This window comes from Benincasa hispida, chromosome 12 (assembly GCF_009727055.1).
Source record: "Benincasa hispida cultivar B227 chromosome 12, ASM972705v1, whole genome shotgun sequence".
Classification (NCBI taxonomy): domain Eukaryota; kingdom Viridiplantae; phylum Streptophyta; class Magnoliopsida; order Cucurbitales; family Cucurbitaceae; genus Benincasa; species Benincasa hispida.
The window spans coordinates 30539736-30611824 of record NC_052360.1 but is presented as its reverse complement, the minus strand read 5'-3'; the positions used below and the strand labels follow the sequence as shown (position 1 = coordinate 30611824).

The following is a 72089-nucleotide window of genomic DNA, read 5'->3' as shown; positions in this document are numbered from 1 at the left end:
TTTCCTTCTTGACTTATTTTAACCAACAACTTCTATAGTTGAGTAATAAATTAACCCAATTTTTTTTTTTATTACCAACCAAACTTAATAAAGAATGAAATCAAGCTTGTGGCGAGCAGCAGACTCGACCTCAAGCGATATCAGAACTCCTTCGCTACCTGTGGGAGAAAATAAAATATTGGAAAACATGAGTTGGGGAGCCTGGTGGATGGCATTTTATATGAACATAGGGCTTTTCTCTTTAAAGCATGTACAGTATAACACATATACAACATGGTTTTAAAGATGGTAACACATGCTGGATAAAATCAATACATATACATATGTAAATAGTTTTTCAACAATATGCATGCGTTCAAATCACAATTCAAACTTGCTTATAAACCACTTTATAAAACTAGTAGGCATGAGAATTATTTTCATAAACATGCTTTCTGTAAATGTTGTAATCAAAAAAGTTTAAAAACGTTTTAGTTCGAAAACATTTTAGCCACTCACCTCGATTTCTTAGGAGCTTTTCACTCTAGTAGCTCCTCGGGCTCCTTTTCACCCCTCGAATCCATATTCAACTTTCAGCTTAGATTACTCATAATTCCAAACCTTATTTTGAAATAATTTCTTCTACAAACTTATTCTAAAATGTCTTAGGAATCCTACCCTAAACTTTTAGCTCAGAACTTCTCATGGTTTGGCCGGAATTTCAAAATCTTCAAGACTGACTCAGACTGATCCTACAGTCTGACCCTTCTGCATTCTTCTCAACCTCCAGCCCAGTTCCTTTGAGCCTTTTCCTCCAGCAGCCTACTCTGAAAACTAGACTTCCAAAGCTTTTAGATGGATTTAGAATCACTCCAAACGCACAAGTAGATTGGAAAATCTTCTCGTCCAAATTTGACACATTCCTCTGAACCTTCACTACCCTCTACTTTCTCTACGAAATTTATGATTTTTGTGTGATTTGAAAATGAAATCCCAACTCCCTATTTATAGGCGTTCAAATTACTCGTGGGATTGACAGCACCTACTTGGCTGCATGGCCAAATGTTTAATCCTCCATTTATCAACGTAAGCAGACTTCACCTTGGTTCGATGTGTTCTTCCCAAACGCATCCAACACAATTTCTTAGGGTTTAAGAATTTCTCTTAATCGGACACCTAGATTTTAATTAACGTTTGCCCTTACGTCTTCAAGCTTTATTTGTATTCAAATTAGGGTTTTTAAATGCATAATCCACCCCAACGCGTCCAAATACATCGCCCAGAAGCTTGGTCGGTCGTTCAATGCATAGGCGAGGCGTGGGCATGACGTTCGAATGCAGCACCGGACAAGGCGTGGCTGACACACGGGCTACTCTCGCTCTCTCCAGTCTCGCTCTTCTACCAATTTCTCCACTGGTCTCACTCTCTCCCTCTCGCTCTCTCCTACTTTCTCGCTCAAAATCTCGCTCTCTCCAACTTTCTAGCTCAAATCTTCACTCTCTCTGCTCTCGCTCTCTCCATTTTCTCACCGGTCTTGCTCTATCCAATCTCGTTCAAAATCTTGCTCTCAATGATCTCGGCTGGTCTCGATCTCAACGATCTCGTTGATCTCACTCTCAATGATCTCGCTCTTAGCTACTGGAACATTGTTTGTCTCCGTGCAATTTCTGCACGATTATGCCACTAGTCACTTGCCTTCAGTGCTTTGTGCACAACACGCATTTCACATAAATTTTCCATACTTAGCCAATTTTTCCCAAAATTTTCAAATATCAATGTCTATATTTTTCTTTTTCAATCTCCATTCCTTCTTCACCATTTCACATTAACTTTCTCATCAACTTACTCAACTTATTTAAACAAATTTAAATAGGGATACACAATTAAGTGGAAAATTAAGACAATTTAAATAAGAAAACACACTTAAGTGTAAAATTGGTATTCGGGGTTCATAGTTCGAGGGTGAGCAAGCGTGTGCCTCGGGCTGGGCGGCTAGGCTAGTACCCCTGGGTTGTCTTCCTCAACCTTGTTTTTCCCCCAGCAACATTTCATAATTTATTTTAATTAATTCTTGCCATACCCACTTCAAATAATTATTATAGAACTCAAGAGAGACCTTTAACTGACTAGCCTTAATTTTTGAGGATTTAAAACTGTAACACCCCGCATTTTTTTATTAATGGAATTTCAGTAATTTTTATTATTGAGGGCATTTTTGGAATTTTAGACTTCAAGTGTAATTGGGGGAAATTAATTTTGATTTTGACGTTAAAATTATTCGATTTGAAATTAATGGCAGGAATTAATTAATTTTCTGGTTCACCTTTGTCTCTACGGTTCGTGCTCGTGCTACTTTCTGGCGGGTTGACCTTCTTGGTCTTATCTAGTGTGTGTATGGATGTTTTTTTCCTTTTGAACTTCACGTTGTTCTCTGTTTTGCTGTAGCCCCTAGTTTGTGGGATTTTGGGTTCTTTTCTCTGTCTTTTCTCATGGTGGTTTGCGAGTTTGCGTCTATGTGTTGGTTTTATTCTGGTCTTATCCTGTTGGCTTTGATTTGGTTTTGATACCATGTCTTTGTTTGTGCTTTGTTGCTTTGATGTCTTGATCTCAGGATGTGGGATCCTTCTTGTTGTTGTATAATAATATCACCTATTCTAAAAATAAAAAAATAAAAGTTAATAAAATAAAGTGGAATAAGGAAAAGAATAAAATAAAATTTATTTTATTTCCTTTTTAGTTATTATTATTATTATTTTTATTTATTTAAAAAACAAATTGTCTCTTCTTCTTCTCCCTCACACGTCCGCCCCCCCTCGAAATTTTCCTTTCTAGCCGTCGTCACCCATCACCCAGCCGCTCGTCCAGACTATCGTCGCTTGAGCCTAGTAGTCGGTCTCCACCATTGCTCGTCGTTGACCTCGACCAATCGGCCAGTCGTTCGTCCAGCATCACTCGCCCTCCGCGCGCCGATCTCGCCCAGTCGATCAGAGTAGCGTCCGTGCTGCCGTCGCCTAGCTACTTGACCGTCACGTACCCGCCTGTCTCCTAACAGCTCGAGCTGCCACCGCGAGATCTAGCCACGTCGTACCTGTTCGACGAAGCCGTTCGCATCAGGGTCATTGCCACCGCCGCCGCCTTCAGCCGATCTCCACCACCGTCCATCGTCGCGCTGCCCAGCCCCTGTTGCGTGGGTCTTCGTCAGACTCTTGGATTTGGGTAAGATATTTTTCTTTTGAGTCAGGTTTCTTGAAGGATTTCTTTGGATGCCCATTAAGTTGGAATGAAAGTTAAATTAGTCGCATTATTTTGATTTTATATTTGAGCTTAGGAAATTACAGAAGCGGTTGTCCAGTGGATCTGAAATTGTTCGGCAAGAGTTTTGGTAAGAGTTGTGGTCCTTGTTGTTGGTTTGTGGGACACTTTGATTACCGAATTAAATGTTGACTTAACCATTGTATCTTTAAGGTTCTAAGTCGTCGTCCATTGGGATTTAAAATCTGTTAGGAGCAGATTTTGGAGTCCGAAATCTTGGGAGTGGTTGTTGATCAAGTTTCTTTGGGTAAGCTTTTGGGTATTTTGGATTTAGGTCTGACGTTTCGTAGTTATTGTTGGACTGAAATTGAATGGTTGTATTTGTATGTTAAGGTCGTTACTTCAAATCGCTGTCATCGTTTGGTTGTCTGATTTTATTTGTGGATTTTTTATTAAGGTAAGTAATCTTACTACTAGAACTGCCCACGAGCCAGACACTAGATATATGCTAGAATGATAAATGAATATTAGGACAGAATGATAGCATGATAAACAGATAGTATAGTATGACCGATATATGTTCTTGTATGAGAATCTGAAATATTTATTCGTGCACGTAGATACTTGCATGCTAGTAAGAGATGATACTTGATTCACTCAAGTTGTATTTGATATAAGGATATTGAGACGTGTATGCATGTGTATAGCCATGATGTTGAGGTGTATATGTATGTTATATTGTGATAATTGTGATGTTGAGACTATGATAGTATCTTTACTGATGAGTTAGATGCCCACTAGATATTATGTTTCCTTCGAGATTCACCAGATTGTGTTTCCTTCGGGATTCACCAAGGGTTGTGTTTCCTTCGGGGATTTACAAGGGGTTGTGTTTCCTTCGGGATTCACCAGGGGTTGTGTTTCCTTCGGGATCCACCAAGGGTTGTGTTTCCTTCGAGATTCACCAAAGGTAGTGGACATACTTAACTACAGTAGGATAAGTTTTTCATGTATGTATGTGTCCCATGAGGACTAGAGCAGTTTATATGTTCCACCAGAGGTAAGCATCTAGAGGACATAGATGTCTAGCCTGACCCCAGTAATGGGGTTACTTACTGAGTATTTTATACTCATCCTTTCTCATATTGTTGTTTCAGGTAAAGGTAGAGATGCATCGACAATTGATAAGTGGAATTCGTGATCGAGCCACTGGGACCAATTTTATGCTTCCGTTCGTGATATCTAGATTTCTTTCCATATTTGTTTCAAATTTCAGTTTTGCTGTTTGAAACTTACTATTAAGAGTTGTTTTCAGACTTGTTATTATCTTTTATGATTTATGGGTACCCTATTATTTGTTTTAATATTTGAATTTAATGAAGGACTTTTGAACTTATCTTATTTATTTAACATTTATTTCACCATAAAAGAGTGTTGTTTTAAGTTCCATGCATGTATGTATTTAGTAACGGCCTAACTTAAGTCCTAGAAGGTTGGGTCGTTACAAAAACCCACTGAAAATACCCCAAACAACCTTACAAATCAACCTTATCTAGTTTTGTCTTTTTCACCAACCACCCTAAGATCTCTTCAAGTTTTTCAATCTTTAAGCCTTAACCTTCCACAGCAGCCCACGATTGGCATCCTCATTCCTTGTTCTTCAATCTAGTTCAAGAATTTTTGAATTTACATGAGTAGTTTGGAAGAACCAACCCCTTATTTCTGCCTTTTATACACAGCCCAACATGCACCACCCTAACTAATATGCTATTGACTCCTGCTTCTCCTTCTCCTCGTGACTTTAGCATGCAAAAGCATCTTCCAACATCTCTTTAAAGTGTCTTTAATCCAAAAATAATTCATTCACCTTCTACTTCAAAGGAGTAAAGTATCCTTAATTGAGTTAATTATCTTCCACTTCCAACTTCCATCACTTGCCACCTTCTCCTTTCCCTCATGCATACGCTTCTTCCAACACCTCCTTGAGGTGTCCTTAGCCTATATTTAAGCCTTTCACTTCCTACTTCTCATGACTTATGTGTCTTTAACCTAAAAACTGGTGAGGTTGATGCCTTAAATCTCATGGGTTCTATAGTTTGTAATTGTAAATTTTATTTATTTAATAAAATAGAAGATGTTTTATTCAATATTTAGTAGCATCAATTCACAAACCAATAAACTAGCATCCAAGGTTATCATTTGTAACTTAAACGTGTATATAGAGACATACAAGTGGATCATGTTTAAGTGATAACCCAAATGGTCTGTAATAGATGGATAAGGTTGGGTACCTTATCCTAGTAATACTACGATTATGGCCCACTTTGTAGATATTACAATTTTTGTAAAGTGCTACAAATGATCTGATCCTGATCATTCATATAGAGACATGTGAGCGAAGGTATTCTATACAAAGGAGCTTGTATAAAACTGGACCACGAAATGACTAGTCTCATTATATAACGTCATTTCATAATAGAGATTTACACTTCACCAGGATGACCATAGGTGACATGACATGATTCTTGAGTGAGTTGTGAACTTCTGCCTATGAAAGCGGTCCTTTGATTTGTATGGGTGGGAGTGACCATATTGTCGACTCAATAAGCCTACTACTTTGGGACTCGTCTGATTAGGGAGTTGGGAACACAGCTACACAAGACGGAATTCACTCCTTCCCTAACGTTTGGGTAAGTAGATAAATTGCTCCTTTAAGGGTTGATTCCAAGGCTTGAACAATGTAGCGCCACACTCTCTCTTAGTCTGAGAAGGGTTTGGTCATAGTTGGACTATGACTTATTATTCATTAGAGGGATCAATAATACTTAAAGAGTTAGATGTAATTACAGGAGCAAAACGGTAATTTTGGCCTAACGGTATTTACGAGCAATTTTTTAAGAGTTATCGCACCGTTGATTGGTTATATTCAATAGACACATAAATATATTTGTAGTACGAACAATACAGTTCTCGGTCTTTAGTGGAGTAACTGACAATTAATGGATGTTGGGTAATAAATTAAAGAGTTTAATTAATTATTCAAATACCATTGGAGCTTCAATCTACAGGTCTATTAGGTCCCCTCTGTAACTCAACAGGGATTATTGAGAATTAATTTTAGATTAATTTTAATTGTTCAAATTAATTGAGGGAATTAATTATATGTGATATAATTAAATTAACTATATATGTGATATAATTAATATAATGTCTTTGATACATTATGATATAAATTTTATTTGAGAGGAAATAAATATGTGAATATTATTTAAATATTAATTATATGGATTGGATTCATATAATTAAATTTAGTATAAATATGATTTATATTAAATTCCATAAATTAATGAGAGAATTAAAAATTATAGGTTATATTGTATTTGATACCATAAAAAAAAACTATAGGTTATGTGTTGTATTTAATATAACATACAATAAGTTATTTATTATTATTATTATTATTTAAATTTTAATTATTTATTAATTTTAATTTGATTTTGAAATAAAAAGGTAGGGAAATAACTTCCCTTACCATGATTCTCTCAATTTTTTACGTGGTGGGGGTTGCGGTTTTGCAGGAAGTCTTCATCCTCTTCATGTTGGCTTTTATAAAAAGTGAGAAGAGATCTTGTGTAATTTGTTCTCTCTGAAAAATTCTCCTCCCTCTCAAACTCTCTCCCTCTTCCAAAATTCTGCAAAGCCCATACCTCTTGCATATTCTCACCCTATTCTAGGGAGGATACAGAGGATTACCTCTTGATGGTGGTCATTCTATTTTCTTGATCATGATCAATTTGGATAAGAAGATTTGTGATCTTCAAAGGTATAAATTTCTCCTTTCATCTTTATTTTATGCATGTTGTAAATTTGTCCAATTAATGCATAATTTTCTGTTTGATTCTGTAAATTTCATTGTTTTGTAAAAAGAAAAATGAAAATTGGGTCGATCCCACTTCCGCTATGAAACTTCACAATTTCTTCAACCAGTATTAGAGCATAGGTTTTTTGTCCCAATTTTTATTATTTTTTTTTAGAATTAATTTTACAGATCTTATGGTGGGCAGCATTCTGTATATTTTTCATTTGATGAATGATTATGAATGTGAATGTTTATAATTTTGGATGTTTATGGGATTGGATCTTAGTTTTTACTGCTTTATTTTTACAAATTTTGATTTATAAGAGCATAGTGTTTTGGGCATAAATAAGTTATAGAGTCTGTAATTTTATGTCTTGTGTCGTTCGTGTTCATCCGATGAATTTTTGGAGAAATCAAGGCCAAATTCGAAGGAATTATGATTGAATTCGTAACTATACAATGGCTTATGTGTAGTAGCATTGCAACGTTGTGTCCTTGCATTGCACTGCGAATGGGCGGAACGGGATGTTATTTCCATAGCGTTGCAACCTAGGTCCCAGCGCTGCAACGCTTTGAGACGGAAAGAACGAATGGGTTCGCACATGGTTTGGATCGTGGCTCGATCGGTTCGTGTCTGGTTTGCTTGGTTTGAACGATTCAAGCCTGTTCAGGTGTTGGGCGGTCTAGTTCGTGCGGTTCAAGACCCAATTCACTTTTTTTGAACCAGTTGACTATTAATTTGTAATAGTTAGTTGTTTTAATTAATTAAATTAATATAATTGTTATATTAATTTAATTAATTAAAACATATTAATTTAATTAATTGTTTAGGAGTTCAATCCCGGTCCAGTAATTGTTTTTAAATTATGCATATGATGTATGATTTATTTTATTTATTTATATGTCATAATGTATGCCATATAATTAAATCTCACCATAGGTTATGCATTATTTATGCATCATTTATATTATAAATGTTATAATATATAGTTGCATGATTTAATTTATAGCATGCTCATGCATCATATAATATAAATGTTAAAATATATAGTTGCATGCATTAATAACATAGTCATGCATCATTTATGTTATAAATGTTATAATATATAGTTTGAATGTATGGATAAATGTATGTTATCAATAACTTCATTCTTTATTATATTAGTATTATGTATGTTAAGTAATTAGATGGAATTGCATGAAGCATGTCACTACCTTAGGTTATTTTATAATTGTTATAATATACTTAAATATGTGTTCATATGCAATAATTGATTTTAAGTTCTTTCATTTAAAAAAAAAAAGTTACAATTAAATGAAATTGGAATTAAAATCAATAATTTAAAATTGCATGCAAACCTTTAAAATCATTTTTTAAAAATAGTTTTAAAACATGATTCACATAAACCTAAGATCACATTTCTAATGAGATTAAAAATTAGTTTAATCTTTTAATCAGTTTAATAGGATTAAATTGTTTTTAATTAAAAGATTAAATTTGTAGTAAATGTATCTATAAGGAACCTTTTGTCTAAGACTAGTTCTGTCTAGGCTAGGGTATTTAAGATGAAACACTCCTACTTGGAAACTAACATGAAAAAGTGAATTAGATAAATTTGCTACAAGCATGCAATTATTGATTAAGGTTTATTAAAGTGTTTAATAAACATTAATCAAAGTTGTTTAACTGTTCAAAGTAAATATTATTTTTGGGCAAATTTAAACAATCACTTTGTAAAATAATTAGTCGTATTTTTTTAAGTTAAATTAACTCTAGGTAAAACACTCAGTGAGAGAAAAATGAGGTATAGGATACTTCATTTTTCCTTTTCACGTATCTCCCTAAAAGTTCAGAGTTCATATTATTGGACCTTGAGGGACCTTTGCTTGTGTTCGATGGTATCTGTATAGGTTGTCACACCCCACCCCAGACCACCCTCTTAGCCTAGGAAAGGGCGTGACTGCAGCAGTTATCAACTCTGTGGCTGACAATTACTGCCTACTAACTGTTGCAGAATAACTCTGATACCAATATATAACTCATATACAGCGGAAATTCTTTAGGCCAACATTTATTAAGATAGAAGCATAACATATTTAGAGTCATTACAGCACTAGATTCACAAGTCCCAAAACCTACAAACCCTAGTCCCTATAAGAACAACAGTAACATGTGTACTATATTAACAATAACCATCTAATAGACGAGTTACAAATCTCGTTATCCTTTAGTGGTAGAGCAGAATGCAGAGCTATCTTCAGAGGATTTGACCACTACCTATGGGGGGGGGGGGTGGGAGAACATTTGAAAACGGGGTGAGCTTGCGCCCAGTGAGTGACTTAAGAAAGATAATCGATTCTCATGCAAAATCTCAATAAAGAGTTTAATATATGCTTCTACAGTACTTGTACTGCAGTATAAACATTTTCCAAGCATAGAACATATAAAGTTGTTTTGATCATAAAACAGTAAATCTATTTCTCAATAGAGAATAACTCTATTGTGGGTAAAAACAATCCCAACATCAACTACTAGTCAAGAGAGAACCCTTTTGCTCAATCTCTGACTCTACCTACCTACGTGCATGTGGCCATACTAAGTATCGTCATACCTTAGGTACTTGTATACAGATACCTTCTTAAACGTCCTTCAGTATCTGGTTGGTCTGGTACCTTTTCAAGCGTCTATCAGTACCAATAGATACCTTCTCAAATGTCCTTCGGTATCTAGTTGGGCGGATACCTGCTCAAACGTCCTTCGGTATCACGTTTTAAGTAAAACTAGTCATAAATTACTTTCTCTCTTTAAAGCATGTAAAATATAACACATATAAAAACATGGCTTTAAAGGTACTAACGCATGTTGAGTATATTTAACACATATAAATAGCTTTTCAACAATTTCTCATACATGCATGCGTTTAAAACATAACTCACAGTTTGCTTGGAATCACTTTGTAAAACTAGTTGGCATGAGAATAATCTTCTTTAAAACATGCTTTCTATAACACATTGTAATAAAAAATTTTAAGCAACTATTTTAGTCAAAACGTTTTAGACCTTGATTGCTTAGGAGCTTTTCACTTTAGTAGCTCCCTTTTCTACCTCGGGCTCTCTTTTCACCCCTAAAATCCAGATTCAATTTACAGCTTAGATTACTCATAGTTCTAGACCTTATTTTGAGATACTTCCTTCTACAAACATATTCTAAAATGTCTCAGAAAGCTTACCCTAAAATTTGAGCTTAGAAATCCTCGTGGTTTGGCTGGAATCACAGAATCTTCAAGACTGGCCAAACTGATCTGATAGCCTGACCCTTCTGTCTTCTTTTCAGTTTCCAGCCCGATCCCTTCGAACTTTTCTTCTGTCAGCCCTACCCTGAAAACTAGACTTTCAGAGCTTTCAGGTGGCTTTGGAATCACTCCAAACGCACAAGTAAATTGGGAGAACTCCTCGTCCTAGTTGTAATGCGTCCTCTTCAGACTTCACTATCCATGCGTCCTCTATGACTAACGCATGGATTTGGCTCTAACGCAAGGTTTGCTCAACTTCCCACTCTTTTTACGGTATTTCTGAATTGTGAACTAAAAATGAAGTCTCTTGGCTCTATTATAGGCGTCAAAACCTTTTCGAGTTGACACCACCTACTTAGCTGCATGGCCAAGTATCTCCTTCTCATCCCATCAACGCAATGTTGTGGTCATCGCAAGCTCAGTGTCTTCTTCCCACGTTGCCAACGCATGGGCCTCCAATCTGATGCCACCACCTCAAATTATTAAGGTTTAAGGCTTCCTCCCAAGAAGACACATGGTTTGATGATGTTATCCTAATGATTTCATCCTTGTATGCGTCCAACTCTTGGTTGCTCAACGCCTAGTCCATAAGCAATGCATAGGCTCTACTCAATGTTAGCAAGCCAATTCACTATCATGACAATTCAACTTAGCCATCGCAAGGAGCTAACCATCACCAACGCATAGGGTGACCGTCCATTCTTGATGCATGGCTCACTCGCACGGCTTTGCTTAGCATGGGCGCATGGTGCTGGCCACCAACGCATAGGCGCGCTGCATGGGCTGGCCGCTCGACGCATGGGCATGCTTGGCTGCATGGGCTACGCACGACGCCTTGATGCTTGGTCGGTGTGCTTAAGCGCATGGGCATGCTGCTTCGACGCATAGGCATGCGGCGTGTGTTGGCCATCGCTCGCTCGCTCACATGAGCACATGGCATGGGTTGTGCGCTTGGCTGCATGGCAGGGCACCTCGACGCACGGCATGGCTGCTCGGCAAGGTGCTCACCGCATGGGCGTGGCCGCTCGGCAGTGCGCTCAACGCACAAGCATGGCCACTCGACGCATGCGTCCGACCGGGGCTGTTCGATGCATGGCCTAAGCACTGGCCGAGGCTGCTCGACGTATGGCCTGTCTTTCCATGCATGCCTCGCCCACCCGTGTGCCTTCCAACGCATCATCTCCTTTTTCCTTCTTCAGCCGCATGCTCTCACCAACAACTCTTCCAACGCATCAATACCACTCTAACACACAAAATTCTATACTTAGCCAAATTTCTAAAATTTTCCCTAACAGTTAACCTTCCAAATTTCCTCTTTTCTTCTAATTTCTACTCTTTTCTCTACCATTTCACCCTAGTTTCCACATCAACCTACTCATCACACTAATCTCAATAGGGAACATACTCAAGTAGAGAAATTGGGATTCGGGGTTCACATAGGTCAATACCAAGGTGAATGGAAATAGTATTTATAGTAAGTGAGAGCGGACGTGTGTCAACACATCCCTCGATCTCTTTCATTAGTTTGTAGTAAATTTCCATGCTCGGTCTCGAGGTACCTTTGCTTGTGTCTCCCTACGGATGGCATTTGCATGAAATTTTACTCAAACTTCATTTCCACAACTAACCAAACTTAGCCATCTCCAACTTTTTAATGCAAGGCATATGATCAAATTCTCTCCATCTCCTACTTCTTGTATATGTGAGATGTGCAATCCAACTTATCCTTTTTTCATTTACCTCATGCTTAAATAGAAAAAAAAAAAAAAAAACGTGGCTCATTCCCCAATCCACATCCTTTAATTCCCTTTAGGATATTATTAAAAATAATTTTCTTAAATTATCTACTCCACCTACAATTCACTAACTTTTCTTCCAACTAAATTTAAATTAATTCCTTAAATAATTTATATCTAAAATAATTCCAAACTCTAAAATCCAACATTTTCAAATTTCTTCCCTTATAAATGATTCCTCCCAAATTCTTTACTTTATTTAGGAAAACTTACGTGAAACTATTTATGAATAAGATGGCTTATAGTTGACTTACTAATAATTGGTTATATCCGTGGACACAGTAATATATGTACCATACAAAGAGTGAATATGGGTCTTTAGTAGAGTGACTCATAGTTAATAAATGTTGATTAACTTAATTAAAGAGTTTAATTAATTAATCTCGTATCATTGGAGTATATAATCTGTAGGTCCATTAGATCCCCATGCTAGCTTACTAAGGAGATAAAACAAGGAATATTTAGAACCGTTTGGATTACTTGAGAAAAAAGTATTTAAAAAAAAACTAATTTTTATTTAAACACTTTTGATAAAAGTTGATTGAAATACACTTGAAAAACTATTTTGAATGGTTGTCTAATACTCCAATTTCTTCCAAAATGACTTATTTTTTAAATTAAACATTTCAAAATGTATTCCAAACACATCCTTAGTTTTGGAAGAATTTAAATTGTTCAAATTAATAAGGGAGTTTATGTTAATTGTACGCGATACAATTAAAATCATGTATATAGGTACACTATATTATAAAGTTAATTTTGAATGAGATTCAAAATTAAACTATATAAGATGAGATAATAATGCATTTGAATTAGATTCAAATATTGAATAATATGAATGAGTCAAACCAAGCATAGCTCAATTGGCATACGAGTGTCCTAGTAGCCACGAGATTTGTGGTTCGAATCTCCCTATCCCTCATTGTACTAAAAGAATTATGGGTCATGAGAGTGAAATAAATTTTATTATTTTGTGTAAATAATTTTCCTTATTTTTTTTATTTTTGAAAATCCCTTTCTATATAACTAAATACTTCGTGTGTATATATATATATAAAATAAAAATTAAATAACTAAAATAAAAAATATGAATAGAGCATCATAGAATCGGTTAGAAGTCAAAGAGCATTATGGTAATCATATCAAATTTCATTTTCAGTACATGAAAAAAATTAATTCATTCTCATTATACGCAATCTAAATAAGATATTTAAAGTGCAAGTGATTTGAATCTGTAAAAAAGAGTTTTACTCTTCTAAAATTACTATGAGAATGGTTAATTTACAATTACTCTGATTAAATAATATAGTGAGTTGTGATGTAAAGAACTGTATAGAACAAAATTGCAATATTATGTGAAAGGAAAGGAATTTTCAGGGATTTGTCCCACATTGACTAGCTGTAGAAGATGGAGGGAAAAGGTGAGTATAAAAGCTGTGTTGGAAGAGAATTTAAAGCATACCTTTCTCGGCCTTTTGGCTAAGATCAAGTGTAGTATCTGTTCTTATCAGTTTAATATCTGATACGTAGGCCATCGGCCTACATGATATTAAATTAATTTTTTTAGGGGAGGGTCCACCACAATAGCTTGCTATTGGGGCCTTCAAGTGTCGTCCATGCGTTGCACTACTGCTTGGACATAGGCGCACCCTTCCAATTTGAAAGCCTAAAAGTATTTTGACTACTCCCAATTCAATCAAACATCAGGTTTAAATTGGCTTCCATCGCATTGTGTGATTTTGAGAAGAATTTGATAGGATATGGATGAAACTGAAATTCCAAGGTAAAAAGCAATGTTTATAAGCACTCCCGACGATAATCTTCCCAAAATGCGTAAAAGATTCAACAAAATGCGTAAAAGATTCAACAGATTCTTTCATACATACTCTCTATTTTTAAAGTTGATGTCTATTAACTATTTATTTATTTTTTAAATTATAAATTGAAAATTAAATTTTAATTTTACTAATAAAAATATGTAGAACTTAATTAATTAATTAATTAACCTACCACTTTTTTTTATTGATAGGAAAAATGTCAAAATTATTTTTGGACATTGATAACAACCTTTTGTATCAGTTCCCATCTAGTTTGTGTAAATTTTTTCCCTCCTTTTTTTTATTTTTTAAATTCCCCAAAAAAATCATTCTTGTGAATTTGAGAAAAACAAGGCACACGGAGAAAATATAATATTAAAAAATAGAAATAAATAAAATAAAATAATTAAATCTAAATTTTTAAATAAAGAAAAATAGAGAATTCCTCAAAAAAAAAATCTCCTCCTTCTCCAAAATTCATGGAATTTCAATTATGTGTATCTATAAAATCCATACTTATTTATGGGAAATTTTGGTTAAGTAAGAATTGGCATACTTAGTGGTTGAATGATACATGACCAACACATGTGACCATGAAAAATGACACTTGGCATTGGATACTAAGCATGATACTAATGAGCATCTATTATTATTATTGTTATAATATTTATAACACTCCCCCTTATATGCTCATTGTATATTTGAAGTATACCTCATTAAAACCTTACTAGGAAAAAACCTCATAGGAAAAAAATCCTAGTGAAAGAAAAACAGTACATATTTCATATAATTTATACTTTTAAAATAACATATTTGCTCTTCTCATGAAAACATCACTTCAGATTTCTGAGTCGTTACATTTTAATGTTGTGCACCAATTTTTCAAAGGTTGTAATAGGTAATGCTTTTGTAAACAAGTTTGTCAGGTTATCTTTCGAACAAATTTGTTATACAGTGATGTCGCCATTTTCTTCAAGATCACGAGTGTAGAAAGGCTTCGGTAAAATATGTTTTGTTCTATCTCCTTTAATATATCATCATTTGATTTGTGATATGAATGTTATGTTGTTTTCGTATAATATCATTGGAAGATTTTTACAAGAAGACAAACCACGTGTTTCACGAATGTGCTGAGTCGTTGATCTTAGCCGTACACATTCTCAACTAGCCTCATGAATTGCAAGAATTTCAGCATGATTTAAGGAAATGGCTATTATGATCTGTTTCACCGATCACCATGATATAACAGTTCCTCCACATGTGAACAAATAATTTGTTTGAGATCTAGCTTTGTGTGGATCAGATAAATATCCAGAATCTGCATAACCAAATAGATCAAATTTGATTTGATTTATTCGAATAAAACAAACTCATATCAATTCTTCGGAGATAACAGAGTATACGCTTAATTCCGTTCCAATGCCTTTTAGTTGGAGAAGAACTATATCTTGCTAATAAATTTACTGAAATACAATATCTGATATTATATTATTAGCAAGATACATAAGTGCACCAATTGCACTAAGATGTGGTACTTTAGGACCAATAAGTTCTTCATTATCATCTTGAGGTTGAAATATATCTTTCTTCACGTCTAGTGAACAAACTTCCATTGGGATGTTCAATTTTTCCTATATAAGTTGACTGAATCTCATCTGTTTAATGCTCAATTTGCAAGCCAAGGCAAAATTTTGTTTTTATGAGATCTTTCATCTCAAATTCTTTCTTAAGATATTTTATTACCTTTGAAAGCTCTTCAAGGGTTCCAATCATATTCAAATCTTCAACATATACAGTTATAATAATAAATCCTGATTGTGATTTCTTTATAAAAACACATGGACATATTAGATTGTTTTGATATCCTTCTTTCAATAAATATCCACTTGGACGATTGTACCACGTTCGTCTTGATTGTTTCAATCCATATAGCGATCTCTGTAACTTTATTGAATACAATTTTTAGAAATTTGATTTATATGTTTCAGATACTTTAAATTCTTCTGGGATTCTCATAATCATTATCAAGAGATCCATATAAATATGTTGTGACTACATCCATAAGATGCATGTCCAGATTTTCATACACAGTCAAACCAACTAAATATCTTAATATAGTTGCATCCACTATCGGATAGTACGTCTCCTCATAATCAACACTAGGTCTTTGTGAAAAACCTCATACAACTAATCTTGCTTTATATCTTATGACCTCATTATTTTCATTTATTTTCCTCACAAATACTCATTTGTTCCTATGGGTTTGATACCTTCTGGTGTTCAGACTACTGGTCTAAAAACCTGATGTTTTGAAAGTGAGTTTATTTTTGTCTCAATTGCTTATTTCTACTAAAACCAATATTTTGTATGTCGATATTCTTCAACATATTTTGGTTTAGAATCCTCATTTTCAAATATAATATCAAGAGCAACATTATACACAAAAATGTTATCGACAACCGTATTAGTTCGGTTCCATCTTTTTCCTGTCATGACATAGTTTATTGAAATTTCATTATTATCTTTAGGTATTTCATCTTCTTCACTAGTCATGCCAAGATTTTTTTCATGGGTATTTACATCATTAACTAAGTTTTCTTAATTATCAATTATTTTCTTTTACGAGAATTTTTATTTTTGGAACGCACTGGTCTACCACGCTTCTAGCGTGTTCTAGACTCATTAGTGACAAATTGCTGTGTTGGATATCAATTTTTGATGGAATATTTGCAGCTGATATATGTGACTTAGTTACACTCTTTGCATCTATAAATGCATCTTGTAATTGATTTGCTATATTTTACAAATAAATTATCTTCTGAACTTCAAGTTCACATTTATCTGTACAGGAATCTAAATGAGACAATAAGGATGCATTCTATGTAATTTCTTTTTCCAACTTCTTAATTCCTCCCCCTAATGTTGGAAAATTTGTCTCATTAAAATGACAATCAATAAATCGTGCAGTAAATACATCACCCATCAGCGGTTCGAGATATTTGATAATTGATGGAGAATCATATCTAATATATATTCCTAACCTCTTTTGAGGACCCATCTTAGTACATTGTGGTGGAGTAATTGGAACATATACTGCACATCAAAAAAATTTCAGATGAAAAATATTTGACTCATGGTCATAAGCTATTTGTAATGGCGAGTACTTATGATAAGATACTGGTCTAATGCATATAAGTGACGTTGCATGTAAAATAACATGTCTTCATATAAATGTAGGAAGCTTAGCTCTCATAAACAATGGTCTAGAAATTAACTGCAAACATTTTATGAATGATTCTGCTAACCCATTTTGTGTATGAAGTGAGCTATAAGATATTAAACACTTATCACAATTGACATACATTAATTATCAAAAGTTTGGGATGTAAATTCACCAACATTATCAAATCGAATGGTCTTAATTGTATAATCAGAAAATTGTGCTCTTAACTTGATTATTTGAGCAAGTAATATTGCAAATGTAATATCTCGACTTGATAATAAGCACATGTGTGACCATTTGCTGGGTGCGTCTATTAATACTATAAAATATTTAAATGGTCTATTTGGTGGGTTAATAGGTTTACATATATCACCATAAATTTGTTCTAAAAATACAGGTGATTCAATCCCCACTTTAGCTGGTGATGATCTAATTATCAATTTTTCTTGAGAGTAAGCATCACATGATAATTTATTAGATTGAAGAATCTTCTGGCTTTCAATGGATGTTCATTTGAATTCTCAATAATTCTCCTCATCATTGTAGATCCTAGATGACCCAATCAGTCATGCCAAATTGTTAATATATCTGGTTTCATAAACTTTAGGTTCATTGTTGCATGTGTTTCAATTACTCGTATATGAGTATAATATAATCCAAAAGATAAAGCAGATAACTCGTGTAGTATACGTTTTTCATTTGAGACAGTAGATATGATATATAGATATTCTACATTATTCTTACTATTAGTCTCAATATGATACCATTGCAACGTATATCTTTAAAACTAAGTAGATTTTTTTTTCTATTGACTAGAGAACAATGTTTTTTTTCTATTGACTAGAGAACAATGTATTATCAATTGTAAATTTTGTTCCTCTAGACAAAATAATATTTGCTTTTCCAAAACCTTCAATCAGGTTTGCAGAACTTGATATCGTATTGACTTTTGCTTCTAACATTGTCGATTTGGAAACATATTTTTTACTTGTAAGTATTATATGTGTAGTTGCACTGCCTGCCAGACATAGATCTTCTTTACTCATTTTTTAGTCACCCAACATATGAAAATGATTAAGGTTTCTTCATTAAAAGAAAATAATTACAATAAGAAAAACAACATTTCAAATATACAAAGGTTAACATCTACTAAGAGAAGGAAAAAAAAAACATTAAATCTAGATATTTTCAAAGTCAAAGGAAACACTTGATGTTCTATCAATTCTGCCGATTTTCTCTTCAGGAGATTCAAAGAAGTTCGCCACATCCAAATTTGTCATATGGGATAAGTCAACTATGTCATTATCTTGGTATGTAAAATTTGTTTCCACATTTTTCTTTTTTCCCTTCAGAGATGCTTGATAGAGATCAACTAAGTGTTTTAACGTACGACAGGTACGTGACCAATGTCCATTTATTTCGCATCATAAGTATTTATTTTAAACACTTTTTGAACTCTTATTTTTTGGAGTTTTTCCTTTGTGATCATCATTTTGTGTGGTTATTTTGAATTTTGAATGATTAGAACGACCATCACGAAAATAATAATTATTTATTCCTCTGCCATAGTCATGAACTCAATCATGATTATTATTAAAATTCATAGCATTCACTTCAAAGAATGGTGTCATTCTGGTTGGTCCAAATTCATGATTTTTCTATTGGGAATGATGCCCTAAAGTCTCGCGTCCTGTAGTTTGTAAACAGTTTGTACGAAAGCTTGTGATGTATAATATATGATATTTACTTCACTTATTGACTTTGCATATTGGATGTTTTATTTGCTTTATCACAAACCAATAAACTAAAATCTCCGGTTGTCATTATATAACTTAAGCATGTATGTGGTGACATACAAGTGGATCATGTCTTAAGTGATAACCAAAAGGTCTGTAGTATATGGTTACAGGAGGGAAACCTTATCCTGGTAACACTACGGATGCGGCCCGCTTTGTGGAATAGTTACAAGTGTTGTGACTTGCTACAGATGATCTGATCATGATCATTCGTGTGGGGACATTCGAGCGAGGGTGTCCTATACAAAAAGTTTGTATAAGACCTGACCACAAAATATTAACGTCTCGTTATATAACGTCGTTCATGACAGAGACTTCACTTCGCTAGGATGACCATAGGTAACATGGCCTCAATTGTGAGTAAATTGGGAACTCCTACCATTGAGGGTGATTCTTTGATTTGCATGGGTGCGAGTGGCCAGGTCACCGATTCAAACCTATCTGGGGATTCGTTTGATTTGGGAGCTGGGAACTCAACTACACAAGATGGAATTCACTCTTTCCCTGAAGCAGGGGTAAGTAGCTAGATTGCTCCCTTAAGGGCTGATCCCAGGCCTTGAACAATGTGGCACACACCTTCTCATGCCCCGAGAGGTGTTCACATATAGTAGGACTATGTTGTATTGTTCATTAGAGGGATCAGTGGTACTTAAGGAGTCAGATGTAACTACATGGGCAAAACGGTAAATTGGCTCAACTGTACTTCGAACATTTGTGAAGTGTTATCGTAGTGATGATTGGTTATATCCGATGGACACATAAATATATCTGTGGTAAGAAGAGTTCAGTTGTCGGTCTTTAGTGGAATGCCTGATAGTTAACGGATGGTGGATCTCGTGATTAAAGAGTTTAGTCAGCTATTCATATACCATTGGAGCTTTGAGCCATAGGTCCATAAGGTCCCCATGGTAGCTTGGATATAAGTTGAGAATCGATTTTTGGGTTATTTTGAAATGTTCAAATTGACAAGAGGGAGTTTAATTATATATGATATGAGTAAACTAGTTAATTATATATGATATAATTCACTTTATGTATGAGATACATTAATTTGGAGAAAATGAGATATAAATATGAGTGATATCTAGTAGAGGAGAAACACTATGGTTGATATGTGACATCAAACTATAGGTTATAAATATAATGTGATTATATTTATTATTTTATTAATTGGACAGTTATGGGATAATTACCCGACATTTTCTCCATAACTATGCGACAGTGGGAGGTTCAATTCGGTTTTCGTAACTGAAGAATAAAATGAAATTTGGTTTCATTTTGCAAAGAACACGCTTAATAGCTCACGAGGTGTTAGCATTCCATCGCTTAGTAATTGAGAGCATATATGATAGCTCTCGTTTGCTAAACGACCGTTCCCTCATGCGCGCGCTTCTCTAAATGATCGCCCACATTTTACTAAACGATCGTTTAGCGCCCGAGCTTTACTAAACGATCGTATAGACAATCGCTTAGCTTTTCCTACACGATCTTATACCTCGCCTAAACGATCAAGCATCCTGACTATACGATAGTCGTTGCCTTCTTCCACTTGCTTGATCATTGTATACGATCTCTTTTCCTCCTCACCTCTACTAAATCCGAACAGAGCCCACACTTATGATTCTCACTCCAAGAATACTAAGGGCTCCAAGTGGTGGTGTCATCCCCATTTCTTGTTGTTCATGCGAAGCCGTTCGTGATAGACGACTGGAGTGTTGTTGACGATAGTTTGCTGTTCTAATGCGAGCACAAGGAGTTCGTTCGTGGAGAGAGCGAGATTTGTTATAAAGAGAGTCTTCAACTGGTAAGTTTTTCATTCTCTTGTTTGTTTATCTCTAAGCATGCCGATAATTTAGTAGTGTTAATGCATATTTGTGTATGTGAATGTATATGTGGAAATTCTGTTATAATGAATTGGAAAGATCCGCTTCCGCTCATAGGTACTCTTGTATAAGAGTTCCTTCATTTTCATCAATAACTCGTTATTTTGTTCGGCCATGAGAAGACATGAAATTAGTTTAGAATATTGTTTAAAACTCTTCTTTCGATATTGCTGCTGCAAGTGCATATTCGAGACATAAAATGTAGAAAATATCTTCTCTAACATATCAACATCAGTAATTTTCTCTCCACATAATAATAATTTCAAACTGGTTTTAAATAATGAGAGTTGTAATCACTTACTGATTTGAAATCTTATAGTCTCAAGTACATCAACTTATAGCTAGCTTTAGGAAGAATAACTGTTTTTTTAATGATCATATCCATCTTTTCAAATTTTTTCACAAGATTCGGGATATTTTATTATAAGATACTCCATTTTCAATCCCTCGTGGAGATGACGATGAAAGAAAATCGTAGCTTTTGCTTTTTCCTAACTGGATGTCGTATTTCCTTCTTAATAGTCTCTCCAAGATTCATAGCATCCAGGTGGATTTCGCCATCAAGCACCCGTGACAAATAATTATTGTCGTTACTATCAAGGACGTCAATTTCTAATTTTGTGAGATTTGTCATGACAACACTATCATAAAATATTGTATCTATATTAGAATTTTAATAGGTATTATATATGCAAAATAACATTAAATTTATTAATTATAACGAAGAGGAAAAAACCAACATCCCTTTATGACCTACCTTTAGCAGGGAAAACGATAGCAGCTCGAATAACATGTTGTGAATTTGAGGAGAAAAATGCGGTACAACGAGAATACAAATATCGAGAAAATATAATATTAAAATAATATATAAATAAATAAAATTAAATAACTAAGTTTGGAATAAATAAAGAAAATGATACAAAATAGAAAATTCTTCAAAAAAATCTCAATTTTCTTCCAAATTCATGGAATTTCAACCAATATATGTGTATCTACAAAATCCACAAATGATCACTTATTTATAGGAAATTTTGACAAGTAAAACGTGACACAATTGGACACTTGATGACACATGGCCAACACATGTGGAAATGAAAAAATGACATTGAAATTAGACACTTAACATGATACTAACATGGATATCTATTATTATAATATTTATAAGGTCTTTTTATCAATTTATTGTTGTCCGAAAAAATAAATAAAAGAATTACGTCAAATTATATTTCAACCGGTGGAGTTGATTTGGGACTGAAATTTTGAAGCTCACTCCATTTTTTCTGGTTCTTCCTGTCACCATGAAGCTTCAGCTTCATCCCATTTTCTAAGTCGCAATTGGTTCATAAGCCAACCGATGAAATAGTAATGGCGTCACTCATAATGGAACTTCCCGTAATCAATGGCTTTCATCCATTGCTCCGTTCCTCCTTATGCCCTTGCCCTTGTTCTTCAATCCGTACCCTCTTCTTTCACCGCAGGAAGATGTTTCTCAGGTTGGCTGAACATCGGAATCCCTACCCATTTCTGCACACTACAGCCAACAGTTCTCTATCAAATGCTACTGGAAGGAGCAATAACGAGAAGGATTTCTGGGACGATTATGAGTTCGTGGAGGTGATTGGCATTGGCAGTAGAAAGGAAGCCATACTTGATTTTTGTCTCGAGTCGGCCCTCAGGATTTCATCGCTGCGATTTTGGTAATTTCAACATGTTCATGTGCTTAATTATGTACAATGATAGCAAGAATTGATTTACTTTTAGAATTTTGGTTGTTAGTTGAGTTGCCATATGTTGTAGATAGTGCAAACCTTCAATGGCTCTCACTATTTTAGCTACTGTCGAAACTCTATTATGAAAAATTCGAATTTTTATTGTTTTGTGGAGGAATTGATCTCATCTTTTATTTTTTTTGAACTTTTATTTTTATTTTTTGCAGGCAAATTGTAAAGCATGATTCTCTAAAAGTGCAACTACTTCAGAGATTAATTGAAAAAGGTTCTTTGCTCTTTCAGCGTTTGATTTTCCATTTTAAGCTGTTTTCCATACAGAGTAGGCTGTTCTACCAGAACATGCGTTTGAGTTAGGGGAACTTCAAATTAGCTTTTTGTTCGCAGGCTAGTAGAGTTAATAAATTAATTCACCTTGAAATTCCAATATGTGAGTGAAACATGCGTTTATCTTCAATATACACCTTGAAGTTTTCTCAAATGTTATAAGGTTTCCAAATTCTACAGTTAGCTTATTTTCTTTCTTTACAAACCAGAAAATAAAATTTAATTTTTAAGTCTCGTTAAGAGAAAATAGAGAGAAAAGAAAAGGAAGAAATATTGTTTGAAATTTTGAATGAGAGAGAGCTTCTTTCTTCTGAGTGAAAAAGAAGTAAAGAAAAAGAGAGCACCAATCATTTTTAGAAGTAAACTGGGAATACTTGATGGTGATGTTTGGATGGTCTCAGGGTCTCCTTTGCGGAGGTTTACAGGGGATAATGCCATGAAAGGAGTGATTGTTTTCTAAGAACTCTCTCATTAACCAATCGGCCCAAGTAGATCCTATTCTGCCACCAATTTTACACAGAGATTTTAGAGAGAGAAAATTCCTTGTAAATGTAGAGTGTCTTTTTTTTTTTTTTTTTTGGATGCTGTCCTTGGATAGGCTGAACATGAATGACAGAATTCTAAAAAGAAGTTCTCAACCCAGTTTGTGCTGCCTTTACAAAATAGGTTGGGAAGATGTCCATCGGCTTTTCTTGTCATGTTAGTTTTTTTAGATGCCATGTTGTGTAATAGATTGTTAGGTACTTAAGCACCTTGGAGAACCACACCCCAAAAACCCATACTACCTTTGTCCTAACAATACCCCATCCCCGGTAAGCCAACGTCTCGATAGCTAGATCAACGGTACTTCACATGGTTACCCGGTCAGAACCCTTCTCTGGTACTCCTCTCCAGAACGTCGACAACTGACTTTGATACTATTGTTAGGTACTTAACTACTTTGGAGAACCACACTCCAAAAGTCAGCTATTGAGGTGAGAGAGCCAAGTCACTTAAGTACCACATTGGTTATCCCATTCTAATTGATGCGGGACAAAGGTAGCCTATACTACCCTAACACAGACTTCCGGTTACCTCCTAGGTCCTCCAAAGATTTTGTGGGCACAGCTTTAAGAATTGAAAATGCTACTCTGGGTCAATAGTTTTTGTGCACTGCCCGAGAAATCTGGGATGAAACAAACTGAAGAATTTGATGAGGCAAAAAGCTTCGACCAGATCTAATATCGATGTCTATATTTCTTCTTCATGATGTCTTAGATGGAAAGCCTTTTGTAGTTACTTTTTATCTGATAAATAGACATTGGAAATATTTTCCCCTACTCCTTTGGAGTCCTCTTCTTCCTCTGAAAATCCCATTATATTAATAAACTTGTTTCTTATTAAAAGAAAATAAATTCTGCGATCAATTATTCTTCAAGTTATCCTTCATTTGGTTCAAACATACAGAGAGACAAGCGCACATATCTACATATATGTGGATGTATGTGTACTACACACTTGCAACACACGTCATTCAGATGTTTTTTTTTTTCACTCTTGTTTTAAATAATGTCTAACTGTTTAATATTTTCTATGACACATTACCTTGAGCCTCTTTAGTTTGATCTTATACTAATGTGGCGACTATGATATTTTCATGGTAGACATATCAATGTATTTCATTTCTTCCTTTCTTTCTTTATAATATTTTGTTGTAGGAACTAGGAAGCTTAATTTCTTCATTTGTATCAATACCCAATCCTCAAATTAGTAGCAACGTTTAATTCTTACGTCTGAACAGTATATTTCCATATTCACACCCTCTTGGTGGTCGATATCCGAAAAGAGAGAATAATTCATAACACATTTTGATTATGTTTGCAGATTACGCCCCAAGGACGATTGACATTCCACTGCCACTACAATCATGTTCGAAGGCTGTTATACTTGTTTGTACATTTCTTACCTAAAAGTCCTTTATTTCAATAGAAATTAACAATTATGCTTCCAGACCCGATTATGAATTTGATTGCTTGTCTTTCTGCTCTCAAAAGACATTAATTGATTTATTATGATTACTTCATGAATTTATGTCTCTTGGGGATCCAAAGGAGGAGACAATCAATTATTAGTATGTGAGGTTGACTCTATATTGCCTATTACGATAACAACTTCATCTTTTTTTGGCTTTTTTCTTGCAATCAGCAAAGTTTTATGACAGAACTTTATTACAAAGAAGAAAGCAGTTTAAATCTAAAAAACAAAGAATATCTTTAGAGATATCATATAGTTGGGTGCTCTAGACAAGGAGAATAATATTTCTTAAGAGGAACCTTTGGAAGCGAAGGTGCAGATCTAATTGGTTGAGGCTCTTTTTTCTTCCTTAGTTACTCTTCTTGGTGTGGATTAAATTGATTGAGCCTGTGTCACCACAAAACATTTAGTAAGCTAGACAAGCCTTGTTTTTCTTCTTTAAATATGCCAAATTGAAACCACCACACTTCAAGGGCTTGGATAATATATGCCACCCTGTAAAGTGTTATAATTTTTCTCATAAAAAAGTGTTTTAATTTTCCTTTCCTGTACTTTCCCCCCAAAAAAATCTCACTTTTCTCTTAAGTTAAAGAATAATTCTCTTGGGCATGGGAATGAAGATCTGTAATACAAGGGAAGGTTAGAAAGAACCAAATAACACACAAGTAGCAGCACCCTCAAATCTTTTGAGGCTTACATTTGCCTCGTTTAAGAGAAAAAGCACCTTTATCTTTTTTAAACATTGCTTTTAAATCTTTTTTCCAGACTCTCCTGCTTTGTTATATATATATATATATATATATATATATTCTTGAGGTTTACAATAGTTCCAGAAAGGGTGTGGGAAAATCAAGTTAGCCTTTGGTTTGTTATCCTTTGAAGGTTAGCCCAAATGAGAATCTGCAGGCTAGGCAGCCCTAGAGGAAACTACCTACTTGAACAGGATCTGTTCTGTATCTATACAACTGCATCCTTTGAGTTCTAAGGCAGCTCTAGAGGATGCTTACTTGAGCCGATATGCTTTATATAAATGAGTTTGACTGCTTGAGAGGCTACTCATTTATATATGGGTTGCTCCTACACGAGCATTCTTTGTAGGGTGATTATGGCTGTTATGGCCTTTGGGTCTTTTCCTCTCTTCTCCTAACGGTCTTTAGGAACTTCTGCAGGACTGCCCTTGTTGTAATTCTCAGGAAGGAAGAGATTCTATTATATATATATTTTTTAGTGTTGAAAAAAAGAATATTTGCCCTAGGGGCATTTTTATCTTTTCATGGTACCCTAGAGTTTCATCTTTTTCTATTTAACTGTAGCCTCTGGGCATTACTTTGTATCACATTATTATAATAAAAATTCTTTGCACCGTGGTTTTTTCTCCCTGTACTAGGGTTTTCCACGTAACAAATGTGTGCCCTTTTTTCTCTTCTCTTTACTTTTCATCATGGTATCAGAGCAAGATGAAACCCTGGCCACCATTGAGAAAAACCCAACAGGAGAATCGCAAGGGCCATCTGGCACCACGACTACAGAAATCGAAGTTGTCGTTAAAACAGCCATGGAACAATATTTTCATGACAAACGTTGGTTTGTAACCTTTATAGACGACCACACGAGGTTGGCCTGGGTCTTTATCCTTACTGACAAGTTCGAAGTCACCTCTGTCTTCCAGCAGTTCTACAATTCTATAGAAACCCAGTTCAACTCAAGATCACCATTCTTCGGAGCGATAATGGTCGGGAATTCTTTAATAATAACCTCGGGGAATTCCTTGCCTCTAAAGGAATAATCTATCAAAGTTCATGTGCTTATACCCCGCAATAGAATGGCATGGCTGAACGGAAAAACCGTCGCCTAATTGAGGATGCTCGGTCACTCATTGCTAGAAACCATTATTTTTTTCTCTTATTAATCTTAGGAGGAAAGGATTTCTTAAATAGAAGAAATACCCAATTGCAAATAAGGAAAGAATAAAATAATTACAAATAAGGAAAGAATAAGATATAGCAAATATAATACAATAAATACAATATAAAATTTCACAATAAAGGAAATAATCAACACTCCCCCTCAAGTTGGTTTGAAAATATCATTCATAGCCAGCTTGTAAATCAACTTGTTGAATTGCCACTTTGGAAAACTTTTGGTTAACACATTTGCAATTTGCTTTGTTGTTGGAAGAAAGGGAATGCATATTATTCATGCATCAATATTTTCCTTTATGAAGTGTTTATCAACTTCAATATGTTTGGTCCTATCATGAAGGACTGGATTGTGGACAATGGAAATTGCTGACTTGTTATCACAATAGATGCATATGGGCGTTGTCTGAGAGAAATTCAATTCTTCCAATAGTCTTCTTATCCATATGCCCTCACAAATACCATGGGCTAATGCCCTAAATTCTGCTTCAGCACTACTTCTTGCAGCCACACTTTGTTTTTTACTTCACCAAGTAACCAGATTTCCTCCAACAAAAGAACAATACCCCGAAGTAGATCTTTTATCAGTTGTGCTTCCTGTCTAATCAACATCAGTGTAAACCTCAATGTTTAGGTGGTCATGCTTCGTGAATAATATACCTTTTCCTGGAGTACCTTTCCAATATCTCAAAATTTTGTAAACTGCTTCAAAGTGAACTGACCCGGGAGTATGCATGAACTGACTTACTACACTAACTGCAAAAGCAATGTCAGGACGTGTGTGAGAGAGGTATATGAGTCTTCCTACAAGCCTCTTATGCTTTTCCTTTTCTTTTACTTCTTTTTCAGTTGCAGCAACCAATTTTAAATTTTGCTCAATAGGAATTTCTACTATCTTGCAACCAAGTAAACCTATCTCATTCAGTAGCTCAAAAATATACTTCCTCTGGTTGACAAGAATGCCATTTTTAGATCTGGCAAACTCCATTCCTAGGAAATACTTTAAGGTTCCCAGGTCCTTGATTTGAAAATCATTATCAAGGTTTTTCTTCAAGATATTCAGTCCTGTCTCATCATTACCTGTAAGAATGATATCATCAACATACACTATCAAAACGATCAACTTACCACTTCCAGTATGTTTATAGAACATGGTATGATCAGCTTGACTTTGACTGAATCCATAGCTTGTGACTGCCTTTCCAAACCGTTCAAACCATGCTCTGGGAGATTGTTTAAGCCCATATAATGATTTTTTTAACTTGCACACTTTGTTAATCCCGAGATCCACCTCAAAACCAGGTGGCAAGTCCATAAAAACCTCTTCTTCAAGATCCCCATTGAGAAAGACATTTTTCACATCAAGTTGATAAAGAGGCCAATCAAAATTAACTGCCACAGACAACAAGATTCTAATAGAATTGATTTTAGCTACTGGAGCAAATGTTTCTTGATAATCAATGCCATAGGTCTGAGTGAACCCCTTGGCAACCAATCTGGCCTTGTACCTTTCAATACTACCATCAGCTTTACATTTTACAGTGAACACCCATTTGCATCCCACCGTCTTCTTATCTTTTGGTAGTTCGACTATGTCCCATGTGCAATTTTGTTTCAGTGCATTGAACTCTTCCATCACTGCTAATTTCCAATTCAAATCAGTTAGGGCTTACTATATATTCCTTGGAACAAATAGGTTGGTTATTTTGGATGTCAAGGCTTTATGACAGTCGGAAAATCTATGATAAGAAAGATAGTTTTCAATGGGATATTTGGTGCATTTACGAGTACCTTTCCTATGGGCAATTGGAATATCAAGTCTCAATTGGAATATCAAGATCAGAGACATCAGGTAAAGGATTAGAAAGAGATGAAGAACTAGGAGAAATAGGAGTAGAGTGTCTAATACCTAGATCTTCAGGATCATTCATCGGAGTATTTGATTGGTCCTGTGATAAGTCAATTGTCTGATCTCGGACTCTTTGAGTCAAGTTTCTTCTAGTATAAACCTGAAGTTTAGGATTTCGACTTATAGAGTCATTTTGTAGTGTTTCTCTTCCTGAAGAAGAACTCTCCATACTTGGTATCGAAGGACTAGAGCTCATAATGACAGGACCACTGATGTTTGGGAGAGATAAAGTATCCCAAAAATTATCTTCAAGGTTAGATATCTCCCCCTGAAGAAAATTTGGGCCAAAAAAAGATTGATTTTCCAAAAAAGCCACATCCATACTCTCAAAATACTTGTGGGTCAAAGGATCAAAACATTTGTAAGCTTTCTTATGAGAAACATAGCCTACAAAAATGCATTTAGTGGCTCGAGGATCAAGTTTAGTTCGAGAAAGAGGAGAAGTATGGACATAAGCAGTACACCCAAACAATTTAATTGGTAAATCAAAAGACAACCGGTTATTAGGAAAAAACTCATTGAAGTGATTAAGAGGAGTTTTAAAATTCAAAACCTTAGACGGCATTCGATTGATCAGATATGCAACTGTAAGAACGGCATCACCCCACAAATATTTTGGAACATTCATAGAGAATATAAGGGCACAAGCAACTTCAAATAAGTGTCTATTATTTCACTTAGCAATGCCATTCTGCTGAGGTGTGTCATGACACGTAGCTTGATGAAAAATGCCCTTTTCTTGCAAAAAATTGGTTAATTGTTCATTGAAATATTCAGTGCTGTTATCAGAGTGAAGAATTTGAATTTTAGTTTGAAATTGAGTCTCTATCATATTGTAAAATCGAACAAAAACCTCTTTTACCTCTGACTTTTTTGTTAACAAATAAAGCCAAGTTAAACGAGTGTGGTCATATATAAAGGTAACAAACCAACGTTTACCACTATGAGTTAAGACTTTAGACGGACCTCAAACATCAGTATGAATTAAGGAAAAAGGTGATGGAGCCTTGTACGGTTTAGGCAAATAGGTGGATCAATGATGTTTAGCAAAAATGCAACTTTCACATTGAAAAATTGAACAATCAAATCCTTTAAATAAATCAGGAAAGAAATACTTTAAATAAAAGAAATTTGGATGCCCTAATCTACGATGCCAAAGCATGATAGTTTCTTTAACAGAAGGAGAACAAACACTACTCAAGCCCTGAACTTTTTTATGACTAGCAGAAACTTCATCAAAGTAATAGAGACCATCAATCATCATAGCACGTCCAATCGTCTCCCCGATTCCTGATCCTGAAAGATACAATGAGTTTCACAAAAGATAACACGACAGTTAGCATCCTTAGAGAGTTTACTAACAGACGTTACAGGCTAATTTTGGAACATGAAGGACAGAACGTAATATAAGTTTTGTAGTCAAAGGAATAGTTCCTTTTCCTGCAATAGAGGTGAAGCTGCCATCGGCAATGCGAATTTTTTCATTGCAATACACAGGAGAATATGATTCAAATAAACAAGAGGAACTGGTCATATGATCAGAAGCTCTAGAGTCTATAATCCATGGAGATGAATTAAGGCAAGAGAGAGCTTGAGGACAAGTACCTGATTGTGCCAAGGAAACACTAGGATTACCAGATGATGAATTGGTCTGTAGCAACTTTAGAATTTGATCAGTTTGCTCTTTGTTAAACGGGCTGGAGGCAACAACATTAGCATTAGAGGCATGTTGCTTAGAACTTTTCCAATTCGCAGGTTTTCCATGAAGTTTCCAACAAGTTTCACGTGTATGTCGAGGTTTATTGCAATGGTCGCAAACTCGAATGATGGGTACCTTAGTGTCTGACATATCGTTGAAAAAAAGGAAACCCAGAATACAAAATCAGTAGATCTGAAAAAAAAAAAACAACACAATGGCTTAAATGAACCAGTAACTAGGAAAATTATAGCTGACGGACAGCGGCAACCGGTCGGCAGAAGACTGAGTTTTTTCTATGGTTTCAAAAAGAAAAAAAAAATGGTTTTTTTTTAGGTTTTTAGGGTTTCAAAAAATTTGTCTCTGATACCATACTAGAAACCATTATTCTTTTCTCTTATTAATCTTAGGAGGAAAGGATTTCTTAAATAGAAGAAATACCCAATTATAAATAAGGAAAGAATAAAATAATTATAAATAAGGAAAGAATAAAATATAGCAAATATAATACAATAAGTACAATATAAAATTTCACAATAAAGGAAATAATCAACACCCATGCTATCCACATCTCTCCCGTCATATCTTTGGGGAGATGCTGTTCTGACAGCAGCTCACTTAATGAACCGAATGCCTTCTCGGGTCTTAAAGTTCCAAACCCCTTTTGACTATTTCAAAGTGTCATATCCTGATAATCACCTTACCCTTGATGTTCCACTTCGTGTGTTTAGGTGTGTTGTGTTTGTCCATACCCATGGTCCTAATCGAACCAAATTTATCCCTCGGGCTCAAAAGTGTGTTTTTGTGGGATACCCCCTTCATCAACGCAGGTACAAATGTTACCATCCTTCTTCCCGCTAGTACTTTGTCTCCATGGATGTCACCTTCTTCGAAGACCGTCCCTTTTTCCCCCTTAGTCCTCTTCCAGGGGAGAGTATAAGTGAAGAGTCCAACTGGGGTCTAAGTCCTTGCCTGCCAGACCTTCCCGAGTCCATTCCCGACACAAGTGTCAATGCTCCTATTCTTCCTACCGAGCAAGTCTCATGAATCACGTACTATAAGAGGAATCTTAAAAAGGAAATAGTGACGTCGATCACTTCTCCGGCTCCAGTACATGAGTCAGAACGAGTGACAGTTCCAGGTACGAAGTCTTCTATTCCTAATAATGATAACATGTGTGGTGATAATGCTTGTGTTGAAAGTAGTGTAAGCAGAGACAGTACTGAGAATGTGACTAATGTGGATACTAATCACTATGATAGTACTGACAGTAATAGTGACAATACTGAGAATATGGCTAGTACGGGTGAAGGCAGTAATGAACCCCAGGTTCAGACTGAAAATGTTGAAGAAGGTACAGATGAGACAAAGCAGGATACTGAGTATGATGAGAAGTCAGAAGATCAGAAAGACCTAGATGAGACAACAAAATACTAAGTGTGATGAGAAGTCAGAAGAACATAAAGTTCGTGTGCTCCTCTCGGTTGTAGTTAATAAGAATTGGCCTTTGCACCAGTTTGATGTGAAGAATGCATTCCTTAATGGAGAACTAGAAGAAGAAGTTTACATGAATCCGCCTCCAGGGTTTGAAAAACAGTTCAATCGCAAAGTTTGTAAACCGAAGAAGTCATTATATGGGTTTAAGCAGTCTCCGAGGGCCTGGTTTAGCAGATTTACTACATTTATAAAATCGCAAGGGTACAGTCAGGGACATTCAAACCACACCTTGTTCACAAAGAAGTCTGTGTTTGGGAAAATGGCAGTTCTAATTATGTATGTTGATGACATTGTAATCTCGGGGGATGATGCTTCAGAAATAGACAGATTGAAGAAAAGGATGGCTGAAGAATTCGAGATCAAGGATCTTGGAAGGTTAAGGTATTTTCTCGGAATGGAGGTGGTCCGGTCAAAGGAAGGCATCTCTGTCTCTCAACGAAAGTATACGCTAGATTTGCTTAAAGAGACAGGTATGACAGGGTGTAAACCAGTTGACACTCCTATGGAAGCAAATATTAAGCTGAGTGATCTGAGTAGTAGTGCACCAGTTAACAAGGAGAGGTATTAGCGTTTGGTCGGGAAGCTCATTTGTTTCTCCCATATGAGACCAGATATTGTACATGCAGTAAGAGTGGTTAGCCAATTTATGCAGTCTCCTTATGAAGAGCATATGAAGGCAGTGGAACGAATTTTGAGATATTTAAAAGCTTCTCCAGGTAGGGGATTAATGTTCAGAAAGTCAGATAGATGATGCATCAAGGCCTATACAGATGCTGGTTGGGCAGGCTCAGTGGTTGACAGAAAGTCGACATGGGCTACTGTACGTTTGTTTGGGGTAACCTTGTTACATGGAGGAGTAAAAAACAAAGGGTGGTTGCCAGAAGTAGTGCTAAAGCTGAATACAGGGCCATGAGCCTTGGGATATGCAAAGAAATATGGTTGGAAAATGTCCTAATTGATCTTAACCAAATTCATGATGAGCCAATGAAACTCTATTGTGATAACAAGGCTACTATAAGCATTGCAAACAACCTTGTTTAGCATGACAGAACGAAGCATGTAGAGATTGACGGACATTTTATCAAAGAAAGGCTTGATAGTGGAAATATATGTGTTCCCTATGTTCCTTCTAGTCAGCAGATTGTAGATGTAATCACAAAAGGGCTATCACAACAACTCTTTGACTCATGTGTTAGCAAGTTGGGTCTCGTTGATATCTACACTCCAACTTAAGGGGGAGTGTTGAAAAATAGAATATTTGCCTAGGGGCATTTTTGTCTTTTCATGTATACCCTAGGGTTTCATCTTTTTCTATTTAAACTGTAGCCTCTGGGCATTACTCTATATCACATTATTATAATAAAAATTCTCTACACCGTGGTTTTTTCTACCTATACTAGGGTTTTCCACGTAACAAGTGTGTGCCCTTTTTTCCCCTCTCTTTACTTTTCATCATTTAGCATAATGGTGGAAAGTTTCATATTGGGAGTCTGTCTGGAGCATGACAAAAGAATTCGTTAGATATGAAGATAGCTCTGGAGGAAATCTGAGAAAATGTAGTTTCTGTTAGCTCCTCTTTGAGATCTACTGCCTCAAGAGTTTTGGAGCTAGTACACTTGACTTTTTTTTCTTCTTTTTGGGCACATTTCAGCTTTCATTTAGAAAATTGCTTTCTAAAAATTGTTAAACAGGAAAACTACGCAATCTTAGAATGACTTGTTCATTTTTTATCATTGGCCAAAATATTGTGATTGTCTTATAGTAGGGTTTTCATGGAATTCATATTATCCTTAACCTAATTATTCCACCAAATCCTACTTTTGTTATTTTTAGGTGGTTAGTGCTGGATATGGCTTCGATTACTCCGCAGCTGTCGATATCCTTAGAACCATAAGATCTGCAAATGGATTTACCGTTACAATTGTCTTAAAGCCTTTTAGCTTCGAAGGGAAAAGGCGGCAAGATGAGGTAGTGAATGGCATGCAGCTTATGCTAAAAATATCCTTGTAATAATCATGTATCTTGCAACTTAAATTTTTTTTTCTATTTTCCATAGGTTACTGTATTTGATGAGCGTCCAAAAGATATTATTTCTAAAGATACTAATGATCAAGTCAATTTCAGGTTAAACATTTGGTAGGAAGGCTAAAGGAACATACAAGCTTCTTAATTGGTGAGTTATGATTAAGTGAGAGAACTTAAAAGACGTTCATGTGTATTTTTTTTCTCTTCACTTAAATTGAAAAGCTGAGGTGGTATGTCTTGTCCTTGGATCCTGGCATTGTTTGCTAGGAGCTTAGGGTTCAATAACCTTTTGGGAAGAGTTGGTCAAGCATGAGAGAAAGTATGGTGTTTTGTAGCTGGAATAGTTTCCTTTTCTCCAAGGAGTGGTCGGAGTCCTTCCCAAATCTTAGACAAGCTATGGGCCTAGGTTTACTTCAAACCATTGGCCCATCGGAGTCCCAATTCCAGTAGGATTTCATGGCGGCTGGTCCATTCAGGTTTGAGAACTTTTGGCTGGATCATCCTTCTTCTAAGGCGTCCTTACCCTTGTAGTGGAATGTGAGGGTGACAGGTAAGTTGGAAGTATTTCACTTTTTAAGGAGGCGTTGAAGCCTCCTTAAAATGTGAAATACTTTGCAGAGGATCCCACTTGGTCAAGTGGGAGGAGGGGTTGAAGCCTGTGGATCTAAAAGGTTTAGGAATTGGAAGCTTAATACTATGTAATGAGACCTTCTCGGTGAACACATTATGGTTTAGTGTGATAGCTAGTCTCTATTAAAAAAAAAATGAAAAAAGAAGGAAAAAAAAGAAAAAAAAATGAAAAAGAAAAAAAGAGTGATAGCTAGTAGGAAGACTCTCATCCTTTTGAGTGGGGTACGAGTAGTGATTTGAGCGACCTTAGCAAAAACCTTTGGAGAACTATCACCTCTAGATTTCCTTTTTTTCCTATGCGTTCACTATTAATTATGTTGGGAAAGGGTCGAATATTTATTTTTGGGAGTAACGTTGGGTAGGGGATAAGCCTCTGTGTGCTTTGTTTCATCGATTATACCATCTTTCAAATAAAAGGTTGCATCTTGTGGTCTGAGTGTTGCTTTCTTAGACTCTTCTTCTTCGATTTCCTTAGGCTTCTTGTGCCCTTTGTCCGATAGAGAGGTGTTGGAAGTGGCAGGTCTTCTCTCTTATCTGAGACCAACATGCGATTCCTAGAACAAGGGGTGTTACAATTTGGTCTCCCTGTTTCTAGGTGATTCTCTTGTCCTTATTTACTCTTTCTCCCTCCCCTATTGCATTCATTTTTTCCTCAATTTGGAAGGTTGAAATTCCAAAGGAAGTTAAGGTGTCTGCGTGGCTTTTAGTTAACACCATGGATTGTGTTTAGAGACATTCTTTCATGTTTTGTACATGCAATGGTGCATTTTCTGCATGAAGCATGAGGACCTTAATAATTTGTTTTGGAATTGTCAGATTGCTCAATTCCTTTGGAGTCACCGGTTGGGATCATCCAGTGTTTGTTGGGTTCAGAATAGAGATGAAAGGGTTTTGTTGGGGGATGTCCTTCTGAATCCTCCCGTTAGACAGAATCTAAGTTTTGTGGCTAATTAGTATCTTTGCCATTTTGTGAGAATTTGGCTTTAGAGAAATAATAGTTTTTTTTTTTTTTTTTGAGAGATTGGGTGAGGGGATTTGGGGAGGTGGTTAGGTTTAATAATGCCTCCTTGTGGGGTTGGTCACTAAGCTTTCTTGTTATTACGAGTTTGGTCTTAATCCTTTGGATTGAAGTCCTTTTATGTAGTTTGGGTCGAACTTCATTTTGTCCTTTTTTTCTCTCATCCCTGTGCCCTTGTCTATTCTTTCATTTCTCTTAATGAAAGTGTAACTTTTGGGAAGGGCGATCTAAACAAAATATTAATTTCATTTAAGGAAAATTATGACCACTTTATCCCTTTTTTCACGCACAGATATTGACACCGATAGACTACTTGAAAAGGACTTGGTGACTCTAGATGAAGCTGTGAGATCTGCAAATAATGCTGTCTTGTTGGCTATAAATTCAATGTCCATTGTCAAGTCTGTAAGTTCACCTTGTCTGCCATTCAATTGGTTTTAAAATTTCAATTGCTTTCTTTTAATGTGTTATATCTTGAATATATCAGGAGATGTTAATAAAGTTAGTACATGAACCTCAAAATGATGTGAAAGAGCTTGGTGTTATAGACGTCATGGAAGTAAGTTTCCAAAATTTTATTTTGAGTTGGAAATTGGTTGCTTCTGGTGTCTCATTAGTCATTTGTTTCTTGGTTGTGTTCGTCATTATATTTCTTAGTTCAGACTATTTATGAAGATTATTGGTAAAAAGTAAAAATAAAAAGATCCAGAGAGAGGATACTGTAGTTGCCAGTCAGAAAGGAATATTTTGATTGTGGAATCCAGCAGGTGCCAAAATGTCTAGAGGAGATGGCACTTGTCTCAGTGAAAGAGGAAGGAGCTAATCTTCTCTCCTTCACCTGGTATTCCCTCTTGAGAATGGATAGGGAAGTTTAATGCGGAAATGTGATAAATTCCATTACTAGGATTCTACCTTGTTTACAAAAATAACAAGAATTTATACTTACCAGAAAACTGAAATTAACTCAACTACTAGCTAACCAACCAACTAACTGAAGCCTTCAACGGCTATTTCCTAACCAACAAATGCCTTGTCTAGTTACCAACAAGTAGATTCACGGACGGTTCTACATCAATTTTATCCCACCTCCAAAACAACTTGTTCCCGAGTTTAAGTAGCCAAGAAAATTCCTTGAAGGTGGAGTTAGTCTGCAGGTAAGCTGGTAGCTCAACTTGGAGAAATTTGGAAACTTTGTGGGCATTGTTTCCAAATTTCTCCAAAGTCTTGAATTGTTCCATCTTTTTGTTGGTGAGATTATTGTAAGAACCTGTTGGTATACATGCCGTTCTGAAGTGAACCACTACTGAACACCTACCTGGAATGACCTCTTTCTTTTGGACATCTATACGCTCTTTCTAATCTTGATTGGACTTAGTGGTCCTGAACCTCCTTACGTAGATTGGGAGTTCTTTTGTCATTTTCTTTGGTTCTAAGCTTAAATCAACTCAAGAGGGAAGGTTACTTCATTTTGCTTATTTTGTTTCACTGTACTTTGCGCCCGCAACCCCTCCCCCCAAAAAAAAAAAAAAAAAGAGGACTTCTCATGGTTGCACATGTAATTGTAACCAAATTTTGCTTGTGGTTGAGAGATCTCGTTGCCTTGGTTTATCTTCATAAGGCACCTAATTAGGTTTCCCAATCTGCACTTTATCTCTAATATCTAGGTTTGGTTTGTTCATTCTACCATTATAACTTAGGAGGTCAATTTTCAACCGAATGTAATCGGTGGCTCAAAGCTCATGGAGAGTGGGATGCTTCTACATCTAAATCGGTTTGAACCGCATCAAGCCCCAAGAGATTTTTTTTAATACAATAAATGGAACTTTTCATTGAATAGATGAAAAGTGACTAATACTCGAGGAATACAAGCTCCAAAAAGAAGTGGAATATAGAACTGAGCATGGGAAAATTACGTAGGAAGTATGCCTTGTGAAGAGAACAAATAAAAGCTAAAATATAGAACACAATAAGAGATTAGAACAGCAATAAGAGATTATGAGAGCAGCTGGAGCAACTGAAAGTAGCCACGAGGGAACAAGACTTAAAAAATTATTGGATAATGGAACACTGCTTCAAAGCTGTTTCTGACAAACTTTATAAATGTTGCAAAAGGAACTGCCAACAGAAGGAGAAAGACTTCCAACAGAGGACCAAACTTGCAGCTCAGAAGTTTTGGAGTCTTGAATGCAATGGAAACTTTCTTCCTACCATGGTCTTTCACGAGGAGCTTTGATGCCACCTTGATGTGTGGGTTTCCTAACCAACAAGCCTTCAATGGCTATTTTAAATCCAGCTAGCCACAAACTGCCATTTTAGTTACGACTAGTTGATTTTCGAAGACAGTCCTGCATCAAAAAGTGTTTTAGAGATATTTTAGCCTTTCCAGTAGTAATCAATGGATTCTTTAAACAGACACATCAGCGGTGCATCGGAAACTATGCCTGTGTATGCATCCAGACTAGAGCCTCTTTTTGTAGGTTGGCTCCATTTAGTGGGCTCTTCCATTTTTGTATATATATGTAATCTTTATTTTTATTTTTTTCTCAATGACTTTCAGGTTTTTTATTAAAATAAGAAAAGAAAAGAAGAAAAAAGATTTCTTTCAGATTGTTACTTCCTCATTATCAGAGGTCTTTCAGGGAATTTTAGAGTCCTATGACTAGGTTTAATTCCTCTCTTCAAGTGTCCGTGTCTAAAATGGTTTTTTTTTTTTTTTTTTTTTGTAAACTCTAATTCCAATTTTTTGTTATAGATTTCTATAATGGGCTTTTCCTCTTTTATTATTTATTTGTTTCCTTCCTTTATCTTAACAAAAGCTTTGTTTTCATTAAAATGATTGGAAGTTCTACTATTTATGAATGTTTGTGTGTAAATATTAATTGTCAAATATTTGGTTTTTATTGTCTTTAATTCTTTTCTATATTTGTATGAGGTCTTTCTCCATTATAAGAAAATCTAAACTGCACTTATCCCACAATCAATATATTTTCTATCATCTCAAAATTTAGATGGTATCATAGCAGGAAGTCTTGTATTCAAACTCTTATAATGTCATTTTCTCTCCAATTAATATTGACTCTCATTTGTTGAGCCTTTTACCATTTTCAAACCCACAAGTGACCAATTAATATTGACTTTCATTTGTTGAGGTCTTTATAATTTTTCAAGCCCACAAGTGAAGGGAGTATTAAAATATTGATATATTTAAATTTACTATAATCCATCAACTTAAGCTTTTGGGTTGGGCCGTCAAAAATAAGACTATTTCTCTTCGATGGGTTGATCGTGGAAACATGCAAGTAATTCTAGAGTCCTTTTGCATCCCATATTTTTATTTTCCCAAATTGCCTTCCGAATCAAGTCGTCTAATTTTAATGAAATTGCTACCATGTGAAAAAAAGATCTCTACAGCTGATTTTTCTGTAAGATGTAGGCAAATTTGAATGTTCGATTATTATTTCCTTTTGTTGTATGAGTTCAAAAGTTGCATTCTTTCCTTAGTAAGGTTATTGCAGCAATATTCAGATTTTGGAGAACCTTAAAGAAGGAAAGATTGGATTTGGAGCTGGTCACAACTTCCGAACTTCAATCTTAAAGTCCATTTACGACTGCCCTTTCCTTTGTGTGCATTTAAAGGTATGGCTGGGAAGCTTGGAAGTGAAATTGGATACCATACACTATACAAAAGGATAAGCGCGGTCATCTGAATGTTACTCTCTTTCCTTCAATTATAAGTTCTGAATCTTTGTTATCTAGTAGATTGGATTTCCATGCTTATCTGTATATTCTTAAACCCATTAGATTTTATTATGTAACTGGATACTTGACTTCTTAAAATTAGAAACTAATTCATTATAAATTCAAAGGTTGCATCATGTGACATGTATCTAGGTTTCCCGAGGACTATTTTCTCTTCAAATGTATGCACTATATTACGTTTATTCATTGTCAAATATATCGCACTAAGTTATTGGATCCAAAATTTCTGATTACCAAATGTCAGACTTCGATGATGTTTTCAGTTGAAATCCAATGAATTTATAAGTAACGTCAAGGAATTTTTAGGTACAAAAAAGTTCAGTATGCATACTTGCTCCATATTCTTCATACATTTAAAAGTCTCGTCTCTTCTATTTTCCAAATTAATATTTCATAATAGGAATCAATAATTTTTTTTGCTTTCAAGTATTGATTTTTCATCACTAGTTTTCTTAACTTCTGAAAGCCTCTGTACAGCATGATAAATCATTTTCTCCATGGGTTTTTATCAACCATTATTCTCATACTGTTCAATTTTTCACTAGGATTTGAAAGGTGTGGTTGTATGCATTGTGGCAAGCTCGAGTATTATTGATGACAATGATAAAAGTATCCTGTTGGAAACTTTTCGTGAAGTTACCGCATATACAGGGAAAGTTATATTATCCATAATTCAGGATCTAAATCTGGAGCCCAACTTTCTCATGACAACCGTCCTTATTGTTGGGTAATATACATTTTATTTTTTATTTTTTTTTTGTGTGTGTGTTAATCTCTAATCACTTTTCAGAATTTGTTAAAATTTTTAATTGTTGATGTCATATATAATGAGAATGTACATTAGTAAGACTGGAAGTGGATCCTGATGCTCTAGTAAACCCCCTAATAGGATTTAAGGTTTAGGGTTTAGGAGTTTGAATCAGTGTCCCACTGATATACTTGCATATGAAATTATTGATAGACCTCTCTGAAGAAGTTGTAAAACATGGAGCAATTGGCCTCCTTCAGAAATTTTGAATATTTCTTTAAAGGAAATAAGATGGTATCTAAGAAGCATAGATACGAATACAAGACATAGATACGACACGACATGGCAACACGTCATTTTTAAAAAATTTAGGACACGGACACGGCAAGGACACATTTATTAAACATAGATTTTTTTAAAAAATATATCATTTTTAAACAAGAAGCTAAGAAGCACAAATACGGATACAAGACATGAATACGACACGACACGGACACGGCGACAAAATCTAGGACACGACACGGTAAGGACACATTTATTAAGATATATATTTTTAAAAATATATATCATTTTTGTATCAAAAGAAAATTCAAAGTAACTGAGTTGATGCATTTATATACTTAAAAAACTTAACTTGATGTATTTCACACTAAAAAGTTATTATTGTTGTCATATATATGTGTCTTTCTAGCCTACTCAACAAGTTTTATATGCATGTCTAACACATTTGTTGCACCAACAAGTGTCTGATATGTGTCCAACAAGTGTTGGAATGATCAAGTAACCTACACGTGTTGGACACGGACACGCTAGTCAAACTTTAGTGTCTGTGCTTCTTAGACAAGAAAGAAATTCAAAGGCAATGAGTTCATTCATTTCTATGCTTAAAAAATTAGTTTGATATATGGGCTGATTTTAAATATAGAAAAATGAACCAAACTATTTACAAAATATAGCAAAATTTTAGACTATTTACAAAATATAGTTTGATGTATGCCACTGATAGACACTGATAGAAGTCTAGACGTTGATAGACACTGATAGAAGTCTATCAGTGTCTATCAACGTCTATCGTTGATAGTTCTAACATTTTGGTATATCTTGTAAATATTTTCAACAGTTCTACCATTTGAAATAATTTCCCTTGATGTATTTCGCTATCAAATTTTATTATTTTTTTCATATGTGTTGACTTAGTATATGTAAGAAGTGTTTTGATGCATGTCTACCAAATGTTGGTTGTATTTTGACTCTGTACAACTAGTGTTACACAACTATTGCACTAACAAGTGTCTGATACGTATCCAACAATGTCGGAGTGTCCAAGTGTCTAACATGTGTTGGACACGGTCACGCTAGCCAAATGAAAGTGTTCGTACTTCTCAGGATGGTTTTTATCAAAAAAATACAACATACCAGACGATTCTGTATTGAAGAGGGTTAGGTATCCTCTTTACCTTCTCCTAGCTTGGTCATGTATCCAACATGATTCTATTATCCTCTCCTCTCTTTGCGCTCTTAAGAAGTTCTCTACACATATAAAAGCTCGAGCAAAATAAGCTTTAACAAAACAGGGAATAATCCATGCCTAATTGAGATATGAATTTCAAATCTTAAAGAGTCCGGAAAAAATGTGGTATGGCAAAATATCTTGGGGAGAATGATTTTTACCTCACCCCAATAGGCATGAGGTCTTGAGGAAATGCAAATCAAGCCAAGAACGCAAGAATGGAATTAAATAACTTAGAAACTCTAATTCAGTAATTAATTATCATGATCGGTCTAGATACTGTACTGAAAGGTAGACTCGTTCTAGATGGAAGTCCTTGGTAAATACATGGTAGAACTATACTGAAAGGCCTTACTGCTATTAATAACTTTGTTTGGTCAACCTTTTAAAAATGAAGGTCAAGTAGACTGCTTGGTTATTGATCAAGTTTGTTTGAAGTTCAAGATTGCTTGGGCCTTCTTCATTGCGTCATGTTCTTCAGGTACCCTACTGTCCTCAAAGACGATCAAGAGGTTAGAGGTGGTAGAACGTCTTCCATTTAATTTAAATTGAACTCTCAATCAACTTAATTCTGAGTGCTTGGCTTGAGAGATTCTTCAAGGAAGTTGATGTTAGATGAGCTGAAAAATTATTGAGCTACTCTAGTATATTCTTGGGCTTTCTTTCAGGGGCTCTCTTACCACGTGCTTTGCTTAATGTTATACCCATAGTGATAGCACACATCTTTACTATTGCTCTAGTACATTAAGATTTTAGACATAATTAATTGACAAGCCTAATAATTTTGAGCTCCAAATTTGAGCTCATATTCCAATTTTGTTTATAAACTTTTTCTAGTTTCAAATTGATTGTTAAACTACAATTTATTTATAGTTGAATCGTTTCTCCGTAATTCTTCTTGTTCCATTGTTGACATTGCCCATTTTAAAGGTGCCATGTTGCTAGTTGATTTATAATTTCTTTTGTTGCAAAAATGTCATAATTGCAATTGAGAGGAAGGCTGAATTAGAACCTGCTCTATTCTTTATGGATCGAAATTTAGCGCAACTGTTATATGAATTCCAGTTCGACAAAGCAGCAATCTTCCAAAAGTAGTAGCATTTTATCTAGATTGGCCCAGCGTTTCCCTTTGGTTTTTAAGCTTTTATGGAAACCTCAAGAACCATTGGAGGAAGCTGAAGAAAGTGATATGCTTGAAGATGCAAGTCCTTCCAATGTAAGACAGTCATCAGACTCTGATGTGGACATAACGAGAATTGCTTCAGAGGGCATGGATAAAGATTTTTATCATGGCACAGAACCTGAAAATCACCAAACAACATCCAATTGCAGTGATTTAGTCAGTTCAAGGTATAATTCATGTATTCTGAGCTGGCTCAGTTTCTAAGTCTCCTTTGTTTATTGCTGACACCTGATAAATTTGTTACATTTTGGGGAATAAATGACAGTGATTCTGAACAACTTGAGGCTGGACTGTTAGAAACTGATGTGAATTCTTTGCCTTTTAGCAATGGAATTAGTAGAGGTTAGCACTATGGAATTTCTTGTTTAAATCTTGCTTTATGCACAGATAGGTGGTATCACTTAGGACACGGAACGTTATATAGAGCACTGCTTATATTACTTCTACCTATCTGAATTTAATGCATTTTGTAGGAGCTTCTTTTCGCAGAGACCCCCTCCACAGATGGAATTTGGGTCCAGGACATCAGATTGCACAGCAGTGGGCCAGAGAAAGAGCTGCTGATGCTGAGTTGGCTTCTGCACTTGACAATATAAGCATATTTGACCTCCCAGTTGGAGTGAGACCTTCGGAAGAGCTCCAAGATAAAGCCTTTCCAAGTCCAGAGATGAAATATGAGAAGAAATCTAAAGCTTCAATTAGTACTTCCAGATTTTCTTCTCAGAATTCACTGACTGATGCAAGTTTAGAAGTGATTAAGGAATTTTACGATACCTCATCTGCATTTTTAAAAGGGAAATCTGCCGACATTCCTAAGAAGCAAGGACTTCTGTCTGTTCGTGCAGCATCGATGCTGGTGATGTATTTCTCATAGATTTTTTACTCATCATTTATATTTTGAATTAAAGTGACATCGGTGACTGTGTCCTCGTGTTTTATGTGTACCCCTTTTGTTCTCACTTTTTACCCTATTAACTGATACTGAAGGCAAAGTCATGCTAGATTTTGCAAATTTCTATATCTTTCCTCCCATAGATTTATCTTTTGTTTCACGCTGATTGTGTAGGGGTCAATATTGTCCAACAAGAGCTAGGTAGGATTTCGGAAGCCAAAAGACTTGCGTTCTTAGCTAGGGTGTCACATCTGCGTTGTCTGGGTGTCCGGTCATTACTAAAGTTAGCATGTTACTGGGATTAGATAAATGAAAAAAAAGTTGTGGTTCTCTAGGGGACGAAGATTGATGTTACTGGACTCTGATTTGTCTTCTCTGTCCATTTATTTCTGATCCCCATCCCTTTTTCAAATGTATAAAAGGTTGCTAATCTGTTGAAGAAGAAAATTGAAGTGTGGGAGTCACCTTATTAGTCGGAAGGAAGCTTTTTACCATTAGAAAGAGCACGGTGTTGGAGCAAGAAATCTAAAAGATACTGGTTGTGCAATAATTTCCAGATGCGTATGGAGATGCTTTCTTGAAAGAGATTCCTTACGCCAGATTTTACAATTATGTACCTAACAATTGTTAGATGGATAGGTAAGGTTGGTTTACTTGTGAACATCAGAATTTTTAGATGTGTCCATGTTAAATCATCGACTGACCCAAAAGTTGATGGGTGAAGGTAAATTTAATATTATATCTAGTAGTCCTCCATTAACTTCTTGAACTTCAAAGTTGGTCGAGGAAAGAAGTAAACTTCTGACATCACTCATCTAGCCTTGGTTAAACCCTTTTGTTGAAAACTGTCTTCCTAAGGCTTTTCCAGATTTCTAGGTCCCGACATTCGAAGAATGTATGAGCTCGCTTGCCTTATAGTTTCTCAATATTACTAGTCTCAATATTACTAGACCAGTCCCAGGTAGAATGATCATATTATTTTGATATGTTGTAGAACATCCTGGTTATGATACATTAGAGTGTGCTTGGACCCCACTGGCCTCCTTTGATTTTTTGGAATCGATAAAACTTCAAGAATCTCTACGAAGTCCTTCCTATAATACGTTAACATATCTATATGATTTTATCAGCTAATAGCAGTTTGGGTCATTACCAATTTTTTTCCGTTATTGAGTTTTCTGAATCTAAAAATTTGAATTACGATGGTCACATTTCATTCAGGAAGCTGAGCGAGATTCACCTAAAAAGTGGAGTCCTGTTATGGAGTTGAAGTACAGAGGTGGCATTTACAGGGGACGTTGCCAAGGAGGGCTCCCCGAAGGAAAGGTAGTGTCTGACATTGAAGACAAGTGCAAACTCGTTTTAAACCGATCTTTATGGAGTGCTACTTTTGACTATATGTACAGGGCCGTTTGGTTCTTCAAGATGGGAGCATATATGATGGTATGTGGCGATATGGTATGAGATCAGGTCAAGGAACAGTCTACTTCAACAATGGAGATATGTTTCAGGGATCATGGAGGGATGATGTCATGCATGGAAAGGTTTGTGCTCTTTTTTTTGTTTGTTTCACTCCAAGTGACCATCTCTATCTTGAAAAGGCTTTTGTTGTGCACAATATAAAAATGTGCATTAAGCTCTTAGGAAATGGGCTTTTGGTCAGAGTAGATGTGGTTTTCCGATGTCATGTAACTTAGAATTTGAGTGATGATCCTCCCAATTTCATTTTGACTCTGCAAGTATGACTTGTGAGTAACGTACAACTTTTTTCTATCTATCCACACTAGGGTCAGTGTGTTGAAAACAATATCTTTAATTGGATAGTAATTATAGGTATGGGAAGGATACAGCTTTGGAAAAAACGATTCTCAGTTCCTAAATTTAACTCCAAAAGTTTTCAAGAAACTTTTTTTTGTAGTTGGCTCCTTAGAACATTGTTCCATTATTGATATTAAGGAGTATGTCAAGTGATGTGATGTCACTTTGCAATGAGTCAATGACATGACGAGCTTATTAATTATATATAATTAAAATAGGTAGCTATTTTTCTTATTATTTAAACTAAAAATTCATATAAACAGAAGGACATCACCACACGACTTGTTCAATCTGACTTAGGTTGGTGACACTAATACAACATTGATTCTAGATCAAAAATGTTTTCCCCAGACCTTCTAGACTAAAACGGTTGCCTTTTTCCCAAATTAGTATGAGTTTTCTTTTATTTATTTTTTATTTAACCTGAAATACACTATTTGAATTATGTCTTGGCAGTGATTTTTTGTACATGAGCATTTCATTGAGCTGACACAATTCCCAAATGTGTTGTCAGGGCTGGTTTTATTTTCACACAGGAGATAGGTGGTTTGCAAACTTCTGGAAGGGAAAGGCTTATGGAGAAGGACGCTTCTACTCAAAGTCAGGTGATGTTATATTTGGTCATTTCCAAGATGGATGGCGTCATGGCGACTTTCTTTGCATTAATGTTGACGGTTCAAGGTTGGTATTTGCCATTCAGTGCCTATACAATAAATTTCGTGATATATATATATATATATATATTATTAATTTTGCCCCCTTAATTCTTTGTACATACATTTCAGATATATAGAAGTTTGGAATGAAGGTTATCTTATGGGACGTGAGAATTTGGACTCCGATGCTGATACTGCATAAATAACAAATATATTAGTCTCTGTTTTGCGATCACTGGGAAGTGTTTTCACATCAAGTCGTCCCAGAAATTGTACATCCTGTAGCTTCCGAATTAATTCACTTTTCTTGCTTTTTCCTACTTTCAGGTTTCGAATTCTTTGGGACTACAATGATGTATAATATGTACATTGATTCAATTGCACGTTCTAAGATCAAGTCATTCTTTTGTTGCCAAAAACAATTGATTTTCTTGTCCCTTTTGACCTGCTTGTTTCACAGAACTCAAGGTTAGTTTTTGCATGGATAATTATTATCCAGATTTACATGGATATTAGCTTTGCTTTGCAAGACATGGATATTAATTATCCATGGATGAAAACTCTTGCTGAAGGTGGCCATGGTGGTTTTTATTTCTATTCCCCTATAGAAGATGAGACATTTTCTTGTTAGGTATTAATATCCATCTAACCTTGTGCAGCATTGGAACTCAGGAGAGAGAAATCTGATTTTTTTTTTTTTTTTGTCCTTTTTATGTTGGAGGAAGGAAACATTTAACCTCGAGGTCAATAATATAAACTTTATAATAGGACAAACTTCATGGTGGTCACCTACCTAGAAATTAATTTCATAGAGTTTCTTTAATATCCAAATGTTATAGGGTCAGGTGAGTTATCTCATTAGATTAGTCAAAGTGCATGTAAGTTGGCTTGAACACACGAATATTTAAATGTTTTTACTTTCCACAATATTGTAGTGAAGGTAACAATTTTATTTTGTTTTTTAAAAGGAAAATGCATTCGAGGAGGAAAAAACCTAACATTTTATTAAGGACTATTTTCAAATATAGAAAAATAAATTAAAATATTTACAAATATAGCAAAATGTAATTACTACTATCATCTATCATTTAGACATTGATAGACTATCATTGTAGACATTGCTAGATGTCTATCATCTATCACTTATAGACATTCCTATTATTAATTAATTATCACTTTTTTATATAATTAATTATTATTTAATTGTAATATTTTAATTAGTTAAAAACATTATTATTTAATCAATAATATAGCATTAAAGTATTATGTAAATTAGTATTTTACATTTTAGCATGTATATACATTAGTTGAGAGATTTTCAAAAATAGAAAAATAAGAAACTATTTACACAAAATAGCAAAATTTTAATCTTCTTTAATAAAAGTCTACTAGTGATAGAAATTGATAGATAGAAATTTATTTTTGTTATTTCTATAAATATATTATATTTTTGTTATTTTTATAAATAGTTTGACTTTTTTTTATCACATTAATAAATATATTATATTGAAAGTAGTTAGTATGTCAACAATAAAGTTCTAACATATATCAAAAGGCATATGGTTCGAAACTCCTTCCTCTCATCTCTGGTACACCAAAATAATAATAATAATAAATAATGTAAAATCTTCATAAATCCTTAAATTCAATTAAATAAAATTTTGTGCAAAATAATTTTGACCAATGTACCAATTAATCCTCGAATAATTTTGCTAAATAAAAAACATAATAATTACACTTTAGGGTTAAATTTGATACACTATAACAAACTTAATTTTTATCAGTAGTCAATTTTTTCCCTCTAGAAGTATTGAATAATTAATAATACTATTTTTCCTCAAAAAAAAAAAAAAAAAAAAGATTAATAGTACTATTACTATATTCTTTTTATTTAATCAATTAATGTAAATAAAGAAACCGTGTAATAATTACAAACATTTAACTTCATATATTAATTGTCTGCACGCTCTACCCATAGCCAATGTCTGCAATTTAAATAGGCCACTAGAGAATACTGTAGCTTATTCCATCTTATGTGGTTATAAGCTTCTTTGGTAAGCTCCTGTGATCATTTCTATAATCGGGGATCCTCTCTACAGCATAGCAGAGTTGTACATAAAAAGTGAGACATATAATTGCATTAAAAGTTGAGAAAATTTCCTTATATATCTGAAAAAACACAGGTCTACCTAAAGCCTAAAGATGAATTTGATCATTGGACCAAATTTTCTAGCAAGAAAGGTACCTATTGATGGTTAGGCTTTTCTAATTCGGCGATGTACAATTGCTGGACCTCGAAATTTTATTGGGTATAAATTTACACAAACTGGCAAATAAAGTATAAAGATTACACAGCCGCAATACTGGATTTCTTTAACATTCACTTTGATGCAAGCTGTAGAGCAGAAATATCTTTGGTCCACAAAACTCGAAATGTGTGTGCAAAGCAAGAATGATTGCTCAAAGTGCATCACTCCAACTTTGGTAGGATTCATCAATTCTTTACTTGGAGAATCGTAGTATCGACAAAGATCAGATACTGGAACATCGGGAATTAAAGATTCAGATATGAAAAATGGAATTCAAGTATATAGAAACATACCTAATTCTAGAGCAAAATTGTCTAAGAGAACGGTTTCATACCTGCAGTTCTGTGGAACCCTCCAAGACGAAATTGATAATGGCTTAAGATATGGTGGCGTCGACATGTAATGTTTCCAATCCTCGAGCATAATTCTAAGATCATGAAGCTTACTGTCCATTCCAATACAGCAGTTTGCATGCATGGTTAGTACACGATTCATATCTTTGCTGGGTTCACAGAACCCACCAAAGTAAGCAGTATCCAAGAATCTAATCTTTAGTCCAATTTCATCGATGAAAAAATCGTATTTGATCCTATTAAGAACATCTTGATCATGGTATCCTGGATAACTTTCCCGAGCTGAGTACCAATATTTGTAAAACTCAATTGACCGGTTATTGGACTTCACGTAGGTAAACCCTCCATTCGGTCTGTTATCTAAATCATCAGGGATGCCCAGGTATTGATCACAAGCAATCTGGAAATCTGCATTGATATCAAAGAAAGGGAACGGATCCCTGAACCACATAACATCAGCATCCTGAAGGAAGAAACAAGAGTACGGGAATTAAAAGAAACACAAAAGGAAAACTTAATAAAATTATATCTTGATCTGAGTGTTCGATAAAGACATGAGCTGAGAGGAGCATGCAAATTTCCATCCTTCAACATACATGAAAATAGAAACTGATATATCCTAAAGGAAGTAATTGGTAAACGGCCAAAAGTGGTGAATGTATAAGACACATTGAACAGCTAAATAACAGATCTCAAACGACAAAAGTTTAACCAAGGTATGTCATGCTATCATATACAGATGTTTCACTATTGAAACAAAAGGCAAGGGAGACCTAATATGGGTATTACTGCTGATAGTGGAGAGGGAGATTGACAACCAACTGGGCAATGGATTGACCCTAATTCTTTATCTTAAATCAAGCCAGGGGGAGCAGAGGTGACAATTGATTGAACCCCTCTCCAAAAAAATCTTCCCCTGAAGAAACCACCCAAGCATGTCCAAACAGTGGAGGAGAAAGACATCCAAGTGGTGACTGGAATGGCCTTAAATTCCTAACTTAGAATGAACCAGTCGAGCAGAGATGAGGATTCAATTAATAAAGGAATTTATCCTTTCCCAGAAGCCTCTCCCTGAACTATATGAGGCAATTCTGGGTTCCTAAAGAGATCCATTGGGACATAGACTTCTTAAGTAATTCCAAACCAAAGAAAGGTGCATTGACATACAGTTTGATACCCTAATTCTCCATGACAAATATTTTTGAAGCACAAACAACTGGTTTCTGATATTGTGGACGCTGTCCATACACTTTGAGGCTTTGGATTCCCAGATTAAGACTTAAAACCCGTATATGTTGGATACACAAATTAGAGTATGAGTTGGAAAGACACTATGATATACATGCGTAAAACTTATTGTGGAGATAAATTAGAGTATGAGTATCTCCAACTTCCTCACAGGCAACCTTAGTCTTGTCACTTATTTCATTTAAATTCTAAATACAAATATCAAAATTTTCCTTAGAAACTTTTGAGCAAAAAAAGATTTAGGGCATGTTTGAAAGTAACTTTGAAATAGTTAAAATTACCTTGGTCATGTTCAAAATCACTCTCAAACATGCTTTCATTAAAAATCAATTTTGATCTATGGAAATAGCATTTAGAAGTGTAAAACGAAACATAAGATGAGTATATGAAAATCGCTTTCAATGATTGAAATAAATTCCTAAAATCATTTTCTCTAAAATTAAAAATTTTTAGATCACTCCCAAACACACCCTTAGTATGTTCGTGCATACAAACATACTTCAAAAGAGGTGACCCTAAGACACTCTAGACGTATTGTTTATCTATGTGGTTCTTTATGGTATACTATTGATAAATAATAAATTCAACAAAATTTCTACACAAGGAAAACTCTAAATTTCTTCCCTAGTAATATCCAAATTCACTGAACATATATTGATTGTCCACCCATTATCAGTTTCCTACGTGCTGTTTATCCAACCTTCCTGAGCATTAGATTAAACTATATTACATATCTCAACCTTCAAAAGGAAACCAAAAAAAAAAAAAAAAGGATTATTGACGTAAATGAAAACTGAGGAAGCAACCATTTCAAGGAGAAAGGAGAGAGTATGATACCGTGAATACAAAATTGTACCCCATCTCAAGAACAATTCGCAGAAAATCAATCCTTCTCCACATCATCTTCAAGTAGTCAGGTGACATAAAATGTGCCTCAGAATGAAAATCAACTCCTTCAGTAACAAGAGCAAAGCAATGGACATGGATATCCAAGCAACGACTAAATGCCTTTTTGTCCAATGCAATAATAACCAAATGATTCAATAGTTGGTGAGTTCGATTTCCAATTCTAAAGCTCTGTAGAAAGAGATCAATGACTGAATTTGGAGATGCCCATGCTTCATTTAAAGTAGTTAAAATAACAGTTTTGTCTTCTGTTGCAGCATCCTGTAAGACCTTGTCCAGCCCGTACTCATCATTAGCGTCCTATAATTACAGCCAAAAGAGGCAAAAATCAAAGGCAAGTAGAAGTATAAATATAAGCATGAAAAAAAAAATCCAGTCCAAATCAGTTCAATACTTAAGGATAAGAGTTGTTAAGCAAGTGGTAATTAAATAAGGAAAATAATAAGTAAAGAAGTCTTGCCACATTCCCATCCGTTGTACATATCAGTCACGGTGTGACTGATATGATTGTCATACTGGCAGGTAAATTCATCCTCCAAAACAACAGTACACTATTTACTATTAAGGATTCACAACATAACATCATCCTTTTGGCAACATGGAAAATGAAAGCTTCCAAGATAACGATATTAGAGAACCTAAATGCAAAATGAAATAATCTGACCAAATGGATTCTACAATTCGGGAACCAACAACCGAGAATTGTCCCTCCTAATGGCATTTTCACTATCCCCAACAGACCCAGAGGAGCACAAGATAAGCAGAATGGGCAAAGATTTGAAGGTTCCAATTGAAAGGGAAAAATAAAATCTACTCTGCGCTCACATATGAAAAACAGAGAGAGAGAGAGATGAGGAATAGCAGAGGCACACTGAACGCAACCATGCAAGCTAAATAAAGAAAGATAATCTCATAAACATCAAAAGGCTACTAAAGAATATCAGCAAGAAAGGGGAGTCATAACCGTTCTGTATTTTTCGGCATACACTACCAAAACGAATCATCATTTCACATCCATCCCTCATCATAGAAACCAATTCATCAATGATATATTAGAACTCACAATTAGAAACAAACGAGAAACAAGATCGGAAAACAAATAAGGAAACGGAGATAACTCTCACCGGAGAAAGGTCGTCTTCATCAGCGAGGGAGGGGAGGAAAGGCGAAACAGGAGGAGGACCGGATAAGGAGAAAAGAGAGAAGTAGCGAAGGGAGTTGAATTCTCTGAGAATAACAAGACAACAGAGGGAAATGGCAGTGAAGAGGAGAAGAATGTGAAGGGTAGGGCGGAAGGGGGAGTATGTAAACATGGCGGAAACGTAAGAATTAGAAGCAGAGATCATAGACATTACAGCGGCGCATCTCATCACCGATACAGAAACGCCTAGGGTTGAAGATCGCATCCAAATTGGAAGGAGAGAGCAAGAACAGCAGAGTATCAATCAACAGTTCATCGTATGGGTTTTAGAGAGAGAGTGGGAAGAGAAGGTGGTGAAGAGAGAGAGTAGACTACAAGAGAGTGAGAGAAAGAGGTTTGAGATTTGAGATTTGAGATTTGTGTGGGAGCCACAGCCATGGCCAGAGCCAGAGAGCCACCATTAATGGAAGAAGATTGTGCTCAAAATCTTAATGCAGAACTCATTACCATAAACCCAACAAATTCCACCTCTTTAATTACGTTTATCCATTTTGGCTTCTCTCTTAAAATGAAAATGAGAGCTGAATTTACTTTTTTTTTTTTTTTTTTTTTTTTTTTTTAAATGTAACGCACTTTCATCTCCCACTTACCAAATCTATGCTTACCTTACCTTTCATTTCACTATTTCATTAATTATAAAAATATATTATTAGATACTTCTCCATATCACCTATCTTTATGCATCTTATTCTGATTGAATTTTTTAATCATAGTTTATCATGCAACAAATTATTTTTGTTTTCTTAAATTTTTTAATTATTTTTTATGTACATGATGAGAGAGGAATGCATATAGATGGATGCATTCTAAGTATTACCCTATTATTATTCTTTTTCACAAATATCAATTTATATTTTAAATTTTTTGGGTTGTATCAGTTATCGACTTTTATGAGTGTATTAATCTACAACTGTTTCAGAATTCATTTGATTAAATATTGTTTTAGACTTCTAATTTGAGTCAATTAAACTCCAAATTTTTTATAAGCCAATCAATTTAGGACATTTTCATTACAGTTATCTTTAAAAATCATCAATGTATTAATTTGAAAAACATGTTGCATTTTTTATTTATTGCTTCAAGAATTCAAGAATACTTCTTTTATTAATGACTAAAAATGAATGCACAAAGGCCTATTTATATACATTAGGTGGTTGTTAACTTAGGGAGTTGGTCAACCTAAGGAAGATACCTGTTAAAGAAGGTAATAAACTGCTTTTGTTAGAGCTAGTTGTTACAATATGTTAAAGACTCAAGAAACAATTAATTAAATTCTAACAATAATTTAAATTCAACTACAATTAGTCAACAATACAACTACATCAACTCTACCCGCCTGAGAGAAACAAACGTGCCATCGAGTTTGGCTAAGTGAGTTCAAATTCATTTGGAGGATGATAATGGTATATGTTTGAAACATTAAATGTTGAGCTGATTTTCATTGCTGGTGGAAGATCTATGCGATATGCATTAGGACCCAATTTCTCTAGGATAGGAAAATGGTCGATCTTCTTGTTGGTGAGTTTGGAATGTTGTCATTTAGGCAATCTAGTTTTCTTTAAATGTATCATGACCAATTCTCCAATTCTGAAATCAGCAGGTCGTCTATGTTCATCGGCTCTACATTTGTAATCAACAGTAAATTTCTCTAAGTGTTGGCAAATCTCTTCATGTATTTTCTTCACTTGATCTGCCATTAAAGTTTCTTCGACACTTAGGTCAACTGAAACAGGTAAGTTGGCAAGATCTAAGGTCAATCTCGAGAGTGTAGACAATTTCAAAGGGACATTTTTCGGTAGAACGGTTGACCATATTATTAAAAAAAGAGTACCATGACCAAGTGTGAGATCCCATTGACGGGGTTTGTCTCCACTCAAACAACGTAGGAGGTTACCAAGTGTACAATTAGTAGCTTTTGTTTGTCCATTAGTTAGTGGATGGCTAGTTGAGCTAAAAAGGAGAGTAGTGCTGAATCTTTTCCATAGGGAACGCCAAAAGTAACTCATGAATTTGACATCTCGGTAAGAAACTATGCTTTTTGGAATGCCATGTAGACGTACAATGTCCCTAAAAAAATAAATTTGCCACATTCAAAGCATCATTAGTTTTTTTGCAAGCTAAGAAATGTGCCATTTTACTAAACAACTACCAAAATAGAATCAAATCCTCGTTGAGTTCGAGGTAAACCAAGGACAAAGTCCATGGAGTGGTCTTCCCAAATATTAGTAGGTATAAGGAGAGGTGAGTAGAGACCTTTGTTTGAACTAGATCCTTTGGAAGTTTGGCAAATAAAACATCGCTTGACAAAATTTGCAATAGCCTTTTTCAATTGTGACCAAAAGAATTTAGAAGAAAGGAGTGCTTGTTAGAATTTAGAAACATGTAGCGGAAGAAAACAAGATCATTAAGCATTTTAATTCCTTAATTTTGACATTAAAATAAGCATGTTCATAGGATAATAAGATGGTTTCAAGAAACACATACCTTTGAAGAATTCATCTCCGATCCAAGTTGCTCCTCACATATTCTCAGCTCCAAATCTTCAGTGAACCACTAAGAGATCTTCTCTACTATTCTCAGCCTTGAATTTGAGTGGTGGAACTCACAAATAGAGTGAATTTGTGAAGGGAATAGGATTGGGTTTTGTGAGGCAGATGAAGAACACTGCTAAAAACTCTTTTTCAGCCACCAACCAGAACTTCATCAGCCAAAATTGGTAGTTTTTATCCTTCACTTACATGCAAACACTAAAGTATCTTACTCCATGACACTTCAATTAGCATAGATAAATGGGCTAGGTGTGTAATTACGAGGAGAACACCTCCTACTTCAATCAAAAGTGGGAAATTCCCACTTAAGATTTCAAAATTTAATTTTCATTATTTTGTTTGGTTTTTAATTAATTCTAAATTCATTTAAAATAAAAAATAATATTTCAATTTCAAAAAATGAAATAAGATGAAAATCAATTTTGAATTTTTTAATTAATTAAACAATTTTAATTAATTAAATAATAATTTAATATCAAATATTAAATTAATTACACACCTAACTTAAATATGAATCACATTCATATAATTAACATTTAAATCATATTTAAATATTATAAACTCTCCAATTTTATTTAAATCTAATAAATTAAACGTTAATTAATTATATCAAATATAAATATACAAACCCTAATTTGAATTTAAACTATTCAAAATCAAACCCTAAATTCAATTTGAACATTTCAAATTATAATTCAATTTGAATTCTTCAATTTGAAATCATTCTAAATTCACTCAATTTACTAATTCAAGGTGTTCATGTTTTACGAGCTAGTAGACGGACCTTATGGACCTACAGATCATGCGCTCTAAATTAATTGGCTAAAAGTACCCCCATTTCGGGTATCTCATACCGATTGGGGATTTCAAATAAGTCAAGTTGGCTGGGGCTTGATTTTGATAATATTAGAATGTGAAATCCGGATTTCTATTTTCCTTACTTAAGCAAGTGATAAAAGGAATTAACTAAGTGAAAGTTAAATCCTAAGTTAAGGGGAAGGAAATTTCTAAGTGTTAAGTAGATTTTTTTTAATAAATTAAGTTGAGCTTTAATTGGTAAAATTGTAATGAAATTTGTATAATAAATAGGTTGTTGAAAATAGTTAGTATAAAATGGTGAAGAAGGGATGGGGATTTGAAAAGAAAAATATGGAATTGAGTTGGGAAAGTTGGGGAAAAATAATAAGTAGGTTGAGCTAGTGTGGAATAATATGGAGTTGAGTTTGTGAAATTTCGGCTAAGTATAGAGAAGTTATGTGAAATGCGTTATGACTGAAGGACTGAGAAAAATATGGAATTTATGTGAAATGCAAAAAATATGGGAAATTACTTTGGAAAAATTTGGAAAATCCGTGTAAAAGTATCATCAAAGTGGTGAGCAAACGTGTATGGAGAACAACGTTCGTAGTAGCTAAGAGCGAGATCGTTGAGAGTGAGATCAGCAAGATCATTGAGAGCGAGATCAGCGAGATCGTTGAGAGTGAGATCATTGAGATCGAGACCATCGAGATTGGAGAGGAAATGGGAGAGAGCGAGATTGGATAGAAGATGGGAGAGAGCGAGACCAGCGAGAAAGCTAGAGAGAGCGAGAGTGGAGAGAAAAGTTAAAGCTGGAGAGAACGAGAGGGAGAGCGAGATTGGAGAGAGCAAGACCAGCGAGATTGCTGGAGAGAGCGAGAGTGAAGAGAGCGAGACTAGCGAGAAAGTGGGAGAGAGTGACACTGCCGAGAGTGAAGAGAGCGACACTGTCGAGAGCGAAAAGAGCGAGAGCGCCTATGCGTTAGCCTTGCTTTGTCCGATTCGAACGTCACGCCCACGCCTCGCCTATGCATTGAACGGCCGAGCAAGCTTCTGGGCGATGTATTTGGATGCGTTGGGGTGATTATGCATTTAAAACCCCTAATTTGAATACAAACAAAGCTTAAAGACGTCAGAGCAAACGTCAATTAAAATCTAGGTGCCCGATTAAGAGAAATTCTTAAACCTAAGAAATTGTGTTGGATGCGTTTGGGAAGAACACATTGAACCAATGTGAAGTCAGCATACGTTGATAAAGGGAGGATTAAACATTTGGCCATGCAGCCAAGTTGGTGTTGTCAATCCCACGAGCAATTTGAATGCCTATAAATATGGAGTTGGGATTTCATTTTCAAATCACACAAAAATCATAAATTTCGTAGAGAAAGTAGAGGGCAGTGAGGGTTCAGAGGAATGTGTCAACTTTGGACGAGGAGATCTTCCAATATACTCGTGCGTTTGGAGTGATTCTAAAGCCATCTGAAATCTCTAAAAGTCTAGTTTTCAGAGTAGGGCTACCAGAGGAAAAGGCTCAAAGGAACTGGGCTGGAGGTTGAGAAGAAGGTAGAAGGGTCAGACTGTCGAATCAGTCTGAGCCAGTCTTGAAGATTTTGAGATTTCGGCCAAACCACGAGGAATTCTGAACTGAAAGTTTAGGGTATGATTCCTAAGATATTTTAGAATAAGTTTGTAGAAGGAAATATTTCCAAATAAGGTTTGAAACTATAAGTAATCTAAGTTATAAGTTGAATCTGGATTCTAGGGTGAAAAAGGGACTTGAGGAGATTTCGGCCAAACCACGAGGAATTCTCACCCCGTTTTCAAATTTTTTTGTTTCCCCCCCCTAGGTAGCGGTAAATCCTCTGAAGATAGCTCAGTATCTGCTCTGCCACTAAAGGACCAAAAGACTAGTAACCGTTTGCTAGGTGGTTACTGTTAATATTGTACACATGTTACTATTGTTCATATAGGGACTAGGGTTTGTGGATTTTGGGACTTGTAAATCTAATGTTGTAAATACTCTAAACATATTAAGTTTCTAAGTTAATAAATTGTGGGTCTACAGCCGTCTCGTTGCATATAATTTGTATTTGGTATTAGAGTTATTCCGCAAGAGTTTTTAGGCAGTAAGTGTCAGCCTAAGGGTTGGTAACTGCTGCAATCACACCCTTCTCTAGGCTAAGAGGGTGATCTGGGGTGGGGTGTGACATAGAAAGTCTTCGAGAATCTTTCTAGGAGATAGGACGACTTCTGCTTGTTCTTGTCGCTTGGCGCTCTTTAGAACGAAATAATCAGTATTCGTTAACTATCGAGTCACATCATTATAGCTTGATAGTTACAATCTTCTCACTGTAGATATATTTGTGTCCACTTGATTTAACCATAATCAATAAGTCGATCCTTCATAGGTTATTCGTAATAACGATTGGGTCAAATGTTGTTTTACCCCCAAAATTACGTCTTGCTCCTTAAGTTCCACTGATCCTCTAATGAACAATTGGATTGTGATCCAATCACTAAACTGGATCCCTGTCGAGCCAATGAAAGGATGGACACCCATTGTTCAAGACCTGGATTCAGTACTTAAGAGAACAACCTTCCTCTTATCCCTAAATCGGGTAAGCGTGAATTTCGGCTTGCACCCTATGTCTCCAACTATCTACTCGGTCTTACCCCTAAAATGGGAGGCTTATTGAGCCGGCGCTGTTGAGCCAACCCTCACCTAAGCAAATCTAAGGATAATTCCGAATAAATAGGAGTTCATAGTTAGCTCAGGATTAAGATCATGTTACCTAGGTCATCTAAGCAAAATAGTAAATCTTAAATAGTAAACAACGTATAAAGTAAGAGTGACTTATTTTGTGGTCCCATCTTATGCAAACTCATTGCATAGGACGCCCACACTTCTCATGTCAGTACATGAACGAATCAGGATTACTTCATTTGTAGTACCTTACAACAGATTGTAACAACTATAGAGTGGGCCACATCCAATATCTTTACCAGAATAAGACACCCAACCTTATTAATATACTATAGATCGTTTTGGCTATTTACTCGAACTTGATCCATCTTTATGTCTCTACATAAAGTTCAAGTATTCATATAACAGCCATGAATCTTAGTTTTTAGATTTAGCCTTTTATAAGTGCAATTTATAATTTCAATAACAACTTTATTAAAGCAATGTAGAATAACATCTTTATTGATAATAGAATATGTTTAGCTCTACAAACTGCAAGTTTTAGGACATACAACCCAACAATGCTAAGGTTTTATCTTTACTGAAGTGTTCGGCTAAACCACCCGAATGGGCTTTTTTTAGAAGTGACTCTCTAAGTGAAGTGTGTGGGATGCATAGAGTGTCATTTTTTTTAAAAAAAAAGCCATAAAAAAATATGAAAGTTTCTAGCTGAAAGATAATTTGAACAATCATACCAAATGTCTTAATTCAGGTAAATGGTTAAAAGCTACAATTCACCTTGAAGTAAAGTTAGAAGTGTACCTTTTCGACTTAAGGCATCCACAACTTTCTTGACATTACCGGGAGTGTGTTTGATGAAAAAATCAAATCGTTGGAGGAATTGGAGCCATCTAGCATGCATGCGACTGATAGATTTATTAGAATGCAAAAATTTTAAAGGAAAATGGCCAGTTAATAAAATAAATTCTTTCCCAAGGAGATAATGTTCCCATTGTTTTAAGGCTCGGACAAGGGCATAAAGTTCTTGTTCATATGTTGACCAATTTTGTCGAGGAGAACTCAATTTTTCGCTAAAAGACTCTATAGGGTGTTTATCTTAACTAAGTACTGCTCCTATTCCCACACCTAAAGCGTCTACAGACACTTCAAAAGGTTTTTGAAAATTTGGAAACCCAAGAATTGGAGTTGTATTTAAAGCTTTCTTGAGTTCATCAAAACTTGCACTTTACTCCTTACCCAAAGCAAAAGAAATGTGAGCTTTTAAACAAGCAGAGAGAAGATTAGCTGTATGCCGAAATTTCGTAAGAATTTTCTATAAAGTGATGCTAAACCTAAAAAAATTTGAATCTCCTTAATGGATTTAGGTTGAGGCCAATCAAGAATTGATTTAATTTTCTTTGGATCTACACTAACTCCTTTACAACTTATTGAGAACCCTAAAAAAAAGTTGATTTTTAAGGAAAGATTTTTTTTTTTTTTTAAAAAAAATTTATGTATAGGGTATTTTCTTTTAAAATAGTAAAGATAATATGCAAGTGTTCAAGATGAGATTCATAAGAACAACTATAAATTAAGATGTCATCGGAGTGAACAACTACAAATTTATTAAGATAAGGCAATAAAATTTGATTCATTAAGCGCATAAAGGTACTAGGGGCATTAGAAAGGCTAAAGGGCATGACTAACCATTCGAAAAGTCCTTCATTTGTTTTGAAGGCAATTTTCCACTCATTTTCGGGCCTTATTCTAATTTGGTGATATCCACTTCTAAGATCTATTTTAGAAAAAGTGGATACTCCCCCTAATTGATCTAGAAGGTCCAACAATCTAGGGATAGAGAACCTATATTTGATGGTTATCTTGTTAATTGCCCTACTATCAACACAAAGTCACCATGAACCATCTTTCTTGGGTGCAAGCAATGCCGAGACAGCACATGGGCCAAGACTAGGCTGTATATGCCCTTTATCTAAGAGATTTTGGTTCTTATAAAATAGAGGGGAATTTTTCTAATGAATGAGAAATGTGTGGATCTAGATGGTCAATATTGGATGATTCAAAAGGATCTTGCTTTACTATAAAGGCTAAAAGAGATTGTTCTTTAGAGTGCAAAAGATCATTGCCTTGAGATAATAGAACAAGTTGTTTAGTTGAGGAAGAAGGTACCTTATTTGTGGTGACTTACTTACCGACAGGAAGGAGGACCACCTTTTTTTCCATCCAAATAAATTCGTATGTATTATCTCGTTCGTTGTGAAGTCTATTGTCACATTTCCATGGTTGACCTAAGAGGACATGACAGACGTCCATTTCAAGAACATCATACACAATTTGATCTTGATATACATTACTGATGGACAGGGGTACTGTGAAAATCTCCTTGACGGTTGTTTCTCCTTTTTTAGTAATCCAATTTACCTTATAAGTATTGGGGTGTGGTTCAACTGTAAGGTTAAGGGCAAAAACTAGCTTCTTGGAGACAATATTCTCTGTGCTTCCACTGTCTATAATTATTTGACAAACTCTTCCATTAATGTGCATCTTGTGCGGAAAAGAGCATACCTTTGGGAATGGTTTTCTGCCTTAAGAGTTATCAAGACTCGTTGAAGAACACAAGAAAGTTGGTCGTCGTCATCTGGTTGTACCATTGTAGGGTCATCTAAGTTGTCCTCATCACAGTTAGCTTTATCAAAGGCATCTTCTTCTTGAATGACTAAAGTTCTTCGTTGAGGGCACTCATTGGACAAGTGGCCTCGTTGCCCATATGGAAAGCATTTGCCTAGTGTTGGCCTTTGATAAGGATTCGAGTTCCTCTTGAGGGTGATGCTTTTAGTCCCTCGGCCATTTGAGGTTTTAGGAGGAACCTCATCCTTCTTGGTTTTCTGGTTTGTTATTGCCTTCGAAGCATTCAGCTGTGGTTGATCAGTGGTTGCTCTTTTGAAAGATTGTTACTGCCTTTCCCAAGGTTGTCTTCTTTGATAGGTCTTTGTTGGTTTTAGCTCGATGCTTTCTTCAATTGTTGTTGCAAGAGTGATGGCATTCGCAAAATATGCTACCGGGCATAACTTGACAACTTCTTGAATCTCTTCTCGAAGGCCAAGAATGAATCTTGAAACCAATTGTTGTTCTGATTCAGGAAGGTTATTCCGAGCACCAAGTCTATGAAATTCTTCCGTGTAATCAAGATAGATCGATCCCCTTGCTTACAATGTTGATATTAGTTGTAAAGTCTTTGTTGATAGTTTAAGGGAAGGAACCTTTTCTTCATTAATTTCAAGAGTTTCGACCAAGATTTGATTGGAGATTTACCATAGTAACGGCGATTGGTTTCAAGTTGATCCCACCAAGCCGATGCACCTCTTTGAAATTTTAAGGCTACAAGTTTCTTTCTTGTCATCCAGAATGTTAGCATATTCAATGAAGTTTTCTACCTTTGAAGCCCAATTAAGAAATTCTTCTACGTCCAACTGTCCATTAAACTAGGGAGGTCGATTTTCATCTTGTACTCGATACTACTATAATGAACTAGTTATCCTCCACAGTGAAAGCTCATTCTTTCTTGTAAGCCACCCAAGTAGCTCTCTCCTTCACTCGAAGAATCAGAATCTTGCAACATACAACTTCCTCTATGAAGTTCTTGAGGTCTGAATCTTGCTTGGTATAGGTTTCTTGGAGCTGCATTTTTGTTTTGTCTGGTTTCTTGATGAAATACTTCGTTAATCTTGATCTTTCCGTAGTTTCTTTGTGGTTATTGTTTATCAAGAATGGTCACTTCTTCACCTTTCACCTTATTCATACCAAAATCTTGAGGTTTTTGGATCCGGATTCTACCTTTGTTTGGTATTTCCACATATTTTTGACTGTCCCCTCCAATTTGAATGTTCATTTGGCTAAGAACTTAAGCTAACATGGATCGTAACTCAACCATTTCACTTCTCATTTTGATGATAGACTTCTCCATTGTTAACAAACGAGCTTCGACAGCTTTGGTTGAAAAGGATGTTTCCGCGTCCATTTCAGATTGAGATTCAAGAAGAGTTCGCGTTGGATCGACGCTCTGATACCAGCTGACGTATTGCTTCAAGACTTCAAGAATACTTCTTTTATTAATGATTAGAAATGAAGGCACGAAGGCCTATTTATATACATTAGATGGTTGTTAACCTAGGGAGCCGGTCAACCTAAGGAAGATACCTGTTAAAGAAGGTAATAAACCGCTTCTATTACAGCTGGTTGTTACAATAGGTTAAAGCGTCAAGAAACAATTAATTCAATTCTAACAACAATTTAAATTCAACTACAACTAGTCAACAATACAACTACATCAATTTTCAAATGTCGATTTTACAAAATAGACAATTAGACTAAAATGCATGAATGATTCTTAAAGTAAATTCTAATTAAGAGTCTAAATTGATTTATTTTATGAATCTTTAGGGGTTTAATTGGTATAATTGTGAGTTTCATACCAATTTTTCAAAATAAGTGGGATGTAATAGATGATATAAATTGATACCCTTAGAAAATTTTGGCATTTAAATTGATACAAACTCTAATAAATTTTAGTATTTAAATTGCTACAAACTCTAAATTTAGGAGTACAAATTGATATTATCCCTATCTAGTTAAAAGAGGATCTCTCTCCACATTTTTAAAAAAAAAAAAAAAAAAAAAAGTTGAAATTTCTACTTCTTCAACAAATACTAATTAATGGAAGAAAGACGCATGTGCCATAATATGACATTTGGAATAGAATGTTTGCAAGACAGGACAAGGATTACTCCATCTCCATCTCCCATTTCATTCTCAAGTTTAGTGGGTTAAAATAATTTCCTTTTTTTTAAGTTAAAAAATCAATTAAATTATACTAAACATCTTCAAAATGTTTTGATTAAATATTTTATTAATTTAAGACAAGGATTAGTCTTAGTGATGGGTTGCATGGTCTTACCAAACCTAAGCTTATTTTCTCCCACTCAAAAAGGTGGGATTAATGATATATTTAGGCATAGAAGACTTCAATTTTGTCTCTGATATTATGTAAAGAATAGATAGTCATGTTTAAATAGGATTTAGAAGATTAATATTACAGATAAATTGTTGATATCAATTAACTGGCCTAGTGCATGAATGCCAAGAAATATAGAAGAATTGGCTCAAATTCTACAAGGTCCCTTACATATAAGATATTTTAATACATGATCTCACTTCCTTAATGTTTCCTTTTCCCAAAATGCTGATAGGAAAATTATTCTTTATTCCATTTAAAAACACTACCATAAAGATTTTCTCAAACACTGAGCCTTAAAAATTAGAATAATAACAATAAACTAATAAACCAACAGAGATTGTTACTAATCCATTCCATACTTCAGCACATAACATCAAATTTTTGCCAAATTGCAAAATAAAAATGAATTTAAAGTTTAAAGAGAAAAGAAAGAGACATTGGGGGAGTATATAATTTATATACAATAGATCATAATAATAACTCAAGTTACATCACCTACTTCCTTCATACTTAAAAGGGTTGTTTGAGCCAGGAGTTGAGAAATAGAGAGTTGTGAACTCCACTCCTGTTTAGTCCAAGAATTTTGTAGGTCCACAACTAAAAAACATCAATTTTATATCTTAAAAACTTCTTACATTTTGGATCCCAGAAATTCACAACTATCCCAAACTTCATAACTTCATCCCTTGTCCCAAATGCTCCCTAAGAAGCCTTTTTTGGCCGGTAGCGTTTGGCGCAGACAATATAAACCAACAAGTTCAAGAAGCTCAGTCCAGCCAACAGCCAGAAGAAGAAATCCAAATGGCCCTCATTTAAGTTATCTGGTATCCATCCAGGCTGCCCATTTCTTGTTGTCAAGTAAGTGACAATGGTTAGAATGAAGGAACTGAGGTAATTCCCCAAAGCAGTGGTCAATAGAGACAATGCACTACACAAACTTCTCATGGCATCTGGAGATTGATCATAGAAAAACTCAAGCTGTCCAATGAATGTGAATACTTCTGCTGCACCCAGCAAGAAATATTGTGGTATTTGCCAAAGTATGCTTAGTGGTACAGCCTCTGGTTTATGCACTAAATCGAGTTCTCTTGCAAGTTCCAGTCGTTTGATCTCTACCATGGCTGCAGCTGACATGCATAAAACCGATATGAACAGGCCGATACCCATCCGCTGTATTTCGGTGAATCCCCTCTCCTTTCCTGTGACTTTTCTTGCAATTGGGACTATGAATCTATCATACACAGGTACCCAGAAAATAACACTTACTACATCGAAGGTCGAGAGAGAGGCTGGAGGAATACGGAAAGAACCAATGGTCTTGTTCAGCATTGTCCCTTGTTCCACAAATAATGTTGACATTTGGGCGTATACAGCAGCAAAGACGATTCCAGTAGCCCATATTGGGAACATTCGGATAAGAATCTTAAATTCCTCGACCTGAGTTACTGTGCATAGCCTCCAGGGATCGGAGAAGTCCCCGCTTTTCAACTCAGCATCAGAGATGACAGCCGCTTTATCAAGGCATCTGCAGCATTAAAAACAAAAAGTTTGGGCTGAACTTCTTCTGGGAATAACTCATTTTTCATGCAAATGTAATCATTGAGAGTCGGGTTGGAATTACTTTTCAAATGCTTAAAAACCATTTTTTAGAACTTGAAACCACTTTTTAAAGCATTTAGAATATCATTCATTCCAATCAAGTCATAAGTCGTGTATTTGCACAGTCTCCTTATTCAATCACAATCAAGTTTTCACACCATATGCCAAGTAAAACATCATTTAATTGCAAGGTTTACTACAGACAAAATGATGTTGCTTCTTGCAAAGAAAGGTCAGCACAGAGAGTAATAACTAGTATTATTTTGAAGGTCATAGTGCAGCAGTAAGGTTGCTAATTATCAACCAGATATTCACGTGATTAGAACAGATTCAAAATATGCATAAATTCTAACATGCCTCTGTACCACAACACATATACCTGATGGATTAAACCAGCAAATCTACTAAAAAACTAATGCCGATTACTGCTATCACAAAATATCATTTGGAGATCCCACTAACATGATCTCAGAAATTTCTTGGTAATTGGAAAGAGGAGAAAGATTGGTCCTCACCCCTATACATGCACATAAATGGTGAAAGAATAACAGCGCTTTACTGCATCAGTTAATCCATAATTGGCAAATCAAATTTTCACGTGAATTAGACTTCCCCACAATAATAAGAAGTCTGCCTAATAAAGGATTAAGATTAAATATTTTGGAATGCAGATAGAGATTATATATCAGCCAGTGAAGAAAGTTACCTCAGTTCATCACTGTGTTCCAGCTTGCGACTTCCTTCAATGGCAGAACTTTTGTCTCGCACCTCATACAGAAGATTACTGTCAGCAGGAACCCTTAGATCTCGCTTATGAAAGGATGCAACCAAAACCTGGCACATTCTTGTAATTGGGCTTCCTCCCGGTTTCTGAAATCTGTAGAGCTTTGTGCCAGAAAAGAAACTTATAATAGCAAGGCCCATAAATAATGCAGGGATGCCAAACCCTAGACCCCACCCGGCATTGTCTTGTATCCAAACCAGGAAACTACTCGATATAAGAGCACCAATATTGATTGAAAAGTAAAACCAGTTGAAAAATGAGCCCTTTTTAACCCTTTCAGCAGGATCAGTATCATCAAACTGATCTGCTCCAAATGATGACACACACGGTTTGATTCCACCTGTCCCAAGGGCAATCAAATAGAGTCCAAGGAAAAATACCATATACTGAGCAGCAGAAGCTGGGGGACACATAAACCCGACACATTCAGCAGGCTTTAGAGCAGGAACAGATGCAGAGAGAGTTAATGTACACATTCCCTGTAGAGAAAAACCTGCATCTTTAGTTGCACTCTGAAAAGATAATATTTGAGACTAGCATGCAGGTAAAAGAAATGGGTGCATGCTATGCAACAAAATATAGTACACATGATCCACAAATAACCTCCCTAGAGTACTTTTCACAAGTCATATTACTTGATAAACTGTTTATTGCGCTATGGAAGGCAACTATCTTGTGTTATCAATATTCTTACATTTTAAACTTAACATTACAGGATTTGGAAAGACAGAAAAACAAGAGAATAAGATCATAATTCAAAATAACTTTTTTAGGAAAAGTATGGGGAAAAAGTGTTAACCAGTTCATTCAAGAGGGCCTAAAGTTGCAAAGGAGTCTATCAAAAAAGAACATCATGACACTATTCACTATAATCTGCAAAAGAACACAAATATAAAAAAAAATGCCAGGGAAGGGGGGATGGCGAATCCACTTCACATGAGACATACGATAAAGTAAATTGTTGAAAAAGCAGCAATTGTCCAATATCTTCCCCAGTATGCATCTGCCAGTATAGCTCCAATGAGGGGTGTAAGATAACAAGTTCCTTGCCAAGTAGTGACGTTTCTAGCAGCTGATACATTTCCTTGATGTAGTTTATTTGTAAGATAAGTAACAAGGTTAGTTGAAATCCCATAGTAGGCCAATCGCTCACAGCCTTCATTCCCTGTACGAAAAAGGGGCATGAAATGTCAAGTAAAGAATAAAAAAGAAAAGACAGTTTAAACTTTAAACTTCTCAAGGATTGAAATACAATAAAAAAAAGGGGGGAAACGTTTAGAAAAATGCATTACATTTGCATCTCCAATGGGGAAGAGCACAAAAATTTCTTAGAGGAAGAATGACCCTAGATTATATATAGATCATAACAGTTGAAGTTTAAATCGTTAAGTCCAAGTTGAGTTACTAGTTTATGCTAATTATGCCAACGCACAAAAGAAGTACCTAGAATGAATGGGCATGCTTTCCAGTTTCCTGTATTTTGCTTGAGGACAGGATTCCCATGGAAGTCAACTGAGCCATCACCTGTATACAGTCCATTGCTTTCATTCTACAGAAGGAAATCAAAAGTTAAGCATTTGTAGGTGTTGACCCCAGCAGTGTAGCAAAGTAAGATAAATAACATGACCACCCTTATATATATATATATATTATCTTTTTTTTCCCCAAATTATTATTACTTTTATTAATTTATGAAGTGTGAACCTAGAAATAAAAGAATACAAGGAGACACAAACAACTAACCCCAAACAAAAGTTGCCAAACTAAAACCAAAACGGAATCCAATGAAGCAAAATAGGACCTAAAACGTAATTACAAAAAACTTGACATCTGAAGCCGAAAGAGAGACATGGACCCTAATAAGTGCACACATATCCTCCTTGGTTCTCCCTCTGTAACCCTCTATTACATTTTTTTTTTGCTCCTCAACCAAATACCTCATAAGAACACTTCACAAACCCCCACAACCCTTATAAGTCTCTTGTATGAAAATTATTAACATGACACATGTAATATGACGTGTTAAGAGAAAAATGTAAAGAAAATTCCTTTAGAATATATATGTAATTATAATGCCTATATATTATATATGTCAATCACGAGGTGGACTAGAAACTGGCTAACATACTCATTCCTTCAGTCTTGGAATGAGCAATCCAAAAACAGTTGATGCTTGGTGCCAACATATGAGGAAATTGACGAGTGTGGTTAAGTCTTATCCCCATACCCGGAGTAGTACTCTATAAAGCCATTGTTGTTGCTTATTGCTTTCTAGTCTACTACAATCTTACGAAAACCTTTTCTCTAAACCCGTTTTCTAAAACCGTTTTCCCTAAAACGGGGGTGGAGGTTGCAAGAGGCACTCGGTGTGCCATCGGCAGTCCGTAATCGAGTTGGCTGGCTTGTTCGTGAGCGGGAACAAGTGCCGCACAATCGCTAAGAGAAGCTTCCGAAAGAGCGATTGTGACAGTATGTTGTTGAGTTTCTCATTCCTTATCCAAAAATCTGAACACCAATATCTAATTATCCCAATCCCTTCCCCTTTAACCTAACAATGGCCACTCAGCCACACAACCGGAGAAAATCCTTCTACTTAACCAAAACATCATGTTTTAACACACAATATCCAGCCTGCTTCGAAGGTACAGTCACAAGAAAAAACTCAAAAGGACTTTTGGTTAGAGTAACAATGAACTCGAGTAATGGGTGTGCGTATACTTGCACAAATCGCCTCTCATGTGTCTCATTTGCTTTTCTAATTTCAACAACTTTCCTTGGAAAAAAAATGAATGAATGCGCCTACAAAAAAACTAAGCCCACAAAAAAAAAAAAAAAAAAAAAAACCTCTCGTGTGTTCATATGGCCTCACAAATGAGTAACCATCCAAATTATCTATTGCAAATCAATTACAGGGGAAAATAAACTCTCCCATAATCATGCTAAATTAAAGAAGCCTTAATACGGGCGGGAAAAAGAAAGGCGCAGGAGGTAAACAAATGGTCATCAGCCTTCACAAACCCAATTCCAAATAAATAAAACGCTTCAGTATTATAAAGAATTGACTGTATATAACGAAATAAACGGCTTCCACAATACTCATCATTTAGGAAGAAGATTAAACCAAAAAATATGAAATCAATTTCATACCCAATGAGCATATCAGAATAGATTATTAAACCGTTTCTTAGAAAGCGTCATCAAGGCATCCAAGTGCTTAAATTGTCAATTTAATAACACAAACGATTAATTCGGTAAAAAGGTTATCCATGTTCTTTTCATATATATCCTCTAGATTTTCGTCTAAAAACTCTAACGAACAGGGGAAAGAAAATATCAAATCCGGGATGAAAAGTTCAAATGGGTTCGAGATTCAAGTGATTTACACCCTTTGACCATTCGATTAGCGGAAACAGTCCAATTCCGAAAATTCCGAGGGATAGAGATTAAACCTGCAAAAGACCCTCCTCCAAGATTGCTCGGTCGTCCTCCTGAGAACCCATTGCGCTATTTCTCCGATCAGAAAGAATACAATAATAAGAAAGATAATTTGGAGAAGCAAAGTGAGTCCTATAAATATAAATATCAACACATGGGCGATGACCCAATGAATCATTATAATTGAAATGAAAATTTTAAAAGAAAAACTATGGATCATGCAAGTCAAAAACGAAAATGAAAATCTACTTAAAAAAATGAAAATGATAAAAAAAAAAATAGAGAAATTTTCACAAACAAAAAAAATTATGAAGAAATAGCAAAAGAATATATTATTAAATATTGGTATACTTTTAACATCTATTAGTGATAAATTTGTAACAGTTTCTATCATTTTGATAGATTTTTATTAACGGTTATATACGTGATACACATTCACAATTATAATTAAATATTTCTTATTTATATAAATATTTTCTCTTATTTTTATATTTTTAAAAACCTCCAAAAATGAAACTCACATATTCTTTTCCTACGATGTTTCGGAATTTAAAAAACCTAGTCTCTACTTTTCTTTAATACTTACTTTTACTTATTTTTTTTAAAAAAATAATTTTTTTTTAGAATATTTAGTTTACTTTTCAAGATTTTGAAAAGTAATTATATTAACTATTGTATTATTTTGTCTTTTGATATATATTAATTATAGGCCTCTTGGTGTTAACACATTCATATGTAAGTTGAATTATGCTCATTTATTGACATGATATACTATCTTATCTTTTAGATTAATTAAAAATAGTAATAGTCATAAATGTATACTTAATGCACTTTCAAAATATATTTTGAGAAAAAAATCTTTTAGAAATAAAAATTATAAAAAGGATGTATAAACCTTATTGCATCTCTTAGATATTTTTTATGACTTTAATACAATAAGTATCGGACTCAGACTACAGATCTCTCGATTGCTAACACATTCATATGTCAATCGAATTATGCTCGCTTTGATTAAATAATATACTATCTTATCCTTTTGATCTAATTAAAAATAGTCATAGTAAAAAAGTACACTTAATGTATTTTAAAGGTATATTAAAAGAAATGTCATTGAGAAATACAAATTATAAAAGGATGTAAACCTTTATTGCATCTTGTAGATCCGTCTGGTAACCATTTTGTTTTTTTTTTCTTCGTTTTTGTTTTTGTTTTTGAAAATTAAGTCTTTGAACACTACTTCCTTCTCTAAATTTTTTCATTTGTTATATATTTTTTACCAATGGTTTAAAAAACAAAGTCAAATTTTGAGAATTAAAAAATGTAACTTTCAAAAAGTTTTTATTTTTGAAATTTAGCTACGAATTCAACATTATTGTAAGAAATATGAATAAAATAAACTTAATTTTTAAAAATTAAAAATAAGAAACGAAAAGGTTACATTCAGAGACACTAGGTCAATTTTGGATTTAATATTAATAATTTTATCCGCTTCCAATTGGTTTGTGATTTTGAGTTTTCAGTTAAAATTTCTTGTTAAAACTCTGATTTCTAGTTTGGTAGTCAAATCCTTCAAAAACATTTTTCAAATTAAAATACAGTAGTATTTGGAAAAATTATTGAAAATATTTATAAATACAACAAAATTTTATATTCTATCAATGATAGATATATTGATAAACTTCTATTGATATCTATCAATGTCACTGATAGAAGTTTATTCGTGTTTGAATCTATCAATGATAAAAACGAGTAGACTTCTGAAAATTTGCTATATTTGTAATTTTTTTTTTTGTCACATTTAAAAACAACCCTGATATTTAGGCATATTTATTTAAACCAAAGTTACATAATCATTTGGTTTTGTTTTTACCTTTTTAAAGTTAAGTTTATAAACATTGTTTATAGATGTTAATTTCTTTTATTTTTTTAATCTATATTTTACAAATATTTTTAAAAAATAAAGTTCAGTTTTGAAAATTAAAGAAAAGAAACCAATTTGTTGAAAACCGTTTCGTGTTGGATTTTTAGATTTTAATCGTTCTTGTTTCGTGAAAATTCAAGATTCTAATAAAATAGATATTTAGATGGTAGATATTTTATAAATTTAAAATATTTACCAATTAGTAGATTGGAATTGCACACTTTTTAATCATAAACAAATTTATATACACATTGAGCTATGCTCTCTACCATACAATTTACAGATAATATTTTTTAATAATACAATTAAAACATCTATAATTTACTTTTTATACGCGCATATAATTCACAAAGGGGGTATTTGGCCCCCCAAATCGGGTTGGGTTGGGTGGATAAAAAAACCACCCACAATTTAGTTCACCAATTATTAAAAAGGTTTAATATCTCGTTATTTGCATTTATTCACAGTTCTCATCTTGTTATTTGTATCAACTCTCCCAATTACCTCCCTCCTATAATAATTACCAACTCAATTTTGTATGATTCAAAGAGTTTTTCTTTCTTCCTTTCTTTCGAAGCAAGTTTCATGATATTTTATCAAAATTTTAATAATACTTTTTAGACTTTAGCGGAAAGTGGGAGAAAAAAAAAATTAGGTGATTGTGACCACAACCCAAAACGATATGGCTCACATATCTAGAGTGGCTCCTCGACAAATGGGCAATCACCTTGTGTTGAATACTACATGCAACAGNTATATATATATATATATTATATAACTAAATTCAGTAAAATTAGGACATTGACGTGGAGTCTGTAAATATTTAAATTTATAGCGGGAATAAAAAGAATATGATATTTTTTATTGTACTAAAAAAAATTTCGACAAATTCTGTTTCTTTTTAGATTCTATAATTTAAATCGTACAAATTTTAAAAACAACATTTTTTTTAGAAAAAAAACTTGGGTGCAATTTAAGTTTGTGCAACTCAAACTACATTTAATGAAAAATATCATGTAGCAATTTTATAAAAAATATTTTAAAAT

The 72089-nt window shown here is 34.8% G+C and overlaps 3 protein-coding genes, 1 long non-coding RNA gene and 1 other non-coding gene across 6 annotated transcripts; 3 read left to right on the top strand and 2 right to left on the bottom strand.

The window, feature by feature from the left end:
* Positions 1 to 2754: 2754 nt before the first annotated feature.
* On the top strand, positions 2755 to 4625 carry LOC120067931. Its single transcript, XR_005479053.1, has 2 exons — positions 2755 to 3195; positions 4389 to 4625. It is a non-coding gene; the product is annotated as an uncharacterized LOC120067931 (long non-coding RNA).
* A 9012-nt stretch (positions 4626 to 13637) lies between these two features.
* Positions 13638 to 13833, top strand: LOC120068655. Its single transcript, XR_005479291.1, has one exon. It is a non-coding gene; the product is annotated as a U2 spliceosomal RNA (small nuclear RNA).
* An 8285-nt stretch (positions 13834 to 22118) lies between these two features.
* On the top strand, positions 22119 to 46647 carry LOC120092977 (protein ACCUMULATION AND REPLICATION OF CHLOROPLASTS 3). Of its 2 annotated transcripts, XM_039051253.1 has the most exons (16): positions 22119 to 22595; positions 22835 to 22893; positions 24816 to 24880; positions 33820 to 33954; positions 34111 to 34159; positions 35952 to 36064; positions 36147 to 36218; positions 39185 to 39295; positions 39964 to 40145; positions 42742 to 43026; positions 43125 to 43201; positions 43333 to 43715; positions 44973 to 45077; positions 45158 to 45295; positions 46084 to 46250; positions 46355 to 46647. In XM_039051253.1, exons 1-16 carry the CDS (start codon positions 22264 to 22266, stop codon positions 46425 to 46427), a joined length of 2346 nt encoding a protein of 781 aa, XP_038907181.1. In that variant the 5' UTR covers positions 22119 to 22263; the 3' UTR covers positions 46428 to 46647. The 2 variants fall into 2 exon arrangements, 1 of the variants encoding a protein (XP_038907181.1); XR_005486236.1 differs by lacking the exons at positions 46084 to 46250; positions 46355 to 46647 and having other exon boundaries at positions 43333 to 43720.
* Positions 46648 to 48296: 1649 nt separating this feature from the next.
* Positions 48297 to 52718, bottom strand: LOC120092562 (uncharacterized protein At4g15970-like). Its single transcript, XM_039050684.1, has 4 exons — positions 52166 to 52718; positions 50973 to 51341; positions 48869 to 49350; positions 48297 to 48764 (listed from the first exon to the last, which is right to left on the bottom strand). The coding sequence occupies exons 1-4, from the start codon at positions 52445 to 52447 to the stop codon at positions 48758 to 48760; spliced, it is 1140 nt and encodes a 379-aa protein (XP_038906612.1). The 5' UTR covers positions 52448 to 52718; the 3' UTR covers positions 48297 to 48757.
* A 10975-nt stretch (positions 52719 to 63693) lies between these two features.
* On the bottom strand, positions 63694 to 69293 carry LOC120067748 (protein NRT1/ PTR FAMILY 8.3). The gene is made up of 5 exons (XM_039019310.1): positions 69137 to 69293; positions 67131 to 67236; positions 66635 to 66852; positions 65610 to 66166; positions 63694 to 64829 (listed from the first exon to the last, which is right to left on the bottom strand). The coding sequence occupies exons 1-5, from the start codon at positions 69185 to 69187 to the stop codon at positions 64007 to 64009; spliced, it is 1755 nt and encodes a 584-aa protein (XP_038875238.1). The 5' UTR covers positions 69188 to 69293; the 3' UTR covers positions 63694 to 64006.
* Positions 69294 to 72089: the final 2796 nt, after the last annotated feature.

What these genes read in the sequence shown, in the direction of transcription:
- LOC120092977 (XM_039051253.1), top strand. Translation starts at nt 22,264, where the DNA reads ATGGCGTCACTCATAATGGAACTTCCCGTAATCAATGGCTTTCATCCA. An exon ending in ATTTCATCGCTGCGATTTTG is followed by an intron (nt 22,596 to 22,834) that starts GTAATTTCAACA and finishes TATTTTTTGCAG; the next exon opens with GCAAATTGTAAAGCATGATT. An exon ending in GGAAAAGGCGGCAAGATGAG is followed by an intron (nt 33,955 to 34,110) that starts GTAGTGAATGGC and finishes AGTCAATTTCAG; the next exon opens with GTTAAACATTTGGTAGGAAG.
- LOC120092562 (XM_039050684.1), bottom strand. Translation starts at nt 52,447, where the DNA reads ATGCGATCTTCAACCCTAGGCGTTTCTGTATCGGTGATGAGATGCGCC. An exon ending in ATGAAGACGACCTTTCTCCG is followed by an intron (nt 51,342 to 52,165) that starts GTGAGAGTTATC and finishes CTGTAATTATAG; the next exon opens with GACGCTAATGATGAGTACGG. An exon ending in GGTACAATTTTGTATTCACG is followed by an intron (nt 49,351 to 50,972) that starts GTATCATACTCT and finishes TTCTTCCTTCAG; the next exon opens with GATGCTGATGTTATGTGGTT.
- LOC120067748 (XM_039019310.1), bottom strand. Translation starts at nt 69,187, where the DNA reads ATGGGTTCTCAGGAGGACGACCGAGCAATCTTGGAGGAGGGTCTTTTG. An exon ending in AGCATGCCCATTCATTCTAG is followed by an intron (nt 66,853 to 67,130) that starts GTACTTCTTTTG and finishes TTTTTCGTACAG; the next exon opens with GGAATGAAGGCTGTGAGCGA. An exon ending in GAACACAGTGATGAACTGAG is followed by an intron (nt 64,830 to 65,609) that starts GTAACTTTCTTC and finishes TTAATGCTGCAG; the next exon opens with ATGCCTTGATAAAGCGGCTG.